This window comes from Chiloscyllium plagiosum, unplaced genomic scaffold (genome assembly GCF_037043375.1).
Source record: "Chiloscyllium plagiosum isolate Xiang-an unplaced genomic scaffold, Cpla_swu_hap1 HiC_scaffold_44, whole genome shotgun sequence".
Classification (NCBI taxonomy): Eukaryota; Metazoa; Chordata; class Chondrichthyes; order Orectolobiformes; family Hemiscylliidae; genus Chiloscyllium; species Chiloscyllium plagiosum.
In genome coordinates, this window is record NW_028270182.1 from 63,414,348 (window position 1) to 63,483,912 (window position 69,565).

Genomic DNA, 69,565 nt, shown 5'->3' on the forward strand with positions numbered 1-69,565 from the left:
GCTGGATGTGCCTTACCTTAATGCTGGTAATATTATCAGATAGACAGATATGATAAGGAAACGAGGTGACATGTGGAAGTGTGACATTTTTGCCATTACAGAGATGTGGTTGAGGGAGTTCAGGGCTGACAACTCAATATTCATTAGGGCAGTGATAACTTTTGAAGAGGGGGCACATGTTTTGAAATTTAGTCCAGAGAGATTCTTTTATCAACATAGAGCAGATACAACAATGGGCAGTGCAGTTCTGGCCTCACTGTGGGAACGAAGCTAGTCAGCTGTTCCAGGCAGAAGTGGGAGAGCATTATAGGACCAGTGACTGTGACATCACACGTTTTGAGTTTGCTAAGGAAAAGAATGCAAAAAGTTTGCAAAATAAAAGCTTTTTGGATTGGGGAGACAGATTTTATGAAAAAAAGACAGGATCTGGCCAAAGTGCAATTGCCTCTGGGTGAAACTGTAGCAGAACAGCGTGGGGCGGGGGTTGGGGGAATCATTTGATCAAAATGGAATTGATGACAGTGTCGGCCCAGCATGTTACACCGAAGATAAAATTTAGGAACACATGCCCAGAGAACCTCAGATGTTGACACAAATTCCGAACAGAATGAAAAAGGAAAGAGAATCTTTAGCAGGTACCAAGTGAGCAGGACAATGGAAGTCCTAAAAGAATATAGAAAGTGTAGGGCTAAACTTAAAACTTAAAATGTCAGTGGAAGAGCAGAAGGAGGGGTGATAAAAATTAGCAGGCAAGATTAGCAAGAATCCAACGTCATTTTTTTGGTTTATTAAGGGAAAGAGGATAACGCAGGAAAGAATGGGGAGTATTAGGAATCAAGGGGACAGCCTGTTCACAGAGCCAGAGAATATGCATGCTACGAATCGGTCTTCAATTTGGAGAAGCAGTTCCTGGATTCAGGGAGAGTGACCATGTGACCCTTGATCGAATTGATACAGGAGCTGAGGAAGAATTGGAAGTTTATGCAAAATAAAGGTTTGCAAAATCCCCAGATTAAAGACCACCAAGTCTCACATCAGTGAGAGGGAAACAATTGTAGAAAATTCGGAGGGCTGTTGAAGCTGGATCACTAAATATCTTCAAGGCGGAGACAGATTTTTATACAAGTGTTACCGGGAAATAGCAGGAAAGTGGAATGGGGGAAGTATTAAAATAAATTTAACCTATTTGAAGGAAAAGCAGACTCAGTTAGCAGATAGACATATTGGTGCCCCTATGTCTAATGGTGTTATTTTTCCAATAGCCCTGTATTCACAAGAACATCGACCTCTCTCGCTATGGAATGAGACACAGTTTGGAATGCAATCGGCGGATTCAAGGAATTCAGAAACGCGATACTAATAGACAGAAAGTACTAGAGGATTGCAATAACACGGCTTGTCTGTCGGGGTGAGGATTTGCATCGACACAGTCGCCACTACCAGAAGAAAGACCGCAGCAAGACACCCTCCAAGGCCAAGCAGTGACCTTTTCTGGGGAGCAGGTAGGCAAGGGCCAGGTGTCAAGAGGTGCTGAAGGCCCAACCACTACATCACTATAGGTAATCTAATCACGACATCACTGTAGGTAATCTAATCTAGGATGCACTCACTGTCATTCGAGATACTGAGAACTTCATAGATAAGTGCTTTAGTGCGGCGGCCACACCCAAGACACGTCCCTAGTTATGGTCCTTTAATGTCTGTGATATTTCAGTCCAATATTCATCACCCTGAGTTCATCAGCCTTACCTGTCAGTCCTATTGCATTTAAATAGACACAATTTAATCCAACAGACTTCCCTTACTTCCTGTCGTGTTCCAGGCAGACAGTAGCTGGGCGACCACCAGGAATGGCAAAGGGAGTAGACGGGCCATTCCCCTCAAAAACAAGGAGACCATTTTGGATTGTTGGGGGCAATGACCGTTTAGGGGAAAGCAGCAGTAGCCAGGTCGGTCGTACTACCACTGGCTCTGGGGCACAGCGGGAAAGAATAAAAGTAAACAGGATGTTAAAGATAGGAGGGTCGATTGTTAGAGGGACAGATCGGAGATTCTGTGGTCACAAACGGGAATCCAGGATGGTGGGTTACCTCCCAGGTGCTAGGGTCCAGGATGTCTCCAAGTGGCTGCAGAACATTCTCAAGGGGGAGGGTGAGCAGGCAGAAATCATTATGCACGTTGGCACAAATTATACCCGCAGAAATAGGGATGAGGTCCTGCAGCATGAATACAGACAGTTAGGAGAAACATTAAAAAAAAACTTGACAGTGGTAATCTCCTGAGAGGGAGATTACCGTCCAAGACATGCAGTGGAGGGTTCACCAATACCTTGGCGGCCAGTTTTGCTAGTGTTACAAGGGAGTGTTTAACTAGATTTGCGGGTGTGCGGGGGAGGTGGTACCCTCAAGAGCAGGGAGGCAAGTGTGAGGCTGGAGTGGATTTCCTCCGGCTGCTGCGGTTTCCTCCCACAATTCAAAAATGTGCAGGTGAGGTGAACTGGCCATGCTAAATTGCCCATAGTGTTGGGTGAAGGGGTAAATGCAGGAGAATGGGTCTGGGTGGGTTGCACTTCGGCGAGTCGGTGTGGACTTGTTGGGCCGAAGGGCCTGTTCCACATTGTAAGTAATCTAAAAAAAATCTAAAATATATACATATACAGTAATGAGAAATAGCAAGGTTAGGCTGGTAAACGACAGAGAGAAAGTAATGCCGTTTGGATTAAATTGCATCTGTTTCAATCCAAGAGGGATGACAGGTAAGGCTGATGAGCTCAGGACGTGGATAGGTAGGTGGGACTGGGATAATATAGCCATTACACTAACATGGCTAAGTGATGGATATGACTGACAGCTTAATGTGCCAGGATACAGATGCTTTAGGTGAGACAGAGATGGTGGCAGGAGGGAAGGGGGAGTTGTATTTTTGATTAAGGGGAGTACCACAGCAGTAATTAGAGATAAAATCACTGATGGATCGTCCAGTGAGGCTTTGTGGGTTGATTTAAGAAATAGGAAGGGGATGGTGACGTGATTGGGGGTTGTACTATAGGCCCCGAAATAGTCAACAGGAATGAGAGTAACAAATATGCAGAGAGAGAGGGGAGTCCTGCAGGAGCAATAGGGTCACCATAATAGGGGATCTTATTTTTTCGAACATAGACTGGAACTGCCTGAGCGTTAAGGGATTTGATGAGATAGAATCTGTTAGATGCGTCAGGAAAGTTTCCTCAAGCAGTATACAGAGTGTCCTACTCGGGAAGGGGCAAAACTCGAAATTTTCTCAGGAAATAAGGCAGGACAGGTGACTGATTAATAGTATGGGAGCACTTTGGGACCAGTAACCATAGTTCTATTAATTTTCAAATAGTTATGGAGAGGGACAAAACTGGTCCACAGGTTCATGTTCGAACTTGGGGCGTGGCTCAGGTACAGGCAGCTGGGATCAAGGGAATCCCTGGAGGTATACAAGAGATACAAGAGTTCTGAAAAAGGAAAGCAGTAGGGTGAAAAGGGGGCAAGAAAGAGCCTTGGCTGAGAAGATTAGGATGAATCCAAAAAGGTACTTTAAATATATTAACAGAAAAAGCAATAGCTAGAGAGAAAATAAGACCCCTCAAAGACCAAAGTGGATAAGTGTGTGTGGAACCTTAAGAGATGGGTGAACTCCTCAACGAATATTTCTACTCTATGTTTACTTTGGAGAAAGACATGAATTGTTGGGAACATGAGGAAGTTAGTAGTGGTATCTTATGGACAACCAATATCATAGTAGAGGAGATTTTGGGCGCACTAGAATGTTTGAAAGTGGATAAATCTCACGATCCTTACCTGTTACAGGAGGAGGCCAATCAGCTCTTTGGTCCTATAAAACTGTATCCAGAGTGGATCATGCAGTACAGTTCCGCCCCCACTGACGTCTAACTCTGTCTCTGCGGTCGCCGCAGCCACTTCCGCCCCCACTGACGTCTAACTCTGTCTCTGCGGTTGCCGCAGCCACTTCCGCCCCCACTGACGTCACTAACGCCGCATGTGTCTCCGCCCCCACGCCGATCTCCACGCCTAACCCCGCCCCCCCGGCGAGTTCCGTCACCTCGTCTAACCCCGCCCCTTCACCGATCTCCGACTTCATGCCTAACCCCGCCCCCACGCCCATCCCCGTCACCACGTCTAACCCCGCCCCTTCGCCATCACCACGCCCGACCCCCGCCCCCACGCCGATCTCCGTCCCCGCCCCCAGACCTAACCCCGCCCCCACACTCAGCACCAGCCCCACACCAGGTCCTAGCTCCCACCCTGCCGTGTTTTCACCATCCCTCCAGACCTACCCCTCTCTGAGGATGAAAGATCAGTCCTCAGCAGAGGCCTCACCTTCATTCCCCTACGGTCCCGGATTGATGAATTCAACACGCGGCGTGACATCGAACAATTCTTCCGCCGCCTTCGCCTCCGTGCCTACTTCTTTAACCAAGACTCCCGCCCACCCTCTGACGACCCCTTCTCCCGCCTCCAACACACCCCATCCACCTGGACACCCCGTGCTGGCCTCCTACCTGCCCTCGACCTCTGCATAGCCAACTGCCGCCGCGATATTAACCGCCACCTGAACTCCCCCACCCCTCTCACCCACTCCAACCTCTCACCCTCGGAACGCGCAGCCCTCCACTCACTCCGTTGCAACCCCAACCTCACTATCAAACCAGCAGACAAGGGAGGCGCGGTAGTAGTTTGGCGCACAGACCTCTACACCGCTGAGGCCAAACGCCAGCTCGCAGATACCTCCTCCTACTGCCCCCTTGACCATGACCCCACCCCCCACCACCAAACCATCATCTCCCAGACCGTCCATAACCTCATCACCTCGGGGGATCTCCCATCCACCGCCTCCAACCTCATAGTCCCACAACCCCGCACCTCCCGCTTCTACCTCCTGCCCAAAATCCACAAACCTGACTGCCCCGGCCGACCCATTGTCTCCGCCTGCTCCTGCCCCACCGAACTCTTCTCCGCATACCTTGACACCGTCCTGTCCCCCTTAGTCCAAGAACTCCCCACCTACGTTCGGGACACCACCCATGCCCTCCACCTGCTCCATGATTTTCGCTTCCCCGGTCCCCAACGCCTTATTTTCACCATGGACATCCAGTCCCTGTACACCTCCATCCCCCATCACGAAGGACTCAAAGCCCTCAGCTTCTTTCTTTCCCGCCGTACCGACCAGTACCCTTCCACAGACACCCTCCTTCGACTGACTGAACTGGTCCTCACCCTGAACAACTTCTCTTTCCAATCCTCCCACTTCCTCCAAACGAAAGGAGTAGCCATGGGCACCCGCATGGGCCCCAGCTATGCCTGCCTCTTCGTAGGATATGTGGAACAATCCATCTTCCGCAACTACACTGGCCCCACCCCCCACCTTTTCCTCCGCTACATCGATGACTGTATCGGCGCCGCCTCGTGCTCCCACGAGGAGGTTGAACAGTTCATCCACTTCACCAACACCTTCCACCCCGACCTCAAATTCACCTGGACAGTCTCAGATTCCTCCCTCCCCTTCCTCGACCTTTCTATTTCTATCTCAGGCGACCGAATCAACACGGACATCTACTACAAACCAACCGACTCCCACAGCTCCCACTCCTCCCATCCTGCCCCCTGTAAAAACGCCATCCCATTCTCCCAATTCCTTCGACTCCGCCGCATCTGCTCCCAGGAGGACCAGTTCCAAAAACGCACATCCCAGATGGCCTCCTTCTTCAAGGACCGCAATTTCCCCCCCGACGTGGTCGACGATGCCCTCCACCGCATCTCTTCCACTTCCCGATCCTCCGCCCTTGAACCCCGCCCCTCCAACCGCCACCAGGACAGAACCCCACTGGTCCTCACCTACCACCCCACTAACCTCCATGTACAGCGCATCATCCGCCGCCATTTCCGCCACCTCCAAACGGACCCCACCACCCAGGATATATTTCCCTCCCCTCCCCTATCAGCATTCCGTAAACACCACTCCCTCCGTGACTCCCTCGTCAGATCCACACCCCCCACCAACCCAACCTCCACTCCCGGCACCTTCCCCTGCAACCGCAGGAGGTGCAAGACTTGCGCCCACACCTCCCCCCTCACCTCCCTCCAAGGCCCCAAAGGAAACTTCCATATCCGCCACAGATTCACCTGTACCTCCACACATATCATCTATTGCATCCTTTGCACCCGATGTGGCCTCCTCTATATTGGGGAGACAGGCCGCCTACTTGCGGAGCGTTTCAGAGAACACCTCTGGGACACCCGGACCAACCAACCCAACCACCCTGTAGCTCAACATTTCAATTCCCCCTCCCACTCCACCAAGGATATGCAGGTCTTTGGACTCCTCCATCGTCAGACCACAGCGAAACGACGGTTGGAGGAAGAACGCCTCATCTTCCGGCTAGGAACCCTCCAACCACAAGGGATGAACTCGGATTTCACCAGTTTCCTCATTTCCCCTCCCCCCAGCCTGTCTCAGTCAAATCCATCAAATTCAGCACCGCCTTCCTAACCTGCAATCTTCTTCCCGACCTCTCCGCCCCCACCCCAGTCTGACCTGTCACCCTCACCTTGACCTCTTTCCACCTATCACATTTCTGACGCCCCTCCCCCAAGTCCCTCCTCCCTATCTTTTATCTTAGCCTGCTGGACCAACTTCCCTCATTCCTGAAGAAGGGCTAATGCCCGAAACCTCGATTCTCCTGTTCCCTAGATGCTGCCTGACCTGCTGCGCTTTTCCAGCAACACATTTCCATGCAGTACAAGTGTCCAGTTACACAGCAACAGGATCAGTTTATTCAGATACTTGAAGTCAGTAACACAGGAAATGGAAGAGGCCATAAAGTGACTGGACTACGGGGTATATTGGAATAACACCAGGCTACATAGACCCTCAGGCCTGCCTTCAATTCAGCAAGGTCAGGGCTGATCTGCACTCGGCCCCAATTTCTCTTTCGTGCCCAATTCTTTGTAGCCCTCGACTTTCTGATGGGTCAATATCCATTGAAACACACTAGCACCCCCCAAACATTTCAGTGATGTACCCTCCCCTAACTGTCTGGTCCCAGTTGTCACTATCCGCTGATAGAAGGAAACACTCCCCACACATTCACCTTGGCCTATTGACATGAACAAAAGATATGAACACAGCGTGAGAATGATTGGCCCTGATATCATGGCAGTATTTGATTGAACAACGTGTCAAGGAGACTGAATAAAATTGAACTTGATGGGAATCAGTTGTCAACTCCCCACTGGTTGGATCATTCAGAACACGTGTTGGTGGACATCAATCCTCCCAGTTCCTGGATATCTCTGTGGGCAATCCTCAGGGAAACATTCTCGGCACAAACATCTTCAGCTCCTTCATCAATGTCTTTCCATCTGCCATACGATCAGAGGGGGGATGTTCTGTGAAGATTATATAATGTTCAGATCAATGAGTCAACTCCTAAGGTATTAAAATATCAAATCCGGACAATATTCAAACTTGTGCTGTTAATATGAAGATAATATTAATCAAAAACACTGCTGGACATTAAACATTTTCACTGTTAAAAAGAAGAGGAAACCCTTCTGCAACTCTAGCTGGTTTCACAGTAATATGAGAAAGTCATTCAGCCCACCAGAACTATTGGAAAACAAGAGGCGCAACACATTCCCTCTCTCCCGATGCGGTCTACTCTACATTAGGGAGACTGGACACCTCCTAGCAGAGCGCTTGAGGGAACATCTCCGGAACACCCACACCAATCAACCCCACCGCCCTGTGGGCCAACATTTCAATTCCCCCCCCAACTCTGCCGAGGACACGCAGGTCCTGGGCCTCCTTCACTGCCGCTCCCTCACCACCAGACGCCTGGAGGAAGAACAAGAAGATAATTTTTAAAAAAAACAGCTGTTGGAATCCAAAATGGACACACAGGAGGCTGGAAGATCAAAATAAACAAGACAGCATCAAGACGTTGAGAAGTCACCGCCTTGGATGTAACCCTTCATCAGGACTGTGGGGGGGGGGGGGGAGCGAATCTATAGATAAAGGGGCGGGTGAGAGAGGAGGAGGCAGAGTGGCGAGGTGTGGACAAGTGAACTCAGATAAAGGCTATCAGCGGGTTGGTGATGGGAAGGCTAAATCCAAGTGTTAGCTGAACAAAGGGTTTGTTAGAGAAATGGAAGGGAGGGGAAGGCCTGGGAAGGGAGTCGGGGGATTGGAAGGGAGGTTATTTGAAATTGGAGAATTCAATGTTGAGTCCCTGGGGTATACGCTGCACAGGTGACAGATGAGATCTTGCTCCTCCGATTTATGGTTTGGTTCATTGTAGCAATGGAGGAGGCCAAGATGGGCAGGTTGGAAAGGGATTGGGAGAGAGAATTGAAATAGGAAGTGACTGAGAGGTCAGGTCAGCCCAAAGAAGCCCGATTGAGATACGCAGCAAAGCATTCCCTTCATTTCATTTGGTCTTTCCAATGCAGTGAAGACGATATCGGGTGCACCAGATGCAGTAAACTAGGTTTGGATCCCAACCATCTGGCAAATCTCCGACCAATTACCTCAATCACCCCCAGGTCCCATCTCCTGGAATTGCAAAAGATGCATCAGTTGCTGGCATACCACCTCCTCCACCTCCTTATAGGGCTTCAAATAGTACTTCCATGGTCAGACAAAGGTTCACCTGCCTCTTTCCAACCTAGTTTACTGCATCAGGTGCTCCTGATATGGTCTTCTCTAAACTGGGGAGACCGAACATAAATTAAGAGCACATTTCACCGAGCATCACTGTCGGGACTGCTGGGGCCGACCTTACCTCCCAGTCACCGCCGATTTCAATTCCCCTTCCCACTCCCTTTACAACATAACCATCCCTGGTCTCCTCTGTTGTCATGGTGAGGCCGACTGCAAATTGGAGTAACAATACCTTACCTTCTAGGTAAAAACAAGGACTGCAGATGCTGGAAAACAGAATCTAGATTAGAGTGGTACTGGAAAAGCACAGCAGGTTAGGCAGCATCTGAGGAGCAGGAAAATCGAAGTTTAAAGCAAAAGCCCTTCATCAGGAATAGAGGCAGGGTGCCTGCAGAGTGGAGAGATAAATGAGAGGCGGGTGGGGGTGGGGGTGGGGAGAAAGTAGCATAGAGTACAATAGTTGAATGGGGGTGGGGATGGAGTTGATAGGTCAGAGAGGAGGGTGGGGGAAAGATATCAAAGAGTACAATGGGTGAATGGGCGTGGGGGTGCAGGTGAAAGGTGAGAGAGGAGGGTAGCATGGATAGATGGAAAGGAAGATAGGCAGGTAGGACAGGTCATGAGGGCAGTGCTGAGATGGAAGGTTGGAGCTAGGGGAAGGTGGGGAAGGTGAAATGAGGAAACTGGTGAAATCCACATTGATGCAATGGGGTTGAAGTGTTCCGAGGCGGAAGATGAGGCGTTCTTCCTCCAGGCGTCTGGTGGTGAGGGAGCAGCGGTGAAGGAGGCCCAGGACATGCGTGTCCTCGGCAGAGTTGGGGGGGGAAATTGAAATGTTGGGCCACAGGGCGGTGGGGTTGATTGATGTGGGTGACCCGGAGAAGTTCCCTCAAGCGCTCTGCTAGGAGACATCCAGTCTGCCTAATGTAGAGTAGACCGCATCGGGAGCAACGGATACAATAAAGGATATTGTTGGATGTGTAGGTAAACCTTTGATGGATGTGGACGGCTCCTTTGGGACCTTCGATGGAGCTGAGGGGGAGGTGTGGGCGCACGTTTTGCAGTGGCAGGGGAAGGTGCCAGGAAGGGAGGGTGGGTTGTTGGGGGGTTTGGACCCAACCAGGTAGTCACGGAGGGAACGGTGTTTGCGGAAAGTGGAAATGGGTGAGGAGAGAAATGCATCCCTGTGGTGGGGTCCTTTGGAGGGGGTGTAAATGTCATCAGATGATGTGGTTTATACGAAGGTTGGTAGAGTGGAAGGTGAGCACCGGGGGGTCTGTCCTTGTTAGGGTTGGAGCGGTGGGGTTTGAGGGCGGAGGGGTGGGATGTGGACGAGATGCGTTGGAGGGCATCTTTAACCAGTGGGAAGGGAAATTGCGGTCTCCAAAGAAGAAGACCATTTGGTGTGTTCTGTGTTGCAACTGGTCCTCCTGGGAGCAGATATGGCGGAGGCGGTGGAGTTGGGAATACGGGATGGCATTTTGGCAGGAGGTAGGGTGGGAAGAGGTGTAATGCAGGTAGCTGTGGGAGTCGGTGTGTTTGTAAAAAAATGTCAGTTTCAAGACGATCTTCATTAATAGACATGGTGAGGTCCAGGAAGGGGAGGGAGGTTTCAGAGCTGGTCCAGGTGAAATTAAGGTCGGGATGAAATGTGTTGGTGAAGTTGATGAATTGCTCAACCTCCTCGCGGGAGCACGAGGTAGCGCCAATGCAGCCATCAATGTAGTGGAGGAAGACCTGGGGAGTGGTGCCGGTGTAGTTACGGATGATGGACAGTTCTACATAGCCAACAAGAGACAGGCATAGCTGGTGTCCTTATGGATTCCCATGACTACCCCTTAAATCTGGAGGAAGGGGGAGGATTCGAAGTAGAAATTGATAAGGGTGTTGACCAGCTCAGCCAAACGAATGATAGTGTCGGTGGAATGGTACTGTTGGGGACGTTGCGAGAGGAAGAAACGAAGGGCTTGGATGCCCTGCTCATGGCGGATGGAGGTGTAGAGTGATTGGATATCCATGGTTAAGATGAAGCATTGGGGGTCAGGGAAACAGAAGTCTTGGAGGAAGTGGAGTGCGTGGGTGGTGTCTCAAACGTATGTGGGGAGTTCCTGGACTAGGGGGGATAGGGCAGTGTCAAGGCAGGTTGAGGTGAGTTCGGTGAGGCAGGAGCATGTTGAGACAATGGGTCAGCCAGGGTTGTCAGGTTGTGGATATTGGGAAGGAGGTAGAATCGGGCGGTGTGGGGTTCCTAGAATATGAGGATGGAAGCTGTGGGTGGGAGATCTCCTGAGGTGATGAGATTCTGTATGTTCTGGGAGATGATGGTTTGGTGATGGGAGTTGGGTTCATGGTTCAGGGGGCAGTAGGAGGAGGTGTCTTCCAGTTGACGTCTGGCTTCAGCTGTGTCGAGGTCAGTACGCCAGATTACCACTGCGCCCCCTTTATCTGCTGGCTTGATGGTGAGGTTGGGATTGGAGCAGTGGGAGTGGAGGGCTGCGCGTTGTGAGGGTGAGGGGTTGGAGTCAGGGAGGGGGGTAGACACGTTGAGGCGGTTAATGTCTCGGTGGCAATTGGAAATGATCTCACCTTCCACCCAACCAACCTTCACATAAACCAAAACATCCAAAGACATTTCCGCCACCTCCAAACGGGCCCCACCACCAGGGATATACTTCCCTCCCCACCCATTTCCGCTTTCCACAAAGACTGTTCCCTCCGTGACTACCTGGTCAGGTCCACGCCCCCAACAACACACCCTCCCATCCTGGCACCTTCCCCTGCCACTGCAGGAATTGCAAAACCTGCGCCCACACCTCCTCCCTCACCTCCATCAAAAGGTCCCAAAGGAGCCTTCCACATCCATCAAAGTTTTATCTACACACCCACCAATATCATTTATTGTATCCGTTGCACCCAATGCGGTCTACACTACATTGTGGAGACTGGACGACTCCCAGCAAAGCGCTTTAGCGAACATTTGCGGGACACCCGCACCAATCATCCACACTGCCCTGTGGCCCAACATTTTAATTCCCCTCCAACTCTGCCGAGGACATGCAGATCCTGGGCCTCCCCCACCGACACTCCCTCACCACCCCACCCCCCGCCTGGAGGAAGAACACCTCATCTTCCGCCTCAATGTGGATTTCACCAGTTTCCTCATTCCCACCTCACCCCAGCTCCAAACTTCCAGCTCAGCACAGCCCTCATGACCTGTTCTACCTGCCTATCTTCCTTTCCACCTATCCATTCCATCCTCCTCTCTCATCTATCACCTTCATCCCCATGCCCATTCACCCATTGTATTCTTTGCTACCCTCCCCCACCCTCCTGTCTGACCTATCAACTCCATCCCAGGCCATTTACCTATTGTACGCTATGCTATTTTCTCCCCACCCCCACCGGCCTCTCATTTATCTCTCACTCTGCAGGCACCCTGCTTCTATTCCTGATGAAGGGCCTTTGCCCGAAACGTTGATTTTCCTGCTCCTCGGGTGCTTCCTGACCTGCTGTGCTTTTCCAGCATCACTCTAATCTAGACTTTATCTTCTTCTGGCAGGGCTACAGCCTGGAGGACACAGCATCGTGTTCTCCAATTTGAAATAACCTCCCTACCCATGCCCCTTCTTCGTTGCCAGCCCATTCCCCACCCTTCCATTCCACCTGACGACCATGCCATCTGGCTCCCACCTGGATTAATCCCTCCAATCGCCCAACCAGGTTGCACCCACCCCTTGTGTCCACATATCCTTACCTCACCATCCCGCTGCTCTCCCCACCCCAACCACTCCCTTCCTTTTATTTGCAGCTCTCTCTCAACCCACCCGCAGTCCTGAAGAACAGGTGAAGAACAGTCCTGAAATGTTGACTTTCCCACCACTTGATGCTGCCTGGCTTGTTTTGTTCTTCCAGCCTCCTGTTTGTCTCCTATAACTTAGGAAGATAGAATCTAGTCAACACAACGTGCTAGTAGGCAGGCACTACGGGTTGCCCATTGAAGTCCTTGAACCTCTGCCCTCGGACGAGGAGGAAGTAATTCCGTCCGTCGAGACACAGACACATGAACAGAAGAGACCATTCAGCCCATCCAAACTGTTACACTGAAATAGGAGGATGTCATTGATGCTGCAACACGACAAACCAATGAAGCAGAGACTGCACAGATAGACTGCTCCATGATGTTCTTCCTGGTCCCACTGCTATTGGTCCACACATGTTACGTCGACATGGTTTGCTGACCATGAGGAGAGAAAGTGTTTAGTTTGTACAAAGTCCCAAGGAGGCATCTTCCATCTCCGAGATGTTATGGACTAGGCTAGACCACTCAAAATATTCTAAAGCAGGCAGCCCAGAGCATAACTTCACAATTTGTTTTTGTAAGTGTATAATGAAAATTACCCAGAGTAATTTAGCTAGGTTGACTACTAGATTTTAAAATCAACAAAAACTTTATTCATAAAATTATACAATGAAACACAAAGAACAGAATAAAGAGTCCTGACAGAATTCAATCTATTCAGCTCGACTTAATTATGCTGTTCCGAATATACACAGCTCTCCCAATAAGCAAACTCCCAATAAAAAACAGTATAAATGGAATGCATGCTTCCAGGTTGAAGTTTAAGTTCAGAAAAGAGACAGAGTTTTCCCACTGCACTCTGTTAAACTTCCCAATTCAAGACTCAACTGAAAACTACTCAGCTCAGCTCAGCACAGCTAAAGAACTCACCGCTCCCCGTTCATTATACAGGTCACTTATAAAGAATGACCACTTTGGCCTGAAGTCTCACATGTTTCCATATAAACAAAAAATCATTTTCATCTCTGCACCAAACCAGACTGATTATAGCCTGGCCCCGTTTTATTGTTTCTCTGAAAAAAATCAAGTGCAGAGTCTCCCTGAGCCTAGAAACAGCCTTGAGACAAAAAAGCGACGTGCTTTGTGACATCTCCCCCCCTCAAAATAAAACATCAATACAAACAGATGGTTGCATTTTTAACCCTTCAAACCCAGATATATACATTATACTAACATGCAAACATGCACAATCCCATGCAAATTCAGGCCAACGCATACCCGCCACTGAACGCCTCCATATCTCATTGGAGTCTCAATAACTCGTCAGCTTTCACGTTTTTGTGATCTGTCACATGCACAATTGTCAAATTGAATGGCTGCAACAAGAAGCTCCATCTAAACAGTCTGGCATTTCTGTCCTTAAATCTTTCCACAAACGTCAATGGGTTGCGACCAGTGTCTCGGATACATTGTTGGTAACATAAACACTGAAATGTTGTGATGCCAACACCAAGCTTAATGTCTCTTTCTTCACTGTTGAACATTTCTGTTGAGGAACATTCGACTTCCTAGAAAAATACCCAAAGAGTTTTTCTATTCCCTCGTCATCCTCCTTCTGGAACACCAGGCCAACACCCACATCACTGGCATCGATACCTGCTCCTCTTGCTTTCCTTTCCTGTCAAAATACCTTTGAGCATATTCACATGGCACCACTCTGAGATTTCTTCCAGTCTGGAGTCTGTATCAAGTAGTTCACCTCATTCAATTTCTTCCTAATTTGATAAGGTACACTTAAACTTGCATTTAAAGGCTTCACTGTTACTGGAAGTTACTGGAATTATTCCCAATTGCAAAATTGCGAATTTATGATTTCTGATCCACTTATGATTGCTGAACAGACATAACAGACAACAGACAACAGGACGATGAACCCATCAACAAAGACGGCATACTTAAACTACTGGACTTGTGCCTCACAACACACTTCACATTCAACAACCAGATATAGGAATAAATCAACGGAACACCCATGGGCTCACCGATCTCGGGACTCATAGCAGAAGCAGTAATGCAAAGGTTAGAACAAACAGTCTTACCACAAATTCAACCCAAACTCTGGGTCAGATACGTTGATGACACATTTGTAATCATTAAAAACACGGAAATAGAGAAAACACACCGGATCATCAACTCCACACTCACAGGAATCCGATTCACGAGAGAGGAAGAAAAGGACAACCAACTCACATTCCTAGACGTGAGGGTACAGAGAACACCAAACGGAGAATTCACCACTAAGGAAAGCCACACACACAGACCAAGTCCTGAACTATGAAAGCAACCACCCCAATACACACTAACGAAGTTGCATCAAGACACTATTCAAAAGGGCCACAACACACTGCAGCACACCAGAACTGCAAAAAGAGGAAGAGGAACACCTATACAAGGTATTCGCCAAAAACGGATATCCTCGCAATTTGATCAACAGATGCCTAAGGGAAAGACAACGGAACGAGGACATGCTGCAACCCAAAGGACTAGCCACACTACCATACATCAAGAACATCTCTGAAATGATAGCCAGAGTACTGCGACCACTAGAACTTATAACAGCACACAAACCAACAGCCACACTCAGACAACAACTCACCAGAACGAAGGACCCGATACTCAGCATGAGCAAAACTAATGTAGTGTACAAAATCCCATGCAAGGACTGCACAAAACACTATATAGGTCAAACAGGAAGACAGCTAACGATCCGCATCCACGAACATCAACTCGCCACGAAACGACACGACCAGCTATCCCTAGTAGCCACACACGCAGACGACAAGCAACATGAATTTGACTGGGACAACACTACCATTATAGGGCCAGCCAAACAAAGAACAGCCAGGGAATTCCTAGAAGCATGGCACTCATCCACAAACTCCATCAACAAACACATCGACCTGGACCCAATATACCGGCCACTACAGCGGACAGCTGAAACTGACAACCGGAAGCGGCAGGGACAGGCCACTATAAATGCCGGAGGAAACACCACAGAAGCGCTTCACAGGAGGCTCCCAAGCACTGAGGATGTCACCGAGACAGGGGACGAAACGTTTGCAACAAAAACTTCCAGCTCGGCGAACAGAACCACAGCATCATTCCCTAAAATTTGACACATCGTCCAAATGGGTGGTCTTTGAATTCTGACTTATTAATTTCTCCTTAACCAATGTTAATCGTCCTTTTACTTAATGCCTAAAACTTAATTCAAATAGTCTGAATTTGGTCGATTCATTCTGTGCGTCTCTGATTACAAATAGTTCAAAAGGAATTAGCTTATCGCAATATTTTGGATAGTCCTGACCATAAAACCTCAACATTGTCTTCAGTGTTTGCTGCCATCTCTCTCATGCTCCCTGTGATTCCAAATAGTACGCAGTAAATTTGAATTGCTTTATTCCCAAGTTATCCATCACCGCCTTGAATAGTTCGGATGTGAGGTTTGATCCTTGATCTGTCTGGATCTCTACTGGTAGTCCGTATCTATAAAAAAAAATTGTATTTTTTCTACAATTCTTTTAGCTGTGATGCTGCATAATGGGATTGCCTCTGGACATCTAGTTGACACATCCATTATCATTAATAAATTGTTATTCCAACTTTTTGCTTGAGGTAGGGGACCTAAGCAATCTATCAAGATTCTTGTGAAAGGTTTCTCAAATGCTGGAATAGGTAATAAAGTTCCAGGGTTTATTACTGCCTGTGTGACATGTTTGAGACGTCTGGCAAAATTCAACTACATGTTTGTGTAGTCCAGGCCAGTGAAAATATATTTCTACGTCAGCCTGTATTGTTCTCACCCCGAAATGATCTCCAAGTGGTAGCTCATGTGCCACTCGCAGATCCTCCTTTCTATACCCAACAGGCGAAACAATTTGATGAATTTCTGCCCACGTTTGATCTGCTTCAATGTGTGCTGATCACCATATCCGCATGAAGATATTATTTGTTTAGTAATAACACAGGAATGCATTCACCCTCTGTCTTGCTAAATGCCTTTTGACTGTTTTAATTCCCCATCGTTCTGCTGCAAATCGATCAGCTTAGCAGAGCTAAAAAATACATGCATGTTTTCCTACTTGCTCCTTCTTTGTTCCACTTATCTGGTAAAAAAAAAAGTTTCGGATAACTCTCCGTCAGATTCCTGATCTGTGCTTTTTGATCTCTCCTGCTTCAAATTGTGCATCTTTGATCTTGTGATCACACAATCAGGTAAACTTCCTGGATAGCCGTTCTCCAGTTCTCCACTGCTTTCGAATTAGAGTAGGCAGCATGCCTACTGGTGAATCAGCTGTAGCTTTTGCAAGGACAAATTTTATTCCTGGAGCTGGGAGTTTGTCCAGTACTACTATTACACATTCTCCACTCTTCTCTGGACTTTCTAGCCTCACTTTACATAACTGAGCACTTTTTGCCTCGCCATGAATTCCTGCTACCCGCACGTTTTCTGACAATAGTCCCTCAGGAGTACATATCTCCTCATCCCTCACTATTACAGACTGAGAAGATTATGTGTCCCTTAATTTTGGAACCTCCATACCTATTACGCCTGGCCTATGTGAATAATCTTCACCCTTGCATTTAGATGTTTTAAGCAGATCTGGCACGTCCTCCTTGACCAACTTCTGACCATCTTGTACACTCTGACGCAGTTGTCTAACTTCCCTTATGCTTTTTGTTACTGTTACAAAAAAACTTCCTGTCTTCTCTGGTTTTCCTACATCTGTTTTTTTTCCTCGCACAGCAACTCTGTTATTTTGTGTGGCTCATTATTAGAATGAAAACGCTGGAGTCTTTTAATTTCTTAGTTCCCCTCAAGGGTTTCTTTTTGGACTCTGTGGCAAATTAGTCTCATGGTCTTCACTGCTACCTACTTTTCCCTTTGCACGTGAGGACATCTCTTTGTTTCAATTTCTATTACTGATGGACTGAAATTGATTCTGGAAGCCAAACCGAGTTTATGGACCAGCTCATAATCATTAGCCACGTCAGCTGCTAACCTTGACGTTATCACTCTCTGCTCTTCCACATAAGATCGCACAACTTCCTCCAAAATAATTACCTCTCTAAGGGCAACATAAGTTGCTTGATTTTTAAAGCTCTTATCCATCTATCGAAATTACTCTGTTTGATCCTTTCAAACTCAATGTAAGTTTGACCAGGGTACCTGTTAGAGACCTGAAACATTGTCTATAGGCTTCTGGTACAATATCATATGCAGTTAAAATGGCTTCTTTCAGCTCCTCATATTCCGCAGATACCACCTCTGATAGGGATGAGAATATCTCATAGCCTTACTTACAAATTTCGTTTGGATCAACAAAACCCACATTGCCACTGGCCACTGCATTTGTTTAGCCACCTTTTCAATAGCGTTGAAAAATACTTCCACATCCTTCTCATCAAATTTAGGCAATGCTTGAACTCGGCTAGGCTCCTGACTACATTGGGCTTGCTCATGCTCACTGTCTTCCTCGCTAATCCTACCCCCAGTCTTTATCTCCCGCCTTTTACACTTACTCTCCTTTTTAAGTGTCAGTTTTTGCTTTTCAAAATCTCTCTTTCTTTCTCCTCTGCTGCTCTCTCTTTTTCTCTCTCTTGTGCTGCTCTCTATTTTTTCCTCTCTTCTGCTTTTAATCGTAACTGAAACTTTCATTTCTGCTGCCCTTTCCCTACGTCTCGCCGCTAAGTCAAGCTGCTTCATTTGCAATTGAATTCTTACCATTTGTATGGATTCTGATGGTTTCTCCAGCAAGTTTAATTGATGACCTAATGCTGCAACTAACTCTCCTTTCCTCTCAGAAGCAGACAGTTCTGATTCCAGCTTCTCTGCTAATGCTTCAACTTGGTCTCAGTCATTTTCTTCAAAACTTCCAATCACTGCATCCACTTGCAGAAAACTCTTGGCGACGGAAAGAGCCATTGCTATCCCAAGCTTTGTTTACCCAACCAAACCAAAACCCGAAATAAAGATACGAGCACCTCACGCTTGCTGCTTAAAATCCCGCAAAGAGCCCCCAATCTGTTATGGACTAGGCTAGACCACTTAAAATGTTCTTAATCAGGCAGCCCAAAGCATAACTTTGCAATTTATTTCGGTAAGTGTACAATTAGCCGGAGTAAGATAGGGAGATTGTGAACTAGATTTTAAAACAGACAAAAACTTTATTCACAAAATTGCACAATGAAACACAAAGAACAGAATAAGGAACCCCTACAGAACTCAACCTATCCAGCTAGATTTAATCATGCTGTTCCAAATAAACACAACTGTCCCAATAAGCAAACTCCCTTTTAAAAACAGGATAAATGGAACACATGTTTGCAGGTTGAAGTTGAAGGGCAGAAAAGAGAGAGTCCCCCCACAGCTCCCTGTTGAACTTCCCAGTTCAAGACTCAACTGAAAACTGCTCCGCTCAGCTCAGCTCAGCTAGTGCAGCTACAAGAGCTGACGCTCGCCTTTCATTATACAGGTGCATTCTAAAGCATGACCACTTTGGCCGGAAGTTTCATCTGCTTCCATATATCATGTCTGTACGAAGCCAGACTGATCGGAGTCAGGCCCCGTTTTATTGCCCCTCTGAAAACAATCAAGGACATAGTCTCCTTGAGCGAAGGAAATGCTTTGAGAAAAATGGGACTATGTGACAGAGAAGGTGGGCTTGTTTTCTGTACAGAGGTCAGAAGCTGGTGGGAATGGCTAACTCTATCAGAGTGTGCCTGCTGACAGGTTTGTAAACAACATGACGTTCAGTGCAGGGTCACACACGAGCTGCACATTGAGGCAGTGAAAGTTCATTCAGAACCTCGAGCTCTCTCTCAACCAACATGAGGGTCCACAGAACTCTGTAAACTATCATAGAATCATAGAGTCCGACACCACGGAGACAACCCCTTTAGCCCAATCTGGTTCATGCTGACCAAAACGTCCATCCATGCTCAGCCACTTTTCCTGCACTTGGCCAATATCCTTCTCAACGTTTCCTATCTATACATTTGTACAAACGTGAAGACGTGTATCGCAGAATACATGGTATCAACGTTTTGTTTTGGAAATACTGAATGTTAGTCCATAAAACTCAAGTTTTAATGCAATTAGTTTATTATTTTGTAGCGATACAGATTAAGCACTCATCCCCTTCACTCTCTTCTCATGGTACCACCACTGTAGGGATAGTCTGGTGAAACTCCATTACACTTTTTTTTTGTAGCAAGGAGATCATTCATTATAAAGGAGAGAAAATCTGTTCAGAGTGCCCCAACTACTGTCTCAACAACAGTACAACTGCAGGGAGGTGTCTTCAATCTTTGACTTAATCATTTAGTAATGAAGGACACCACTCATTTACTGTGCTGATTAATTACTGCTCCATATGAATTCTGTCAGTGACTCCTGACCAAGGACATCCAGCTCTTTTTCACCAAGAGCACTTCGCACGATTTCGCCTTCTCATAAATACAAAATGAGAAAGATGATATGTTTTACCACATCATTACGTTGCCTTATGAAGCAAAGCCAGACCAACAGCAACGTCACTATTGCCGTTGGAGATGCTGAGGAGGCAATGGCTGTATTATCTCCGGAATATTAACCCAGGGACCGAAGCGATGACCCAGACCCCGAATTTGAATTCCAGCTCAGCAAATGTTGAAATTTAAATTCAATAAAATATCAGGAATTAAGAATCAAACAAACCAATGAAGCCATTATTGATTGTCCTACCTGGCACCTTTATGCCCTTCAGAAATCTACCATCTTCACCTGGTCGGGCTGACATGTAACTCCAGACCCACAGCAATGTGGTTAACTCTCAGTTGAAGTTTTAAATGGCCATGCCAGCCACTTATTTATATCACTCAATACAAAGTCTCACAGAAATGAAACTATATGGACCTCAGCACCGACTACTTACAGCCCAAGGACTGCATTGGTCAGGAAGGCAGCTCACCAACACCTTCTCAAGGACAATGAGGAAAGGGAATTAAATACTGACCCAGCATCCCATTAATGAATCAAAGTAGATGATCACACTTAAGGAAGAGAGACAAAGGGACATAACTCATTTTAAAACAGGGACTTTGATGTATACCCAAAATGGGCATGATTTTCAGTAATATGGGAACAGGAGAAAAATAGATAAGGTTAATCTCGTTTATATTTCCATTCCAGCTGATCATCAACATCTCCTTTGTTTGCTTCATTCTGTCTATCTCTCTCATTCTACATCTATTCAATTCACTCCTTCTCCCCTTCACAACAGGCATCCCTGTCACCAACATCAATTACACTATTTCCCAGCGATGTTCAGTTCTGATGTATGGTCATTGGACTCGAAGTGCCAATTCTGTTTTTCTCTCGACCCGAAGCTGCCAGTGCTGCTCAGTTTCTCTGGCAATTTCTCGTTATTTTTGCTTCTGATCTACATAGAACATAGAACATAGAAGAATACAGCGCAGTACAGGCCCTTTGGCCCTCGATGTTGCCCCGATCCAAGCCCACCTAACCTACACTAGCCCCCTATCCTCCATATGCCTATCCAATGCACGTTTAAATGCCCATAATGAAGGAGAGTCCACCACTGCTACTGGCAGGGCATTCCATGAACTCACGACTCACTCTAGCATCATTCTTTGTTTTATTTAATGTTGTTATTATATGGGGTGCCTACATCACTGGCAAGGGCAGCATTTGTTGACCATCACCAAATGCCCTTTACTGTGACGTCATTCTTTCAGGCAGTATAGAGCCAAGCAAATTGCTGTGGGTCTGAGTCAGCCCAGGTAATAATGCTAGATTTCTTTACCAAAGCATATCAGTGAAATAGATAAAATTATAGTTAAAATGTTGGTGATGTTATGGTTGTTATGAGTTAAACTCTCTTTTATTTCCAATTCCTGTATTCGAATGTATGTTCTGACATCATCTGTGTTAGCATGTGAAACAGTGGCAGGTTATGTGTAATAACCTGTGCCTCTGAATTACATTTCTTGCGACATTACTACTCTGACAGAGTGTCCCTGTCATGAAGTTACATTAGAGACAAGAACAAGGTTGTTATCGAAATATTTGTAACTGAAAGAGTGCTCACAGGAGAGTTGGAACCATAAAGTCAGAATTTTACCAAGGCATAGATAATGGTTTATCAAACATCAGCATTGACGCTAAGATAGGGACTGGGAGTATAATCAAGCAGGTCGTGGATAGGTTTAGTGATGGACAGAATACCCAGACATAAATGAATTCAGGGCAAAAAGATACATCTGGATTGTGAAGTCTTATTCTCAGATGTTTGTCAGGCCGGAGTTGTGGGTGATTCTGAAATTTGTGGGTAATGAATAGAAGTTACACTTGAAACTGAAGACAATAGTTTTCGTCTTTGCCAGATATAGATAACAGAAATAGCAATGAGTTTTACCATGACATATGGGCTTAATAAATGGATAGAGATGGAGAGACTTACCAGGTACACCAAAAATAGCGAGGAAGGGATAGTAACCTGCCTGGATAATCAACAGTACACCGAATATCCGATCTGGTAATGTCAGCCAAGACCAGGAAAGGTACAAAAGACCAACAGATAAACTCTGTCCATTGTTTTAGCATTCCAGTCTACTGTTCTCAGATTCTGATCCATTAATGGAACATTCCAGACTATTCTTAGATGTTTATCTTCCTGTCTCTGCAGCTGTTCATCCCTGTTAATGTGAAGGTGATGCATCTGCTGCTACAATGGGACAAAGCCTTACAAGAAGCCCATTACTAATAGAAGAGAGAAACCATCCAGTGTCACGATCAGGGTCCATGGAGATTGACATCAATCACAGTCACTGAACAAACAGATCCAGTTAACTCTTTTCAGTGTGGTATCTTCAGATCACAATGACAAGTGGACTGGATTGAATGTTGGAATCGCTGGCTAATCGTCACATCTCCCATCACCAATTATTCTCATGAAGTTAGTTGTGAGGGAGAATTATAGATGTTTTCTTATCGCAGGCAAGATGAATCTGCTGTGTTGTCTGTTTGCAATGCTGTAATCACCTGAACCTCCCACCACCACCACCAAAAAACACAATCTAGTTGTAGTTACTGTGCTGATCCCTCTTCGACTAGACCAGTTGCCAACCAGTAGATTTACAGTGGACATACTTGCCCTGACCATACACAGCGAGTGTGGGTCTGTCTGGTCTTTCCTCTCATTGCTCTAACTTGGCAATTTTGTAAATTCAACACAGAATGCGCGTCAGCTCTATTTTAATACACTTTATTGTATTCAAAGCAGTTAGATTAACATTTTTTTTGAATTCGGTCCAAAGCTAAATGTGGCATGTTGTCACAAAGCTGGTCCCTTTACAAGGTTATGTTGTCCTTGATTTTTTTTTGTCAGAGAGGTTTTAAACGATACAAGATTAGAATCTGCCTGAATTTTGAAATGTTCATTGGCCCCTTTTATTTATACTTAGCAGGTAATGCCTCAGGCAGAAAGCTTTCAAGACTTAAAAAAAGACTTATATAATCAAGAGGATGTGGTCAGCTCTCTTGCTGGGCAGGTTGGTACAGTTTGGGGTTTGGTTGAGTCAGGGTCACTGTTGAAACTGGATGCTCTACCCCCTTCTTTTGCACTTCTGACCTCATAATCTGTAAGATTTCTGCATTAGATTTACTGATTGTGCTAAGGGGCTTGTTTATTTGTGATTTTGTAAGTATTTGTAACAGCATCCTTAAATCGGGAGACCTTATCGAGTTTGGATAGGATATTCAGATATTCTATTTTCGGCTCCTTGTGTTCATTAGGTAATTTGGTAAATACATTTTGTTTGTTTAAATCTCGGCATTCTAACCAGTTAATTCACTCCGGGAATATCCACAGTACACTAACCTTCAACCAATAGCAATGTCTTTGTCTGGGCTACCTGCTTAAAAATGTTTTGGGTGGTCGGGCCTGGTACATAACAGATTGGGAGCCATTTGTGGGATTTAGTCGGCGAGTGGCAGGTGTTAGTGTCTCTTACTTCGGGTGTTGATTTGGTTGAGTAAACAGTGCTTCTGATAGCAATGCCTCTTGCAGTATGTTTTGAAGGTGGAAGAGTTAACTTTGGGATTTTTTTTACAAAATGCACATGAAGTCCAAGCTGTGGGAATTAGTGGACGAGCTGGAGTTGAAGCTATCTCCTAATGTGAGGAAAGATGAGATGCTTGCAGTAGCTCCCCATTCCAATTTGCTGGAAACTCCATCAGGATCTATAGAGATGACTAAACTTCAATCGCAAATGAAGCAGTTTGCGTAATGACTAATATTAGAAGAGAAAGAAAGAGAATGAATAGGCTTAGCAGAGAAAAGAGAAAAGAAACAAATAGCTTTAGCAGGAGAAAAAGAAAAAGAGGGAGCATTTGAGCTTCAGAGATGGACTCTTAGAATGGAAGTCAGCTTAAAAGGATGGCGATGACAGCTGAAGGTAAGCTTAGTGAGGAACAGCGTGAGAATGAGCAAACCATGGTGGTCAAAAGCCTGGTCAGAAACGTTTTAGGCATATTCACGGAAAAGCACCACTGGAGAAAGAGCAGGATATACAAAAAACAAAAAATGCACGGTATATTCATGGAAAATATTTTTATTTCATTTGAAAAAGTAGCTAAACAAATGCAGTGGCCCGTGAGCATATGAGTTGTGTTGATCCAAACAGAATTTGTGGGTAGAGCTTGTGAGACATTCGCAACACTTAGTCGAGAGATATGGGGAGTATGAGGAGGGGGAAAAGTGCATATGAGCTTGTGCCAGAAGCCTACAGACAAATCTAAGGCCGAATCTGTTCAACCCCTTATTGAGTTTGAAAGGATCAAAAAAGTAATTTTGATAGATGGATTAGAGCTTTAAAAAGAGAGCAAAGTTATTATGCACTTCGAGAGACAGTGAATGTGGAGGAGTTCTAAACTTCCCTGCCTGACATAGTGCAAACTCATTCGGAAGAGCAGAGAGTTAAAACGGCAATACATGTACATGAAGTTGCTTATGAATGTGAGCATGTCTAGTGATTAATGATTGTAAAACTTGATTTGGCTTCTAGAATCAATTTCAGTCCATGTGGGATAGAAATTGGGGCAAAGAGAAATCTTCACTTGGAAACGGAAAGGTAGATCTCGTTGAAGATCATAATGATAACTTATCACAGGGTAAAAAGGAAATACTTGAAGGAGACAAAGAAGTTAAAAAGCTCTGGTGTTTTCACTGCAACAAATTAGGTCAAATGAAATCAATGTGTTGGTCGGTTCAGGAAAAAAAAACACAGATGCAGGAAAAGAGGGCAGGCCTAGGAGTTTTGTTGGAGTGGTAACAGAAGGCACAGTGGAAGCTAGAAAGCTGCATCAGAGTGTATAAGCTGATTGGAAAGTTTGTACACATAGGACAGGTAAAGAGAATGCAATATTAAGAGACACAGTATCCTTTCAGACTGTGATGATGAAGGATAAGGAGATATGTGCTCCCAAAGGACTATTTACAGAAAGGTACTGCTAAAGGGAATTCACCGAGAGACAAAAAGTGCAAAATTATGTAAAGCGAAAACAGAGTGCCCAGAAATTGTCGCAGAAAAATTGGACAAACTCTCAGCTCCAGGAATGCACTTTGTCCTTGTGAAAAATATAGCTGATTCACCAGTAGGAGTGCTGCCTACTCTAGTTGAAAAGCCAGTGGAGATACAGGCAACTAAAGCAATGCAAGAGTCTTATCGTGGAAGCTTTCCTGATTGTGGAGTAACAAGTTTCCAATGTCACCAGTTGAAACAGTAGAGATCAAAAGTGTAAAGATAAGGAAACTTATGTGGCATTAACAGAGACTTGGTCCATCAGATTGTTGAGAAAAAAAACAGGAGCAAATAGGTGATAATGCAAATATTTTTAGCTCAGCTAAGCTAATTGATTACAGCGGAAAGATAAAATGTAAAGGCAGTTGTAACATAGTTAGGAATTTTGAATGTATCCCCGAGTGTTATTACCTTCAAAATGATATCCAAATGAAGAAATGGATACGATCACATGTTCAAAGAGATGATAATTGGGCAGAGGTTCATCAAATCGTATTGCCCATGGGGTACAGAAAGGAGGTCAGTCAGGAGTGAAGAAAACGCAGGATGAAATACAGAGACATTTTTACTGGCATGGACTGCAACAGGATGTAGTTGAATTTTGCCAGACTTGTCATACATGTCAGGTAATTGGAAAAACACAAGCGATAATAAAACCCGCACCTTTCTTAACTATTCCAGCATTTGAGGAACATTTTACAAGAGTCTTCATTGATTGGCTAGGACCCCGACCTCAAAACAAATAAAGTGGGCATAATATTTGTTAACAATAATGGATGCATCAACTAGATTTCCAGAGGCCATCCCAAGATGCAATATCATAGCTAAAGGAATTGCAGAGGAATTAATCTTTTTGAAGAGATACGAACGACCAATAGAAATACAGTGAGATCAAGGTTCAAACTTCACAACCAAATTACTCCCTATAATATCATAGGAAGAAAGCAATTCAAATCGACTACGTACCATCCAAAATTGCAGGGACTGCTAGAAAGGTGACATTAAACAGTCTACTCCAACCAAACTTGATAAGTCCTTGTCCCATGCCATTAACATTCATGGTACTCCAATTTAAAAAAAAAGCCTTATTCTTTTCCATAACCATTATGAAACTAATAGAGTTATGATTTCAGTACCCAAAATATTCCCTCGTTAACCTCAGTCGCTTGCTCTGCCTCTTCCACAAAAGAAGGCATGGTTTTTTAGATTTTAGATCAGATTAGATTAGAGTAGATTACAGTGTGGAAACAGGCCCTTCGGCCCAACAAGACCACACCGACCCACCGAAGCGAAACCCACCCATACCCCTACATTTACCCCTTACCTAACACTACAGGCAATTTAGTATGGCCAATTCACCTGACCCTGCACATCTTTTTGGATGGTGGGAGGAAACCGGAGCACCCGGAGGAAACCCACGCAGACACGGGGAGAACGTGCAAACTCTACACAGTCAGTCGCCTGAGGCGGGAATTGAACCCGGGTCTCTGGCGCTGTGAGGCAGCAGTGCTAACCACTGTGCCACCGTGCCGCCCACAACTGTGCCACCGTGCTGCCCACGGTGACTGACTGTGTGGAGTTTGCACGTTCTCCCCGTGTCTGCGTGGATTTCCTCCGGGTGCTCCGGTTTCCTCCCACAGTCCAAAGATGTGCAGGTCAGGTGAATTGGCCATGCTAAATTGCCCGTAGTGTTAGGTAAGGGGTAAATGTAGGGGTATGGGTGGGTTGTGCTTTGGCGGGGCGGTGTGGACTTGTTGGGCCGAAGGGCCTGTTTCCTCACCGTAAGTAATCTAATCTAATATCATCCTTCTCTGGCCTTATGTCTAAAGTTCTCAATAATATTTTTGTGAAATTATAAGCAGGATAATAAAACTACAAACTGTTCTTGATTTGGACATTATCTTCAGATCTTTACTGTTGCTGTAATGAATACTCTTACCCAACCACATTGTGAGAGCACCTTCGCCACACAAACTGCAGCTGTACAAGAAAGTCAAACATCACCCTCTCCACAAGCAACAGGGCTTTGGCATTAATCACTAGTATCCGTGGAAGGAGAAACACAGTTGATGTTTCAGGGAGTGCAAAACGGATTACAGGGAATGAAAATGGTACAGAATTTGATAAAAAGAATTCTTGACTGTCAAAGATTTTTCAAAAAAAAAAGTTAATAAGCAGCACATGGTCAGGGGCTGGGCAGCAGTGAAAAATTAACTTACAAAAATGTCTGTAAAAGTAATAGTAAAATACTAAACAGACCAAAATTACACCCATTGTTCGAGATTGAGGAAGCTAGATATCGACAAAGTGGTCATGAGGGAGCCCAGAGATGAAGCAGAACAGTGTAAGCTGTTATGATCCCACAGTCATAGAGATGTATAGCACCGACAAAGACCCTTCGGTCTAACTCATCTATGTTAACCAGGTATCCAAACCTGATCTATTCCCATTTGCCAGGACTTGGCCCACATCCCTGTAAATGCTTCCAATCTGGGTTGTTGCCGGTGCCACGTGACAGTGAGGCAAGGAATAGGGAGAGAGTGCAGTTGAACACGTGGCTGCAAGGATGGTGTAGGAGGGAGGGCTTCAGGTATTTGGACAATTGGACTGCATTCTGGGGAAGGTGGGACCTGTACAAGCAGGACGGGTTGCACCTGAACCAGAAGGGCACCAATATCCTGGGGGGTAGGTTTGCTAGCTATCTTCGGGGGGGTTTAAACTAATTTGGCAGGGGGATGGGATCCGGACTTGTAGTCCAGTAAGTAGGCTAGCTGTTTGTCAGGATGTCCAAGTGTGTGGGGAGGCTGTGAAGAAGGTAGCACTGACAGGGAATACTTGTGGACACAGAGATGGGTTCAAGTGCGTATACTTCAACGCAAGGAGTATCAGAAATAAGGTCGGTGAACTTAAGGCGTGGAACCTGGGACTACGATGTTGTGGCCATCACGGAAACGTGGATAGAAGAGGGACAGGAATAGTTGTTGGAGGTTCCTGGTTACAGATGTTTCAGTAGGATTAGGGAGGGTGGTAAAAAAGGAGGGGGGGTGGTGTTGCTAATTAGAAATGGTATAATAGCTGCAGAAAGGCAGTTCGAGGGGGATCTGCCTTTAGAGGTAGTATGGGCTGAAGTCAGAAATAGGAAAGGTGCAGTCACCTTGTTGGGTGTTTACTATAGGCCCCCCAATAGCAGCAGAGATGTGGAGAAACAGATTGGAAAACAGATTTTGGAAAGGTGCAGAAGCCACAGGCGATTTCAACTTCCCAAATATTGATTGGAAGCTCTTTAGATCTAGTAGGTTGGATGGGGCGGTGTTTCTGCAGTGTGTCCAGGAAGCTTTTCTAACACAGTATGTAGATTGTCCGACCAGAGGGGAGGCCATTTTGGATTTGGTACTCGGTAATGAACCGGGACAAGTGATGGGCTTGTTAGTGGGTGAACATTTTGGTGATGGTGACCACAATTCTGTGACTTTCACCTTGGTTATGGAGAGAGATAGGTGCGTGCAACAGGGTAGGTTTTACAATTGGGGGAAGGGTAACTACGATGCTGTAAGACAGGATCTGAGGAGCATAAGTTGGGAGCATAGGCTGTTGGGGAAGGATGTCGTGGAAATGTGGAACTTTTTCAAGGAACAGATACGACGTGTCCTTGATATGTATGTACCGGTCAGGCAGGAAAGAAATGGTCGTGTGAGGGAACCTTGGTTGACGAGGGAGGTTGAATGTCTTGTAAAGAGGAAGAAGGAGGCTTACATAAGGTTGAGGAAACAGGGTTCAGACTGAGCAGTGGAGGGATACAGGATAGCCAGAAGGGACCTGAAGAAAGGGATTAGGAGAGCTAAGAGAGGGCATGAAAAATCTTTGGCGGATAGGATCAAGGATAATCCAAAGGCTTTTTATGCGTATGTGAGAAACATGAGAATGACGAACACGAGGGTAGGTCCGATCAAGGACAGTAGTGGGAGACTGTGTATTGAGTCGGAAGAGATAGGAGAGGTCTTGAATTAGTACTTTTCTTCAGTATTTGCAAATGAGAGGAACCGTATTGTTGAAGAGGAGAGTGTGAAACGGACTGGTAAGCTAGAGGAGATACATGTTAGGAAGGAAGATGTGTTTGATATTTTGAACAACTTGAGGATAGACAAGTCCCCCGGGCGTGATGGGATATATCCTAGGATTATGTGGGAAGCAAGAGAGGAAATTGCAGTACCGTTGGCAATGATCTTTTCATCTTCACTGTCAACGGGGGTGGTACCAGGGGACTGGAGAGTGGCGAATGTTGTGCCCCTGTTCAAAAAAGGGAATAGGGATAACCCCGGGAATTACAGGCCAGTTAGTCTTACTTCGGTGGAAGGTAAAGTAATGGAAAGGGTACTGAAGGATAGGATTTATGAGTATCTGGAAAGGCACTGCTTGATTAGGGATAGCCAGCACGGATTTGTGAAGGGTAGGTCTTGCCTTACAAGTCTTATTGAATTCTTTGAGGAGGTGACCAAGCATGTGGATGAGGGTAGAGCAGTGGATGTAGTATACATGGATTTTAGTAAGGCATTTGATAAGGTTCCCCATGGTAGGCTTATGCGGAAAGTCAGGAGGCATGGGATAGAGGGAAATTTGGCCAATTGGATAGAAAACTGGCTAACCAGTTGAAGTCAGAGAGTGGTGGTAGATGGTAAATATTCAGCCTGGAGCCCAGTTACAAGTGGAGTTCCGCAGGGATCAGTTCTGGGTCCTCTACTGTTCGTAATTTTTATTAATGACTTGGATGAGGGAGTCGAAGGGTGGGTCAGTAAATTTGCAGATGATACGAAGATTGGTGGAGTTGTGGATAGTGAGGAGGGCTCTTGTCGGCTGCAAAGGGACTTGGATATGATGCAGAGCTGGGCTGAGGAGTGGCAGATGGAGTTCAACCCTGCCAAGTGCGAGGTTGACCATTTTGGAAAGACAAATAAGAATGCGGAATACAGGGTTAACGGTAGGGTTCTTAGTGAGGTGTAGGAACAGGGGGATCTTGGGGTCTATGTTCATAGGTCTTTGAAAGTTGCCACTCAGGTGGATAGAGCTTGTAAGAAGGCCTATGGTGTATTAGCGTCCATTAGCAGAGGGATTGAATTCAAGAGTCGTGAAGTGATGTTGCAACTGTACAGGACTTTGGTTAGGCCACATTTGGAGTACTGTGTGCAGTTCTGGTCGCCTCACTTTAGGAAAGATGTGGAAGCTTTGGAGAGGGTACAGAGAAGATTTACCAGGATTTGTCTGGAATGGAGAATAGGTCGTACAAGGATAGGTTGAGAGTGCTAGGCCTTTTCTCGTTGGAACGGTGAAGGATGAGGGGTGACGTGATAGAGGTTTATAAGATGATCAGAGGAATAGATAGAGTAGACAGTCAGAAACTTTTTCCCCGGATACAACAGAGTGTTACAAGGGGATATAAATTTAAGGTGAAGGGTGGAAGGTATAGGGGAGATGTCAGGGGTGGGTTCTTTACCCCGAGAGTGGTGGGGGCATGGAATGCGCTGCCTGTGGGAGTGGTAGAGTCAGCATCTTTGGTGACCTTTAAGCGGCAATTGGATAGGTACATGGATGGGTGCTTAAGCTAGGACAAATGTTCGGCACAACGTTGTGGGCCGAAGGGCCTGTTCTGTGCTGTATTGTTCTATCTATGTCTACATCGTGTGTCTATTTCGATGCCTTTAACATGTTTTAATTGTACTAGCCTCCACCACTTCCTCTGGCAGCTCATTCCACTCACTGCATGAAAGAGTTGTCCTTTCGGCCCCTTTGAAATTTTAGCCATTCACCCTAAAGCAATGCCCTCTACATCTGGACACCACCACTCCAGGGATAACACCTTGTTCATTTACTCTATTCATGCCCCTCATGATTGTATAAATCTCCATAACATCACCACTCAGCCTATGGCACTCCAGGGAAAACAGCCCCAGCCTTTTATGCCTTACCCTACAGCTCAAATCCTCCAACCCTAACAACATCCTTGTAAGTCTTTTTTGAAACCTTTCAAGTTTCACAGCACCCTTCTGATAGGAGGCAGGCCAGAATTGCACACACTATTCCAAAAGTGGCCTTACAAATGTCCTGTACAGTAACATGACCTCCCATATCCTATACTCAATGCTCGAACCAATAAAGGAAAATATACTGAACACCTTCTTCATCATATCATCCTACCTGCCTGCAACTTCACTTGCAAGGACTATGAACCTGCAGTCCAAGGTCTCTTTGTTCCACAAACGTCTCCAGGGCCTTGCCAGTGTACAAGTCCTGCCCTGATTTCCTTTTCCAAAATGCAGCACTTCACATTTATCTAAATTAAACCCCATCTGATCAATATCTTATTGTAATCTCAGGTAACCTTCTTCATTATCCACAATACCTCCAATTTTGTATGACCTGCAAACTCATTTACGATACCAAATCATTTAAATGAATGACGAAACAAATCCAGAAATAAACATCCATTTCTCTGAGTTTGAATGTGCTCTGTGTAAATCCTGCCCAATGACTCTGTACCAGAGAAAGGCTGCACATGCGCCTGGCTGCACCTTGCCCCCTACAAAGCTGGCGGCTCCGCACATGTCCAGTGAATTCTTGCCCCGAATAAAGATGGCGGCGCGCACTCATGCCTGCAGCCACACTGAGGCAATTCCCCGTTTACTGAAAACACGAGACTGGGACGTTCAAATTTGTGTTTTCCGATGTGCACATTTTGTTTGTAAAACCTCTCCGCTCATACAGAATCGCTCTCACCTCCTGCAGTTCCACAGACAGCCTTGATGATTTTTGCGGGTACCTATTCTCTGCCTGGTTACTCGTTTGTCCTTAGTGTATTTGTACAATCACTTTGGATTCTCCTTAACCCTATTTCCTAAAGCTATCTCATGTCCCCTTTTCACCCTCCTGGTTTACCTCGAGTATACTCCTACTGCCCCTATCCTCCTCCAGGGATTCACACAAACACAGTTCTCTGTACCTGCCATTTGCCTCCTTCATTTTCTTGACCAGGCCCACAATTTCTTTCGTCAGGCAGCATTCTTTACACCTACCAGCCTTGGCCTTAACAGGAACATACTGTCTATATACTCTCATTGTCGCAGGCCTATGGAGGCAATGGCAGATGAGGATACAGAAGCAATCACTCTCAGTAAAGAGGTAATGTTGGGAAAGATAACAGCCTAAAGGTAGATGGGTCTCCTGGCTCTGATGGAATGCATCCCAGGGACTAAAAGAGATGGTGGGGGGTGGGGGGAGGGAGAAGAGAGTGGGGGGGGAAAATAACAAATAGACCTCGTGATAATCCACTAAAATTTGTTGGATTCTGGGATGGTTTTGACAGACTGGAAGCTGCAAATGTGGTGCCACTATTTTTCAAAAAGGACCCGTAAGCTTAACTTCTATAGTGGAGAAAATGCTTGAACCTCTCAAGGAAGTAGTGGTGAGATATCTGGGTAGAAATTGTCTCATTGAGCAGACAAAGCATGGATTCATAAAAGGCAGGTCACATTTAACGCATTTACTGGAACTGTTTGAGGATACAACGAGTGCGTTGGACAAGGCGGACTCGGTGGATGTGGTGTACCTGGATTTCCAGAAGGCATTCGATAAGTTGCCACATAAAAGGCTGCTGAATAAGGTAAAGATGCATGGCATTATGGGTAATTATCATTGATACAGGATCGGTTAACCAACAAAAAATAAAGAATGGGGATAAATGGGTGTTTGGATTAGTGTTGGCACTACAACTGTTTTGAAACTTTATTGCTGGAACAGCACAGCAGGTCAGGCAGCATCCAGGGAACAGGAGATTCGACAAGGCCTGTGCCCGAAACGTCGAATCTCCTGTTCCCTGGATGCTGCCTGACCTGCTGTGCTGTTCCAGCAATAAATTTTCAACTTTGATCTCCAGCATCTGCAGACCTCACTTTCTCCACTACAACTGTTTGCAATGTACACAAATGTTTTGGAGTTGAGGACCAAGTGTACGGTGTCAGAGTTCACATTTGATACAAAGATCAGGTAGAGCAATGTGTGCAGAGGCCACTGTAAGTCTGCACAGGGATACAGATCAGTTACGTGAGTGGGTAAGGATCTGGCAGATGGAGTTCAATGTTGGGATATGTGAGGTCATCCATTTTGGTCGGACTAACAGCAAACTGGATGATGAAATGGTGAAAACATGCACCATGCTGCTGTACAGAGGGAGCTGGGTGTCCTTGTGCATGAATCACAGGAAGTTGGTTTGCAGGTGCAGCAGGTAATTAAGGCAGTGAAGGGAATATTGTCCTTCATTGCTAGAGGGATGGTTATGTTGCAGCAGTACAGGGTACTGGTGAGGCCACACCTGGAGTACTGTGTACAGGTTTGGTCTCCTTACTTCAGGAAGGATGTACTGGCACTGGAGGGAGTACAGAGGAGGGTCACTAGTTTGAGTCAGGAGTTGAGGGTTGGTGTATGTGGAGAGATTGAGAAAACTGATTCTATAGTCATTGTAATTTAGAAGAATGGGAGGTTGGATAGGAAACAATAAAATTATGAAGGGAGTAGATAAGACAGAAGCAGAGAGGTTATTTCCACTGGGGGTGGGTCAAACTACAGAGCATTACCTCAAAATAAGGGGGAGCAGATTTAGGACTGAGTTCAGGAGGAGTTTCTTCAGCTAAAGGATTGTGAATCTGTGGAATTCCCTGCCGAGTGCAGCATTTGACATTACCAACTTGAATGCCTTTAAGGCAAAAGGTAGATTTGTGAACAGGAAAAGAATTAAGGGTTATGGTGAGAGATCAGGAAAGTGGAGCGGAGGCCATGAAAAGATCAGCCCTGATCTTATTGAATGGTAGAGTAGGCTTGAGGGGCCAGATGAAAGTTCTTGCCTTGTGCCATCAAAATTGGCCTTTGTCCAATTCAGAACCTTAACTTTTAGATCTGGTATATTATTTTCTGTAACTATTTTAAAACTAGTAGAATTATCAGAGACTCCCAACAGTGTGGAAGCAGGTCATTCAGCCCATCACACTGATACTGACCTGGAGAGCCTCCTAAACTCCCCCTGTAACATTGCATTTCCCAGGGCTAGCCAACTTGCACATCCCTGAACACTGTGGGCAATTCAACCTGGACAATCCACCCAACCTGCACATCTTTGGACTGTGGGAGAAAACCAGAGCACCCGGACGAAATCCATGCAGAAAACCCCAATAAGGTGATCATCCCTTTCTTATTTCCCAGTTCCACCTAAATAACTTCACTGGGCGTACTCCCAGGAATATCTTCCCTAAGCAAAAACATAATGCTATCCCGAATCAAAAATGCCACACCCCCTCCTCTCTTGTCCTCCTTTCAATTCTTCCTGTAGCATCTATACCCTGGAACATTAAGCTGCCAGTCCTATCCATCCCTGAGTGATGTCTCTGTAATTGCTATAATATCCCAGTGCCATGTTCAAGACCATACCCTGAGCTCATCTGCCTTCCTGTCAGGCCTCTTCTATTGAAGTAAATGCAGTGCAACTGCTCAGTCCGACTTCATTCTGTGCTTTGCCCTTGCCTGCTTGACTATTTGACTTCTGAACTGTACCAGCCTCAGACATATCTCTTTCCTCACTATCTTCTTGGGTTTACACCCACTCCCTCACTGGTTTAATGCCTCCCGAGTATCACCAGCAAGTCTCCCTGCCTAGATATTAGACACCTTCCAATTCAGGTACAATCCATCCTTCTTATGCAGGTCAACTCTACTCCAGAGGAGATCACAATGATCCAAAAAACGTGAATCCTTTTCCCCTGCACCAGCTCCTTAGCCACTCATTGAGCACCTCCTCTTCCTCTGTAATATGGACATTTTTCAAAATGTCACCATTTATTTCCCCACATTCTATATCTCCCATGTACTTCTTCACAGTAAACACTAATACAAAATACTTGTTTCCTATCTCGCCCATCACCTGCAGCTCCACACAATGGCTGCCTTGCTGATCTTTGAGGGTCTCTATTTTCTCCCTAGTTAGCCTTTTGTTCATGTATTTACAAAAGCCCTTTGGATTATCCTTAACCCTATTCGCCAAAGCTATCTCACATCCCTTTTTTGCCTCCTGATTTCCCTCTTAATTATACTCCTACTGCCTTTATACTCAAAAATGTTTTGGATTGGAATAAATGCAAAATATAACATCCTAACAAAACAAGCGAGGGTAGGACTTACACTCAATAAAAGTAGGGCGTTGAGTAGTGATATGGGAACAAAGAGACCGAGGGCTTCACGTCTTTGAAGTTTGTGTTACATGTAGACAAGGTGGTTAAGAAGGTGCTTAGCACACTTACCGTCATTGTTCAGACCTTTGAGTACAGGAGTTGGGACGTTATGTTGAGGATGTACAGGACGTTGGGGAGGCCTCTTCTGGAATACTCTGTCCAGTTCTGGTTTTGCTGTTATAGGAAGGATATTATTAAATTGGAGCAGGTTCAGAAGAGATTTACCAGCATGTTGCCATGAATGGAGGGATTGTGTTCTAAGGAGAGGCTGGATAGGCTGGGAATTTTTTTCACTGGCGTGCACAAGGTTGAGGGGTGACCTTATTGGAGGTTTACAAAATCAAAGAGTGTAGATAAGGTGAATAGCCGGGGGAGAGGGGGATTCAAAACTCGGGTGCATTCATTTTGAGAAGAAATTAGAAAGATTTAAGAAAAGACATTAGGGTTTTAAAAAAAATTTATACGTGTGAAATGAACTTCCAGAGGAAGTGGTAGCTGTGAATACAATTACAATATTTAACAGACATTCAGATAAGTACATAAATAGGAAATATTTGGATGGATGTGGACCAAGCGGAGGCAGGTACAATTAGTTCAGTTTGGAATTATGGTTGGCATGGACTGGTTGGACCACAGGGCCTGTTTCCTTGCTGTATAACATTATGACTCTAATCCTCACTCTAAATTCCTCCATCCTCAACTCTCCCGATCACTGTCGCCTCATCCAGCCTCACAACTCTTCCTTATTTATATAATTCATCACCAGCCACAGAATGCTCCCTATCTCATGTCCTCCAGTTTCTCAAATCTCTGCGATATGTGCCTTTCTTTAGTTCCAGCCTTGAGGATGCCCTCATTCACTCCAATTGGTTGGAAGACAAACTGGTACGACCTGGTCCTCCAGTACTGCCCTCTGCCCCCTATTGACCTGCGCTGACATCAATCATCGGGGCCCATTGTGAGGTGAGTGGTGGGATCCTCCCTCTCTCTGCCCTGGGATGAGCTTCAACATTCACAGTCAATGGGGCAGTATCACGAGCACAGGGGCTGGGGCTATTCAGCCCATTTGGGCTGTACCCTCTCCCTCTGGAGATGCTGCAAAACTGTCCCAATTCCCTTCCCATTTGCCCATAGCCCCCCAAATCTTCCCTTAAAAAGTAAAATTCCAAATCTGTTTATGAATAACTGCTGAGTCTGTGTCCAGCTGTCATTCAGACTGTTCCAGATACTCAGAACTTACTGAATACAATAATGTTCACATATTCACATTATTTGCCAATTACTTGAAAATAGTTACTAAAATTGTGACATTGTTAACAATTCCTGTCTCTCTGCAGATTAGATATCCTAGAAACAAATTTGCACCTGGTCAAAATCACTGCTTAACCTTCTCAGCTCCAAGGACAATTATCTGTGCTTCTGCTAGCTCTCCACAAAAGAGGAACACATCTTATTTTCATTTATTAGTGTCAGAGATGTACAGCACAGAAACAGACCTTTGGTCCAATTTGTCCATGCCAACTAGGAATCCTCAACAAATGGAGCCCCATTTGCCAGCTATTGGTCCATATAATTGGAAACTCTTCCTATTCATGTACCCAACTGGATGCCTTTCAAAATGTTGTAATTGTATCAGCCTCCACTACTTCACCTGGCAGCTCATTCCACACATACACCACACACAGCTTGAAAACTTTGCCCCTTAGATCCGTTTTTAATCTTTGCCCTCTCAACTTAAGCCCATGTGATCTTATTTTGAACCCACCTAACTGGGGGAAAAGACCCTGGCTGTTCACCTTATCCATGCCCTTCATGATTTTATAAATCTCCATGAAGTCACCTCTCAGTCTTTGACTCTCCAGGGAAATTAACCCTGGCCTATTCAGCCTCTCCCTGTAGCCCAAATCCTCCAACCCTAGCAAAGTCTTTGTAAATCTTGTCTGAACTCTTTCAAGATTCACAACATCCTTTCCAAAACAGGGAATTTCGAACTTCTAACATAATTCCTGAAATGGCTTAATCAATATCCTGTCCAACCACAATTTGACATCCCAGCTTCTGTACTCAATGCTTTGACCAATAAATATAAGCATACCAAACACCACCTTCACTAGTCTGCCTACCTGTGACTCTACTTTCAAGGAACAATGAACCTGCACTCCATGGTCTCTATGTTCAGCAACATTCCCAAGGACTTTACCATTAAGTGTACAAGTCCTGCCCTGATTTGCCTTTCCAAAATACAACAGCTCGCATTTATCTAAATTGAACCCAGTCTGCCATTCCTCGCTCCAATGGCCCATCTGGTCAAGATACTGTTGCATTCTGAACTAACCTTCTTCATTGTCCACTACACCTCCAATTTTGGTGTCTTCTGTAAACCCACTGACCATATCTCATATATTCACATCCAAGTCATTTATTTAAGGACCCAATATCCATTCCTGCAGGACAATGCTGCTCACAGGCCTCCAGTCCGCAAAGCAATCCTCCATCACCACCCTCTGCCTCCTACCTTCAAGCCAGTTTTGTATCCAAATGGCTGGTTCTCCCAACATTTCATGTTACCTAACCTTGCTAACCAGTCTGCTTTGTGGAACATCGTTCAGTGTCCATATAGACAACGTCCACAGTCTGCCTTCATCAGTCATCTTTGTCACATCTTCAAAAAAAACTCAATCAAGTTAGAGAGAGAGAATTTCCCACACACAAAGCCATGTTAACTATCCCTAATGAATCCTCGTCTTTCCAAATACATGTAAATCCTGTCCCTCAGAATTCCTTCCAACAACTTACCTACCACTGACGTTAGGTTGACTGTTCTCTTGTTCCCTGGCCTTTCCTTACCACCTTTTTTAAATAATGGCACCCATCTTCCAGCACCTCACCTGTCACAAACAATGATATAAATACCTCAGGGAGGGGCACTGCCATCACCTTCCTAGCTTTCCACAAATTTCTGGGATACACCTGATCAGGTCCCAGGGATTTATCCACCTTGCTACTGTTTAAGACATCCTCTGTAATATACACACTTTTCAAGTTATCACTATTTATTTCTCCAAACTCTCTAGAATAGAATAGCATAGTATTTCTCCCACCTCCTGTTGTTCCATAGATGTCCTTGTTGATCTTTAAGGGGTCCTATTCTCTGTCTGGTTATTATTTTATCCTTAATGTATTTGTAGAACCTCATTGGATTCTCCTTAAACTATTTCCTAGAGGTAGTTCAAGTCCCCTTTTTGCTCTCCTGATTACCCTCGAGTATATTCCTGTAAAAACGTGATCCTGTACTCCCAATTCCTCCGCCTCTGCCATATCTGTTCCCAGGAGAAGCAATTCCACTCCAGGACATCCCAGAAAGGTTTCCTCTTTCAAGGACCGCATTTCCCTCCCACTTGATCAACAATGCACTCCAAAGCATATCCTACACTTCCTGTACCTCCGCCTTCCCCCCACCCCTCCAACCACAATAAGAATATAATCTCCCAGTCCTCACCTGCCACCCACTAATCTCCATGAACCTCTGCTATGTCCGCTACCTACAGTCAGACCCCACCACCAGGGATATATCTCCCTCCCCAGCCCTTTCTATCTTCCGCAGAGACCATGGGATCTTTGGTACTGATGTGCTGCCCCACGGATACCTCAGTCACTCACCCTGCCAAATGACCTAGTGAGATTATCACTAGATGGATAATCCAGACACCCGGATAACGTTCTGGGGCCCAGGGTCTGGATCCCGTCACAGCAGACAGTGGAATGTGAATTCAATAAAAATTTGGAATTAAGAATCTATTAAAGACCATGAATCATTGTTGATTATTGCGAAAAAAAACCTCATCAGGTTCACTAATATCCTTCAGGGAAGGAATCTGCCATCCTTACCTGGTCTGGCCTACATGTGACTCCAGACCCACAGCAATGTGGTTGACTCTTTACTGCCCTTTGGGCCCAGCCAGTGTCACCCTCATCCTGTGAATGAATAACAAAGAAGGTCAAGTCTTGTATACAACCATACTATTCTTACAGATAAGTGATCTCTAAGTAAATTTGCTTCTCAACTCCCTGCTGACTATTGGGGAAGGGGGAGGGGGGGTCAATAGTACCATCCCAATAAGGAAATCATCCCTTTCTTATTTCTCAGTTCCACCTGTATAACCTGCCTGGATGTACTCCCAGGAATACCCTCTTGAAGCCCAGCTGTAATGTTATCCCTAATCAAAAATACCTCTCCCCCTGCTCTGTTACCCCCTTTCTATCTTTGCTACAGCATCTATACATTAAGCTGCTGGTCCTATCCATCATTAAGTCATGCCTCTGTAATTGCTATAATATCCCAGTGTGATGTTCAAAACCATACCCTGAGCTCCTCTGCCCGACCTATCGGGCCTCCTGCATTGAAATAAATGCAGTGTAACTGCTCATTCTGTGCCTTGCCCTTGTCTGCCTTGACTGTTTGATGTCTGAACTGTACCAGCGTCAGACTTAGCTCTTCCCTCACACTCTCTCTGGGTTTACCCACATTCCTTCACTGGTTTAATGCCTCCTGAATAGCACTAGCAACTGTTCCCTTCCAGTGCCAGTACAATCCATCCTTCTGATGGAGGTCAATTCTACCCCACAAGAGATTCCAATGATCCAACAATGTGAACTCTTCTATTCCTATGTCATTGATACCAATAAACAACAGCCTCCCCTCAAAATGGTTATTCTCCCCTTTAAGAATATTCTGCTCCCTCTCTGAGACATCCTTATACAAAAATTACATATTCGAATAATAAACCTTACACTCATCAGGTCATCATAAAAGGATTACATGACACATTGAAGGTTTGGGGAGACCTTTTGAGAGAATGCGATGATTCAAAGGAGAATTTTTAAGCAGCAAATGGGATTGATCTGGAACACAATACTCTCACACACAATGTGAATATCCAGATCCTGATATACTGAGTAATTCAATCAGAGTTTAGCAGAATATTTACTGAGATTACCATCTGAATGTCCACCTGTAATATCCTGTAATACAAGTTTATAAAATCTGTCACTATCAGTTCAAGTTAGAAACTCACACCATCCCCTCCTCGTGGCCCAGGATTACTGTACATATTACCCTCGAGGACATCAGCAGTCAACTCAGGGGGAAATCTGTGGGTTTCTAGGAGATTCCAAAGCGTATCCCTAAAAAGATAGCAACTCTGCCTGCTTCCCACTGCCCAGTGTTCCCAGTAAATGTTTGGAAGAATGGGAAGGGGGGATATCTCCTAGAAAAGGCATAACTGTAAAGGTCTAAGAGGATTATGAAAAGAGAGAGATGCATAGGAGAAGGGGGCAACAAGTTGCCAGATGGGGCGTAACTTGGAAAAGTGGGAAGTTGCTCATTTTGGAGGAGATAATAAAAGAACAAAGTGCTATTTAAATGGTGGAAACTGTAGAAAGCTGCACAACAAAGGGACCAGGGGTAATTGTTCAGGAAACACAGAAAGCTACCACACAGTTACAACAGGGAATCAGGAAGAGGAATTGAATGTTTTGTTTTAAAAGTTTTCAGTATTAGAGTTTGGAGTATACACCTGAGAGTAACGTGTGGAAGTGCTGGTGAGACCACCATATCTGCAGTAATGAGAGCAGTTTTGGTCCCTTTAGATAAGGAAATGTGTCACTTTATTGGAGGCATTTCAGGGAAGATTCAATGAGATGATCCCTGGTTTGGAGGGATTATCTTTTAAATGAAGGCTAAAAAGGTTGGGACTCTACTCACTGGATTTTGGAGAAAGAGAGGTGATCTCATTGAGACAGATGGGATTCTTAAGGGGTTTGACAGGATAAATACTGAGAGGATGCGTCTGAGGGTAAATACTGAGAGGGGAGTCTGAAACCAGATTCTGAGTCACGGAATCAAGGGTTCTGTTTTGGATTCAAGTTTAAGGTGATACAGACGCGGGTAAGGGGTTTCAGTAGCAATGGAGCTGGGGTGAGGTGGAGAAAAGCAACGTTTAAGAGATTGGAATTCCTGGTGTTGTGATTGTGTGGATGTCTGATAAGAAGGTCACCTTGGGGTCAGATATAACAGCAATATTGTGAAGAGTGTTGTTCTGCCTCAGACAGTTCCCAGGGGGAGGGAGGGGCTCAGCAGAAAGGTAAAGGTAAGGCAATGGGTTTAACCGTGACAATGTTTCATTGGAGGAAATTGCAGCTAATCGAGTAGAGGGAATGTGATAAGCAGTTTGATAACTGAGTAATAGTGGAGCAATGGAGAGGGATGATGGGGAGGGAGAGCTGGGCATCGTCAGTGTACATGTCAAACCTAACACAGTGTTTTTGGATGATATCACCTCCTGGCACGATGTACGTGAGATACAGGAGAGACCAAGGATAGATCGTTGAGGGACACCAAATGCAAGGAATTCAGAAAGGAAAGGGAGAGTGGAGATGGAGCAGGATTTTCCAACAACGGGGAGGTCAAATATTAGTTTTTCACAGAATGGGAGAGAAGGACATAACCAAAAAAGACCAACAGACAAAACAAGGAACAATATCTATAAATTGGCGAGGGGGGGGGGGGGGATGAGGCGGCAGTGGAGGAAAGAGAGTTGGAAAGTGAGTTTAGCGAGATTAGGGTAAAGGGTCAAGGTGAGCTCTGATAAGGCTTGACAAGAGACTGGAGAAAGATGTAAGTTTAGGACAAAAACCAGGAACACCATGTGAGGCAGTTTGGCTCAGTGGGCTAGTGGGAGGGAGAGAAGCAGCAGAGGCAGCTGATTGAATTATCTCAGTCTTAGTGACAGAGAAACTCCATTGCTCCTCACTCGTTGTTGGAGGGGAGGATGGAGGAGACAGGATGATGGACAGTGTTTTACAAAGAAACAAAACCAGGGTTAGTGATATTTAAAATGAGTGAACAAACCTGATGTATTTAGCTTTTATCCAGAATATTAAAACAAATGACTGAAGTCCTTGTTCGAATTCCATTTTGGCAGATGGTGGAATCTGAAGTCAAGAAAAAAATAACGTATTAGGAATCTTCTGATCTCCATGAAACCATTGTCAATGGCGAAACAAATCCTGCCAACTTGACAGCGGCCCAGCCAGCTACTCACTGTATTAATCACTGCAAAGTCTCAACAAAGGAATGAAACTGGATGGACCAGTTGGCAACTAACAAGGCACCAGAAATTACAACTACAGAATCAGCCCTCTCAATGCTGCAACGTCCTCCTCACTAACATATGGTTTTTGGTGCCAAAATGTGGAGAGCTGTCTCACAGACTAGTCAAGGAACAGCCTGACATAGTCATACTCACAGAATCATCCCTTACAAACAATGACCAGACACCACCATCACCATCCCTAGATATCGAGAGTGTGGTGCTGGAAAAGCACAAAATCAAGCAGTATCCGAGGAGCAGGAGAATCGATGTTTCGAGCCTAAGCCCTTCATCAGCCTGACCTGCTGTGCTTTTCCAGCACCAGACTCTTGACTCTGATCTCCAGCATCTGCAGTCTTCACTTTCTCCTGAAATCTCTGGATATGTCCTGTCCCACCGGCAGGACAGACCAGGCAGAGGTGGTGGCACAGTGGTGTACAGACAGGGAGGATTTGCCCTGGGAGTACACAGCATTGGCTCCGGAGACCAGGAAGTCTCATGGCTCCTGCTGATTACCACGTCCCATCCTCCCTTGGCTGATGAATCACTTCTCCTTCACGTTCAACAACATTTGGAGGAAGCACTGAGGCAATAAAATGGTGTCAAATGTACTCTGGGTACAGGATTTCAATGTCCACAATCGAGGACATTCTCTGCAACAGAATTACTGACTGAGCTGGCTAGGTCCTAAAAGGACATAGCTGCTCAACTGAGTCTGCAGTGGGTTGTGAGGGAACCAACAAGAGTGTAAAACATACTTGATCTCATTGTTATGAATTGACCAGCTGCAGATACATCTGGCCATGACAGTATCAGTATGAGCGACCATCAAACATTCCTTTTGGAGACAAAGTTGAGAAAAGTTAAAGTTGAGAAAAACCTCCATTATCACCGTTCTAAATGGGACAGACTTCGAAGAGATGTAGGATCTCAAACTGGGTATCTTTGAGGCACTGTGGGACATCAACAGCAGCAGAACTGTACTCCAGCACAATCTGTAATCTCATGGGTTTGTACATCCCGCACTCACTCATCACAATGGACAGTAAAGGAGGGCATGCCATGAGCAGCACCAGGCAGACTTAAAAATGAAGTGCCAACCTGGTGAAGCTATCAAACAGAACTACCTGCATATCAAACAGCATCAGCAGCAAGCAACAGAGCTAAGTGATCCTACATCCAATGGAACAGATCGGAGCTCTGCAGTTCTGCCACACCCGGTTGTGAACGGTGATGGACAATTAAACAACTCACCGGAGGAAGCATCACAGATAACCCCACCCTTACACACCCATGCACCAGATAAGATGACAGCATTTGCAGCAATCTTCAGCCAGAAGTGCAAAGTAGGATGATCCATCTCAGCCTTCTCCAGTGGTCTCTAACATCACAGAAGCGAGTTTTAAGCCAGTTCAGTTGAGTTTGAATAACATCAAGAAATGGTTAAGTAGTGCAAAGGCTACTGGCCCTGCCAATATCCTGGCAATAATAGTGATGGCTTGTGCTCCAGAACTTGCCACCCACCAAGCCACGTACTGCTCCAGCACTGGCATCTACCGACAATGTGGAACATTGCCCAGGGATGTTCAACACAAAAGCACAGGGCAATCCAACCCAAGCAATTTCCATCTATCAGTCCACACTCGATCAGCAGTAAAGTGATGGAAGATGTCATCAACAGGGCTACCAAACAGCAGCTGCTCAGCAACAGTCAGCTGAGTGACACTCATTTTAGGCACCACCAGGGCAACTCAGTTCCCGATTGTGTTACCGCCCTGATTCACAATCTGGCAACCAGCTGAATCCCAGAGGTGAGGTGAGTGTGATAACTCAGTCCCACTCCAAGACCACTATTTCTAGCTGATTCCACCCTTGTCTCAGCTCATATACTTTCATCCACCTTGTGTTATCTCCAGACTTCATTTTCCAAACACACTCAGGGCTAGCTTCCCACATTCAACCTCCCTGTAATCTCAAGAAAGTCTGAATCTCTGCTTGTTGATTCATCAAAAGGCTCCTAATTATAATCAACAGCATACAGCCATAGGGATGTACAGCAAGGAAAGAAACCTTCGGTCCAACCCGTCCATGCCGACCAGATACCCCAACCCAATCTAGTCTCACCTGCCAGCACTTGGCCAATATCCCTCAATTTAAAATTCTCACACTTGATTTAATTCCTGGCTGTGATAATCCCTAGCTCCCTGCACCACACACACTTTGAGACCTCGACAATCCATTTTCTTCGAGACTCCCAACCATTTGTTAATTCATTACTTCACCTGTGTGGCTGTTCCTACAGTTGCTGAAGCAGCATGGTCTGAAATTCGCAGCCAAAACCTCATAGGTCTGCTTTCCACCTTTAAGACATCCCTCAAAACAATTTGGCAATGCTTTTGGTCACCTGACCTAATATCTCCATCTCTGGCCTTATGTCTAAAGTTCTCAATCGTATTTTTGTGAAATTATAAGCATGATAATAAAAATACAAACTGTTGTTGATTTGGACATTATTTTCAAATCATCACTGTTGCTGTAATGAATACTCTGTAATGTCTCTTACCCAACCACATTGTGGGAGCACCTTCACCACACAAACTGCAGCTGTACAAGAAAGTCAAACATCACCCTCTCCACAAGCAACAGGGCTTTGGCATTAATCACTGGTATCTGTGGAAGGAGAAACACAGTTGATGTTTCAGGGAGTGCAAAATGGATTAGAGGGAATGAAAATGGTGCAGAATTTGAGAGTCAGAAATGGAAGGAAAATACCACTTTGTCAAGATCTAGCTTCCTCAGTCTCGAACCATTTTTGGTCTGTTTATTACTGCATTATTACTTTTATAGACCCTTTGTAAATGAGTTTTTCGCTGCCCGAAACGTCGATTCTCCTGTTCCTTAGATGCTGCCTGACCTGCTGCGCTTTTCCAGCAACACATTTTCAGCTCTGATCTCCAGCATCTGCAGTCCTCACTTTCTCCTCTAATTTTGAGATGGAATATTATTTTGAGTTAAATTTTGTTTTTAAACTGAGACGTGCTGTGTAACTCAAGTGTGGAAACTGTGCTCATGTTTGCAATGTACCTTTCACTTTTGGAGATTATTTACAAAACAGATCGGAAAAATACTAAAGTTCAATATAGAAAGCACAGTGCTGGAGAACCGCAGGTCCAGCAGCATCTCTGAGGGAAATAAAACATTGTAAGCTCCAAGTCTCATGACCATTTGTCCGTTCAGACGAAGAGTCACTGAAATTGTAATGTAACATTATTTTTCTCTTCACCGATGCCCTCAGAACTGCTGAGTTTCTCCATCACTTTGTTTCTGGGGTTCAGATCTCCAGCACCTGCAGTTTATTGTTTTGTCATAGATCCTATGATTTGACTTGGGGAGCGAGAGGGGGCAACTGTGATCAACTAGAATAAAACTCCCCAACCATGAAAAAAAACACAGTTCTTTACACTTTGCAAAACACGACTGTAAATAAGAAATGCAATTAAGCTAAGTGCAAGATGGTATACCACCTGCCTTGTCTCAAACTTGCTACTCATCTTTGAGGACTAATCTGTCAGAATTGTGTTTGCTCCCTTCCTTTGAGATCACAGTCCACAAATGTCCCAGTTCCAATTCCTGGGCCGGGCCCAGTTACCACATTGCAGTGGGGTGGGGAACTTTGTGTCAGCCTGAAGTTTTTGTGAACAACAACATTGCAGGTTGAAGTTGACGGTTTTGACGAATATTGCGTCATCAAACTTGGAGGAAATCCTTCCGAATGTATTGATTAACTGGACTGAGACTGTTTACATGCAGCCCTGTTAGTAGTGCTGTAATATTCTCAGTTACTAATCACACAACACCAGGTTATAGTCCAACAGGCTTCATTGGAAGCATACTAGCTTTCGGAGCACCGCTCCTTCATCAGGTGATTGTGGAGGGCATAATTCTAAGGCACGGAATTTATAGCAAAAATTTAGTGTGATGTAACTGAAATTATCCATTGAAAAATACCTCGATTGTCTGTTGAGTTTTTCATCTGTTCGAATACCATGATAGTTTCACTTCTTTCATGTGTAAATCACAAAACCTTTTTTTAAAAGTTGCACTCCTGACAGTGGCCCATCAAATCACTCATTGTATTAATCACTGCACAGTCTCAACAAAGGAATGAAACTGGATGGACCACATTACATCTACCAATGCACTGGAAAATACAACAACACAATCAGCCCTCTTGACCCTGCAACTTCTGTCTCACTGTGGGCCAAAACAGCAGCAGAACTGTACTCCAGCCCAATCTGAAATCTCATGGCCTGGTATATCCCCCACTCAACCATTAACATCAAGCCAGGGGATCAACCCTAGTTCAATGGAGAGTTCCACAGGGCATGCCAGGAGCAATACCAGGCATACCTAAAAATGTGGTGCCAACCTGGTGAAGCTACCCAACCTGCATGCCAAACAGCGCAAGCAACACCAAATAGAACTATGTGATCCAACAACCAATGGATCAGATCTGAGCTCTGCAGTTCTGTCACGCCTAGTCAGGAATGGTGATGGACAATTAAACAACTCACTGCAGGAAGCATCACAGATATCCCCACCCTTACTGATGGAGGGGTCTCACACATCCATGCAAGATAAGACAACAGCATTTGCAGCAATCTTCAGCCAGCAGTGCCAAGTGGATGAGCCTTCTACATTGGTCCCTGACATCACAGATGTGAATCAACTTGGTTGAAAACTTATTTCAAATCAGATCAAGAAATGGAGAAGTAGTGTAAAGGCTGTCAGCCCTACCAACATTGTGGCAATAATACTGATGGCTGTGCTCCAGAAATTGCTGCCCACCAAGACAAGTCCAGCACTGGCACCTACTGCCATTGTGGAACATTTCCCAGGGGATGTTCAACACAAAAACGCAGGACAGAGCCAACCCAGCCAATTTCCCTCCATCAGCTGACACTCGCTCAGCAGTGAAGTGATGGAAGGTGTCATCAACAGTGCTGTCACGCAGCTGCTCAGCAATAACCTTCTGTGACACCCAGGTCGGGTTCTGCCAGGGCCACTCAGTTCCTGATCTTGTTACAGACTTGATTCACAAACTGACAAACAGCTGAATTCCAGAGCCCAGTCCCACTCCAAGACCACTATTTCGACTTCAGTGATATCACCTGACCTCACCACAGTCTCAGCTCATTTACTGAAACTCTCATTCATTCATTTTGTTAACTCTAGATTTCGTTATCTAAACCCTCTCCTGGCCAGCATACCACAATCACCCTCCCTATAATCTCCAGAATATTGAAAACTCTACCGCCCAAGTGCTCACTTGTACCAGAACTTGCTGATCCATCAAAAGGCTCCCATTTACAAGCAACAACAATTTACTTTCACACCCCTGACTTAATTCCTGGCTGTAATCATTCCTATCTTCCTGCACCACACACCCTTTCATATCTCAATAACTCATTTTAGTTTAGACTCCCAATGATGTGTTTATTTTTGAGTTCAGCTGTGTGACTGTTTCTATAGATTCCAAGGCAACACGGTCTGGAATTCCCACCCTCCAAGATCTGTTTTCTTCCTTTAAGGCATTCCTGAAAAAATTGCTTATTTGGCAATGGTTTTGGTCACCGGACATAATATTCTCCAGCTGTGGCCTTATGTCAAAAGTTCTCAATATTTTTTGTGAAACTAAAAACATGCTGATTTGTACAGATATCTTCTACTTTTCACTATCGCTGAGTGAATAACCTGTAATGTCTCTTACCCAACCACATTGTGGGAGCGCCTTCACCATTCAAACTGCAGATGTACAAGGAAGTCAAACATCACCCTCTCCACAGGCAAAACAGCTTGGCAATGATCACTGGTATCTGTGGAAGGAGAAATACACATGATGTTTCAGGGAGTGCAATATGAATTATAGGGAATGAAAATTGTGCAGAATTTGACTGTCAGAAATGGAAGAAAAATCCACTCACTATTGGAAAAAAGAATTCTTGACTGTCAAAGATATTGTGGAAAAAATAACCTAATAATGGAGCAGAATACGGTCAGGAGTCAGGCAGCAGTGGACAATCCATTTACAAAAAGGTCTGTGAACATGGTAGTAAAATACTAAACATGGCAAAAATACACTCATGTGAGACTGAGGAAGCTAGATAATGAACAAGTGGACATCAAGGAGCCCAGAGGTGAATCAGAGCAGTGTTCACTTTTATGATCCCACAGTCAGAGATGTCTAGCACAAAAACAGACTCTTCAGTCCAACCCATCTATGCAAACCAGATATTCTAACCTAAACTATTCCCATTTGCCAGCACTTGACCGACATCCCTCTGAACCCTTCCTATTCAAATGCCTTTTAAATGTTACAATTTTGGTTGCCCTTTAGGCTCCTTTTGAATTTTCCCCTCTCACCCTAAACCTATATCCTCTAGTTCTGGGCTCCACCACCCCAGGGTAAACACCTTGTCTATTTACACTATCCATGCCCCTCACAATTTTATAAACCTCTTCAACATCACACCGCAGCCTAAGACACTCCAGGGAAAATGGCCCCAGCCTATTATGCCTTTCCCTGCAACACAAACCCTCCAACCCTGGCAACATCCTTAAACAATCAATTCTCAAACCTTCCATGTTTCAGTGCCTCTTTCTGATAAGAGGGAGACCAGAATTGCACACAATATTCCAAAAGTGGCCTAACCAATGTCCTGTACAGCTCCTTTACTCAATGCTCTAACCAACGAAGGGAAGAATCCCAAACAATTTCTTCACTATCCTATCTACCTGTGACACTTTCAAGGAACTATGAACCTGCATTCCAAGGTCTCTTTGTTCATCAAGACTCTCCAAGACCTTACAATTCAGTGTGAGCCCTGCTCTGATTTGCTTTTCTAAAATGCAGCACCTCACATTTATCTAAATTAAACCCTATCTGCCACTCCGCAGCCCATTGGCCCATCTGATCAATATCCCATTGTATTCTGAGACAACCTTTATCACTGTCCAAAATACCTCCAATTTTGGTGTCATCTGCAAACTTACGAACCATACCGGCTCTATTCACATCCAAATCATTTAAATGGATGAAGAAACAAATCCAGAAAAAAAACATCCATTTCTCTGGGTTTGAATGTGCTCTGGGTAAATCCTGCCCTATGACTCTCTACCAGGGAGGGCTGCACATACACACCTCTGAACTTTGCCCCCGACAAAGCTGGCGGCCGCGCACGTGTCCAGTGAATCTTTGCCCCGAATAAAGATGGCGGAAATCACACGATGAGGTTATTTTCCAGTTTACTGCAAAAACGGGATTGTAAGTTTCAAATTTGTATTTTCCGATGTGCACCAAATGTTTGTAAAACCTCTCAGCCCATACCAACACCATTTCCGTCCAACTTCCTGCTGTTTATTTCTTTCCTTACCAACAGCTCTCCATCCACACGTCCCGCACATCTGCGTCCACCCTGAGGATGATCACGTGGTATAGTCTAGTCCCGTCCCTCATTTACTCTGATTGGTCGGAGGACCAAATGCCCCGCCAGGTCCTCCAGCTCTGCCCCTGCCTTTCCATTGGTCTTCCGCTGACATCAATCACCCGGGGCCCATTGTGGCCTGGAGCATGCGCACTGCTTCGTGGCTTTTGTTGCTGTTTATCAGTTACAAGAGTGAGACACAAAGTTAAAAATCACACACCCACCTGATGAAGAAGCTGCAAAGCGAGCGCTTCCAAATAAACCTGTTGGACTATAACCTGGTGTTCTGTGAATTTTAATTTTGTCCATCCTAATCCAACACCAGCACCTGAAAGTCACGAGTGCGGGAGGAATGCAAAATATAACAACAAAAGAACTAGGAACAGGAGAAGGCCGTCCTGCCCTTTGAGTCTGTTCTGCCATTCATTAAGATCATGGCTGATCATTTCGTGGGCGCAGAACCATTTACCAACGTTCTCACAATATCCCTTAATTAATTAGTTATTTCTTTAAAAAAAAAGTTACCTTAGCTTCAAAAATGTTTACTGAACTAGCATCAACTACTTCCCTGGGCAATGAATTCCATCGAGATCAAGAAGTTTCTTCTCAAGTCAGTCCTAAATTTGCTGCCTGTAATCTTGAGGTGATGCCCTCTTGTCCTGGCTTCATCTGCCAGTGGAAACATTCTCTCTACTTCTATTTTATCCATTCCATTCATTATTTTGTATGTTTCCCATTCTTCTGATTTCCAATGAATATAATCCCAATCTACTCAGTCTCTTTTAAGCCAACCCCCTCAACTCTGGAATCAACCTAGTTAACCTCCTCTGCACCCCTTCTAGTGCCAGTACATCCTTGAGCAAGTAAGGAGACAGAAACTGCATGCAGTACTCCAGGTGTGGCCTCACCAGCACCCAATACAGCTGGAACATAACCTCTGCTTTTAAACACAATCCCTTCAGCAATGAAGGCCAAAATTCCATTTGCTTTCTGAATTGATTGTTGTACCTGGTAACCAATCTTCATGCAGAAGGTTACTCAGGTGCCCCTGCATAGCAAATGATGCAACTTTTTAAAAATCATGTAATAATCCAACCAACCAAACAGTAGGACTTTACATTTATGAACATTCTATTCTAAATGCCAGACCATTGCCCACTCACTCAATATATTTATGTTCCTCTGCAAAGTTTCACAGTCCTCCGCACACTTTATTCTGCTACTCATCTTAGTGTCATATGCAAACTTTGACGCCCTACATGTGGTCACCAACTCCAAATCATCTGTATCAATTCTAAATAATCGCAGTCCCAACACTGATCCCTGAGGCACACTATTAGTCACTGATTGCCAGCCAGAATAGTACTCACTTATCCCCACACTTTGCTTCCCATTAGTCAACCAATCTTCTATCCATGCTAATACTCTACTCCTAATGCCATGCACCTTTATATTATACAACAGCCTCTTGCACAGCACCTTGTTGAAGGCCTTTTGGATATCCGGGTACACCGCATTCACTATCCCTGTTGTCCACCTTGCTCGAAATGTCTTCATAGAATTCCAAAAGATTTGTGAAGCATGACCTGCCCTACATGAACCCATGCTCTGTCTGTCCAATGGGACAATTTCTATTAAGATTCCCTGCTATTTCTTCCTTGATAATAGACCCAAGCATCTTTCCCACTACAGAGAATAAGATAACTTGTGTATAATTCCCCACCTTTTGTCCACCTCCTTTTTAAAAACGTGGCATCACTTTTGCTGCTTTCCAATCTGCTGGGACTGTCACAGAGTCCAGTGAATTTTGGAAAATTACTGCCAGTGCATTTGCTATTTCTCCTGGCATCTCCTTTAGTACCCTGGGATGCATTCCATCAGGGTCAGAAGACTTTTCTGTCATTAGCTCAATCAACTCCAACAGTCCAACACTAGCTGTTCTGTAATAATGATAGTTTCCAAATCCTCACCTATCTTTGTCTCTTTGCTAATTATTGGCAAGATATTTGTTTCCTCCACTGTGATATCCCATAATTAAATGTTCCTTCTCATTTTCCAAAGGACCAACATTTACTTTAGCTACTCTTTTCTCATTCAATATAAAATTTTGCTATCTGTCTTTATAGTCTGTGCTAGTTTATTTTTCTCATGTTCTATCTTACGTTTCTTTATAGCTCTTCTGTGGCTTTCTGTTGACCTTTAAAGTTTTCCCAGTTCTAGTTTCAGGCTGTTTTTGGCCACTTTGCATGCCTTCTCTTTCAATTTGATCGCTTTCCTTAGATACCCTTCGCAGAGTATGCCTTTTCTTACATTCCTTCCTTTTCACTGAAATATATCATTTCAGGCATATAAAGTGCCTTTGAAAATTTTCCACTGCTCATCAACTGTCCCACCATAAAATCTTTGTTTCCAGTCTACTTTATCCAGGTTCTCCCTCATTCTATTGTAGTTCCCTGTGTTGAAGCACAGGACCAAGTATTAGATTTTATCTTCACACTCTCCATATGTATTCTAAATTCAACCTTACAGTGATCACTTCTTTCAAGAGGATCCCTAACTCTGAGGTCATTAATTATTCCTGTCTCATTGCACAGGGCCAGATCCTGGATAGATTGCTCTCTTGTCAGTTCCATTTCATACTGTTCAAGAAAACTATCATGGATACACTTAATAAACTCAAGGCTACCCTGACTGAGCTGGTTCGATCAATCTACATGTAGATTAAAATCACCCATGGTAATAGCCGTACCATTTTTACAGGCAATAGTTATTTCTTTGTTTATTGCCCATCCCAGTGTGATATTATTTGGTGGCCTGCACACTACACCTGTCAGTGACTTTCTTGTTAGAATTTTGAATGCATCATTCCTGTTTCTCCTAATGTACAGCAATAACAACTACTTGCATTGTATGGAATCTTTCACAATGGCAAATCTCCTAAGGTGCTTCATGGATGATCAAAACGTTGATTAAAGAGAATGATTTTAAAATACATCTTAAAGGAGGATAGAGAAGGTTAGGGAGGGTATTCCACAGACTTCTGCCCTTGACAGCACCATTTGTGGAGTGATGCAGGTGGAGTGGGTTGGAAAGGGAACATGCCAAGGGGAAATGGAGGAGCACAGGCAGTGCATAAGGTCTTAAGGACAGAGGAGGTTCCAGACCAAGTCTGTCTGCCTCATGGAGTTTGAAGCACTACAATGGGTCCATGCATGTCACGTTAGTCGAGGAGAGTATCACGGTGGCTGAGAGAACTTTTGATGAGGACTAGTCTCCTGAGGTAATGTGGGCTGAGGTTAGAAACAGAAGAGGAGAGGTCACACTGCTTGGAGTTTTTTTTTATAGGCCTCCACAGAGTTCCAGGGAGGTGGAAGAGAGGATTAACAAAATTATTCTGGATAGGAGTGAAAGTAACAGGGTGGTCATTATGGGGGACTTTAACTTCCCCAAAATTGACTGGAAATGCTATAACTCTAATACGTTGGATGAATCGGTTTTTATCCAATGTGTACAGGAGTGTTTCCTGACACAGTATGTTGAAGGGCCGACAAGAGGGGAGGCCACATTGGATCTGGTCCTTGGTAATGAACCAGACTAGGTGTTTGATTTAGTTGTAGGTGAGCACTTTGGAGAGTGACCATAATTACGTTAAGTTTAGTTTAGCGATAGAAAGGAATAAGTACATCCACAGGTCAAGAGTTATTGATGGAGCAAGGGCAATTATAATGCTATTAGGCAAGAATTAGATGCACAGAATGGGGTAGAAAAATGCAGGGGATGCAGACAATGGAAATGTGGAGCTGGTTTAAGGAACAGATATTGCATGTCCTTGATAGGTATGTCCCTGTCAGGCAGGAGGAAGTGATAAGGTAAGGGAACCTTGGTTTACTGCAGAAACTGCATCTCTTGTTACGAAGAAGAAGGAGGCTTAGGTGTTGATGAGGCAAGATGGTTCAGATGAGGCGATGGAGAATTACAGATCAGCTAAGAAGGATTTAAAGAGAGAGTTAAAAAGAGCAAAGAGAGGACACGAGCAGTCTTTAACAAATAGAATAAAGGAGAACCCTAAAGCTTTCTATAGGTATGTGAGGAATAAAAAGATGATTAGGGTAGGAATAGGGCCAATCACAGACAGAATAGGAAGATGAGTGTTGACCCTGAGGAGATCGGAGAGATGCTAAATTAACATTTCTCATCAGTTTTCACTCAGGAAAAGGAGAATATTGTAGAGGAGGAGAATGAAGTATGAGATATTAGACTAGAAATTATCAAGGTTAGTTATGAACAGGTGTTATCAATGCTGGAAGGAGTGAAAATAGACAAGTCCTCTGGGCTGGATGGGATTTATCCGAGGATTCTCTGGGAAGCCTTTGGCTTGGATATTGTCTGTAGATTTGGTACCAGAGCACTGGAAAATTGCAAATGTTGTGGCCTTGTTCAAGAAGGGCAGTAGAGATGACCCAGGTAATTATAGACCAGTGAGCCTTACTTCTGTTGTAGGAAAGGTTTTGGAAACGATTATAAGAGATAAGATTTATAATCATCTGGCAAACATCAATTTGATTTCAGATAGTCAACTTGGTTTTGTCAAGGACAGGTCATGGAGTTTTTTGAGAAGGTCACCAAGCTTGTAGATTAGGGTAGGGCATTTGACGTGGTACACATGGACAAAAGTAAAGTCTTTGACAAGGTTCCATATGGTAGGCTGTGGAGAAAATGCAGAGGCATAGAATTGAGAGTGATTTAGCAGTTTGGATTAGAAACTTGCTTTCTGAAAGAAGGCAGCGAGTGGTGGTTGATGGAAAATATTCAGCCTGGAGTCACGTTACTAGTCACGTGCCACCAGGATCTGTTTTGGGACGACTGCAGGTATAGGTGAATGGATTAGGAAATTTGCAGACGACACTAAAGTCAGTGTAGTATTGGACAGTGTGGAAGAATGTTACAGGTTGCAAGGGGACTTGGATAAACTGCAGAATTGGGCTGAGAGGTGGCAAATAGAGTTCAATGCAACTAAATGTGAGGTGATGCACTTTGAGAAGAATAACAGGAAGGCTGAATACTGGGTCAATGGAAAAATTCTTGGTAGTGTGGTGTGCAGAGGGATCATTGAGTCCATGTACATAGATCCCTGAAAGTTGCCACCTAGGTTGATAGTGCTGTTAAGAAGGCAAACGATGTGTTAGGTTTCATTCGTGGAGGGATTGAGTTCCGAAGTTGAAATACCATACTGCAACTATACAAAACGCTGGTGCAGCCACACTTGGAATATTGTGTTCAGTTCTGGTGCCCATATTTCCGGAAGGATCTGGAAACATTGGAAAAGGTGCAGAGGAGATTTACCAGAATGTTGCCTGGTCTGGACGAAGGTCTTGTGAGGAAAGGCTGAGAGACTTGAAACTCTTCTCATTGGCAAGAATAAGGCTAGAGGGGATTTGATAGAGACATACAAGGTGATCAGAGGATTAGAATGGTAGACAATGGAAGTATTTTTCCTAGGATGATGACGTCAGCGTGGGGAGAATGGGGGTGGAACCCTGCTCATGACTCCACCGCCATTCCCCCCACTCCAGTTACAGGCTCCACCCCCATTCGCAGCTCCACACCCACACCAGATCCCAGCTCCCAGCCCTGCCGAGTTTTCACCATCCCTCCAGACCTTCCCCTCAATGAGGACAAACGATCAGTTCTCAGCAAAGGCCTCACCTTCATCCCCCTCCGTCCACGCATCAATGAATTTAATACATGCCGTGACGTCAAACAATTCTTCCGTTGCCTCCGTCTCTGAGCTTACTTTCACAATCAGGACTCCTGCCCACCTTCCGAGGACCCCTTCGCCCACCTTCAACACACTGCATCCACCTGGACACCCCGCGCTCGACCTCTTCATTTCCAACTGCCGCCGGGACATTAACCGCCTCAACCTGTCTACCCCCCTCCCCCACTCACCCTCACAACGCGCAGCCCTGCAATCCCTCTGCTCCAATCCCAACCTCACCATTTCAGCAGCAGATAAAGGGGGCGCAGTGGTAGTCTGGCGCACTGACCTCTACACCGCTGAAGCCAAACGCCAACTCGAGGACACGTCTTCCTACAGCCCCCTCGACCATGACCCCACCCCCATCACCAAACCATCATCTCCCAGACCATACAGAACCTCAACACCTCAGGAGATCTCCCACCCACAGCTTCCAACCTCACAGTCCGGGAACCCCGCACTGCCCAGTTCTACCTCTTTCCCAAGATCCACAAGCCTGACCACCCCGGCCGACCCATTGTCTCAGCATGCTCCTGCCCCAGTGAACTCATCTCTACCTACCATGACACTGTCCTATCCCCCCAGTCCAGGAACTCCCCACATACGTTCGAGACACCACCCACGCCCTCCACCTCCTCCAAGACTTCTGTTTCCCCGGTCCCCAACGCCTCATCTTCACCATGGATATCCAATCCCTCTAAACCTCCATCCGCCATGACCAGGGCCTCCAAGCCCTCCGTTTTTTTTCTCTCCCGACATCCCCAACAGTACCCTTCCACCGACACTCTCATTTGTTTGGCCAAACTGGTCCTCACCCTTAACAATTTCTCCTTTGAAACCTCCCACTTCCTCCAGACCAAAGGGGTAGCCATGGGCACACGTATGGGCCCCAGCTATGCCTGTCTCTTTGTTGGCTACGTAGAACATTCGATCTTCCGTAATTACACCTGCACCACTCCCCACCTCTTCCTCTGCTACATTGATGACTGCATTGGCACCACCTCGTGCTCCCGCGAGGAGGTTGAGCAATTCATCAACTTCACCAACACATTCCACCCTGACCTTAAATTTACCTGGACCATCTCTGACACCACCCTCCTCTTCCTGGACTTCTCCATCGCCATTAATGACGACCGACTTGACACTGACATTTTTTACAAACCCACCGACTCCCACAGCTACCTGGATTACACCTCTTCCCATGCTACCTCTTGCAAAAATGCCATCCCGTATTCCCAATTCCTCCGCCTCCGCCGTATCTGCTCCCAGGAGGATCAGTTCTACCACAGAATACACCAGGTGGCCTCCTTCTTTAGAGACCACAATTTCCCTTCCCACGTGGTTAAAGATGCCCTCCAATGCATCTCGTCCACATCCCGCACCTCCGCACTCAGACCCCACCCCTCCAACCGCAACAAGGACAGAACGCCCCTGGTGCTCACCTTCCACTTCATTAACCTTCGCATAAACCAAACCATCCGCCGACATTTCCGCCACCTCCAAACAGACCCCACCACCGGGGATATATTTCCCTCCCCACCCCTTTCTGCCTTCCGCAAAGACCGTTCCCTCCGTAACTACCTGGTCAGCTCCACGCGCCCCCACAACCCACCCTCCCAACCTGGCACCTTCCCCTGCCACCGCAGGAATTGCAAAACCTGCGCCCACACCTCCTCCCTCACCTCTATCCATGGCCCTAAAGGAGCCTTCCACATCCATCAAAGTTTTACCTGCACATCCACTAATATTATTTATTGTATCCGTTGCTACCGATGCGGTCTCCTCTACATTGGGGAGACTGGACGCCTCCTAGCACAGCGCTTTAGGGAACATCTCCGGGACACCCGCACCAATCAACCACACCGCCCTGTGGCCCAACATTTCAACTCTCCCTCCCACTCTGCCGAGGACATGGAGGTCCTGGGCCTCCTTCACTGCCGCTCCCTCACCACCAGACGCCTGGAGGAAGAACGCCTCATCTTCTGCCTTGCAACACTTCAATCCCAGGGCATCAATGTGGACTTCAACAGTTTCCTCATTTCCCCTTCCCCCACCTCATCCCAGTTCCAAACTTCCAGCTCAGCACTGTCCCCGTGACTTGTCCTGACTTGTCCCATCTGCCTTTCTTCTTTTCCACCTATCCACTCCATCCTCCGACCGCCCCCGACCTATCACCTTCATCCCCTCCCCCACTGACCTATTGTACTCTATGCTACTTTCTCTCCACCCCCACCCTCCTCTAGCTTATCTCTCCACGCTTCAGGCTCTCTGCCTTTATTCCTGATGAAGGGCTTTTGCCCGAAACATTGATTTTACTGCTCCTCGGATGCTGCCTGAACTGCTGTGCTCTTCCAGCACCACTAATCCAGAATCTGTTCCCCACCACAATCGTGATATCTGGCTGTGCACAAGGAGGAGTGGCACAGTCTGTACTGGGATGCCCTGGGGCCCTAAAACACATGGTAAAGACTAAAATCACCAGAGCATTGAGAGCCCCACCACATTGTTTGCATGTTCTATTGTTTTTACTCTGTTCCTGCCTTTCCTTGTTTTTTTCTTAATAAAATTGTTATTACACACACACCTGCACAAGCTGTGGAATGAACTCAGGCCTCTCGATTCAAGTTTCGGGATATTTTCACCACATCACAAGGCATCGACTCTAACTTCCCTTGTCCCTAAGCCTGCTGAGTCGCGCCCGAATCAACTCCGCAATTGGGCGGGGCGGAACAGGAGGACCGAGCAGCGGCCGGTCGTCTAACCAGAGTGAGTGAGGAGCGGGGCCAAAGCATTCTCGGGGAGTGAACGCTTCAGGATTGGTCAGAAAGCAAACTATTTTGCAGGATTGATCATTCTCACTACACAGTGGAGCATTAAACCTCTCCCATGAATCAATGTGAGATTTTAAAGAAATAGTTGAGACGTAAATCTGATAACCTACATTAGGGAGATTTAAACAACCCTTAGATAAACACATGGGTGATTTTGCAATAGTGTAAGGGGACGAGCTGAGAGTAATTCACAGGTCAGTTTACACAACTCGAGGAAGAAACTTATTTTCAAACTCCCAGAGCGATTGGTAATTTACATATCTGGCTAGTATGGTTAAGTTGGACCGAACAATCTATTTTCATACTAATCATCTCAATGACTGTATCTCGACAGAGCAATTGTGAATGACTTCACCCATGATCCTTTGCAGATATGAATATTCTCTATAGACTGACCGATAATCTCAGACGCACGCGCAGTTTGGTTTCTATGTGGAGCATGCGCAGTGTCACATTGATCATTACACAGAGACATGGAGCTGCTTTCTCCGGCAGCGGCTGCGATCGGCTTCAGAGCCAGTTTGCGGGAGCCTCGCAAGGAGAAAGGAGCAGAGAGATTTCACAAGTCCTGGATACAGGTTAAAAATAACTCGAAAAACACCCTCCAGGCCCGTGTAAGGAGGCGACGGTCTCTGATCAGCGGCCCAGAGTCACGGTCGCCATTTGTTTGAGGGAAGAGGGCGCGCGGGCCTCAGGGTCGCCATCTTGAGAAGGTCAAGGTGCAGGAGGGCGGGGTTATCGGGGTCTGTAGAACAATCAGAGGAAAGGGAAGACCCATTGTTATTGATTCATTCCACGGACACAGCGTCACTGGGCGGTCCCGCAGGAATATCCTCTCTCAGGCCTGCTGGGATGTTTCACCCAATCAGAACCAGCACCTCTCCTCCTCTCTCAGCTCCATTTCTGTCCTTCGTGCAGCATCTGTCCCCTGGGACATTGAGCTGCCTGTCCTGTCCTGTCCCTCCCTCAGCTGTTGTTTCTGTAATACCTGTGATATCCCAATCCCATTTTAGATTACTTCACTAAAGACAGGAATGCACCCAATGGATTTTTCTTAACATCAGCAATTGTTTAATACTCACTTACAGGTTTTTAATTACATCGTTTTTGAAGCATTTACTTCACGTTCAATCATTTGCAATGGTGGGATTTGGACCTGTGCCCAGAGGACACATGCTGAGTTTCTGGATAAATTGTTACACAATAATGCCACTAGGCCATCACTTCGCCTGCTCACAGTTTGTATATCCCAGTGCAACATGAATCAAAACTCTTTCTTCCTGCACAATTAGATTATTTATAGTGTGGAAACAGGCCCTTCGGCCCAACAAGTCCACACCGCCCCGCCGAAGCGCAACCCACCCATACCCCCCCCTTAACTAACAGTACGGGCAATTTAGCATGGTCAATTCACCTGACCTGCATATCTTTGGACTGTGGGAGGAAACCCACGCAGACACGGGGAGAACGCGCAAACTCCACACAGTCAGTCGCCTGAGGCGGAAATTGAACCCGGGTCAGGCAGTGCTGCGCTATGAGGCAGTAGTGCTAACCACTGTGCCACCGTGCCGCCCACTAATTGTTTGACCCGGCACTCTGGTGATGTGACTCAGTACCTCTCCATGTGGTATCCCTCACTCTGTGGGTCTAATTGCTGCCTCTGTCAGCGTCTCTCACTCTTGAAGCTACTGCAGATCATGAGCTAACAGAATTCTCCACTCTAGAGAGATGAGGCAGCACAGGTCAGGAATGTAGACTGGGATTTTCCAGATCTCTGTGGGCTCAGTGCCATTCTATATGTGTAACCCTCAAAGCATTAGTCTAATTTCCCATTCTGCCTATTTCTGTGTCTTCTACAGGTACTCATGGAGTTCCTGACTCAATAGACTTGCCAACTGCTGGTTGGGACGATGGTTGGTCAGCCAGAAAGACAAAGTCAGGGAGGTCGGGAGTCTTCAATAAATCCTGCTGCCAGGTAAGGTCGTTCCAGTGCACAGAGCAGAAAGTAATAAGGAGGGGTCCAAACATCAGCTAACAAGACATTGCATAGAGAAAGTGCTGGAGGGGGAGCACAGTACAGACACACCCCAGGCTCAATCACCACGCCTGCTGCAAGTTTTGTAGTAATGAGACAGCATTGGGAGTTCCCAGTTATCAGTCCAGGCCTGTGCTTTTTTAGGGATCATCAGAACAGCTGAGGGGAAAGCAGGCCTCCCACGTGGTAATGCTGCCTGGGATCTTTCTGTTCTCTATTCCCTCTCCAACACTGTATCAATGGCTTGTATCGAGGACCAGTGTCTTCAATCATTCTAACTCCTATAACAGTTCCTATCTCTGTCATCTCCTCCCCCTCACCAATTATTTCACATATTTGAAACCTCCAGTCTAGATGACCATCCTTATCGCTGTACCTTGCTTCAGTCTCTACAACATGCCTTGTCTCGATAGTCTCCTCCTCGAATAACTGGAGACATAGGGTCTGTTTCTGTGTGCATGACTCTTCGGCTAAGGTTCCCTAAATGGAATGCGTTGCGTTTGCCTATATTTGACCTATATCCTTTCAAATCTTCTCTCTCCATGTACCTGCCCAAGTGTCCTTTCCATGTTGTAATTGTACTTGTTTTTACCATTTCCTCTGGCCGTCCATTCTGTCTATGCACCATCCTCTGTGGATAATGTTGCCCCTCAGCTCCCTCTTTAAATCCTTGCTCTCACACCTCACGTTTATGCCTCCTGCTATGGACTCACCTACCCTTGGCAATTCACCTTACTTCGGCCCTACATGGTTTCATCAACCTTTAGAAGGTCACCCGTGGCCTCCTCTGCCCTGGAGAAATATAGACGACAATGTTACCAATATCTCCAACTCATGTACTCAATGCTCTGACCAATGAAGACAAGTGTGCCAATTGCCGCTTTCAACACCCTGTCACCCTGTGATGCCAGTCCAAGGAACAATGTAACTGCACCCCTTGGTCTCTCCCTTTTCTACAACACTGTCCAGGGCCCAACCATTAACTGTGTTAGTCCTCCCTGGTTTGTCTGAACTAAATCCAACTCCTGAATTAAATTCCATCTTTCATTCATTGGCCCACTGGCCCAGTTGATTAACATCACCTTCAATTCCCTGCCCACTCTTCCACTAATCTTGGTATCCACAAACATACTAACAGGGACTGCTAACTTTTCACTCAGATTGTTTATGTAAATGGTGCACAATAGTGGTCCCAGCACCAATCCTTATAGCACACTGCTGGTCAGAGGCCCCAGTCTGAACAACAACCCTCTCCCATTTTGTATCCAGTTGGCAAGCTCTTCCTGATCCTTTGTTATCTACCGTGACTAACCAATGTATCATGCTACACCCTGAACAAGGGTTTGTGGAAGCCAGAAACAACGTCTCTTGCTCTGCCTTCGTCCATCTTTTTGGTCACATCTTGAGTAAACGCCAGTCAAGTTTGTGGGACATGTTTTCCCATGCACAAAGCCATGCTGGCTGTCCGTAATCAGGCCTTATCTTTCCAAATACATGTAAGGCCTACCTCTCAGAATGACCTCCAACAACTGACCCACCCTGATGTCTCGCTCATCAGTCTGTAGTTCCCTGGCTTTCTCTTGCAGCCTTTCTTAATTAATGACACAACATTATAATCATAGTCAGAGTCATACCGCACTATTCGGTTAACGCTAATCATACTCTAAAACGGATCTCATCCCATCTGCCTGTTCCTGGATCATATCCCTTCAAACCTTTCCTATTCCTATTCTAATCCAAATGTCTTTTGAACATTGTAATTGTCCCCATGTTCACCCCTTCCTTGGGAAGTTCATTCCACACACAACCCACCCTCTGTGTAACAATGTGCCCCTCATGTCTTTTTTTTAATATGTCTTTCCTCTAAACTTAAAAATGTTGTGCCTTGTCTTGAAACTCCCCTGTCCGTGGGAAAAGACAACTCCCATTAACTCTATCTATCCCCCTCATGATTTTATAAACTTCTATGAGGTCATCTGTCAACATTCAGGTTTCAGTGAAAAATACCAACCTATTCAGCCTTTCTTTATACTGAAGCCTTTCGTACCCAGCCACATCCCAGTAAATCTCCTCCCAACCCTTTCCAGCTTAATAATATCCTTCCTATAACTGGTCGACCAGAACTGGACACAGTATTCCAGAAGAGGACTCACCAATGGCCTGTATAATCTCAATATGACTTCCCAACTCCTATATCCAAAGGACTGAGCAATGAAAGCAAGTGAGGCAAGCACCTTTTTTTAAACTATCCTGTCTCTCCATGTTGCAAACTTCAAAGAATTATGTAGCTGAACACTGAGGTCCCTCTGTTCTACAACACTACCGAAGGTCTTGCCATTAATTGTATCAGCCCTGCCCGTGTTTGTTGTACAAAATGCATTACCTCGCATTTATTCAGATTGAACTCCATCTACAGTTTTTCAGCCATTCACACATTTCATCAGGATCCCTTTGTAATCTCAGAAAACCTTCACTGTCCACAATGCCACCCTCCAGTCTAACAGCCTATCACACATAGCTCTCTATGGTACAAATATCTCTGCGAGGGGCCCTACAATTTCTTCACCAGCTTCCCACCATGTCCTGAGATCCATTTGATCAGGTCCTGGGGATTTATCTACCTTTGTGTTTTAAAACCTCCAGCACCTCCTTTTCTATAATGTGGACTCATTTCAAGACATTGAGTCATAGAGATGTACAGCATGGAAACAGGCCCTTCGGACCAACTCCTGCATGATGTTTCTAGTCACATTTGCCACAATTTTGCCAATATCCCTCTGAACCCTTGCTATCCCTCTGAACCCTTGCTATTCATACACCCATCCACATGCCTTTTAAATGTATTTCTATCAGCCTCCACTATTGCTCTGGCAGCTTATTCCATCCATTCTGCAGGAGCCTGTTGTCCTTTAGACCCCTTTGAAAAGTTTCCCTCGCCTGGTGAAATGACCTTGTCTATTGACCCTGTCGATGACTATCATGATTTTAAACACCTTTTATCAGTTAACTCCTCAACCTCCCATGTTCAAGTGAAAACAGCCCCAGCCTATTCAGGCTTTTCCCTGAAGCGCAAACCCTCCAACCCTGGCAACATCTTTGGTCATTTCTTCTGAACCCTTTCATGTTCCACAACATCCTTCCTGTGGCATTGAGACCAGAATTGCATACAGTATTCCAATAGTAGTCAGGCTAAACACTGTTTAGTCCCCTGAGCGCCCCAGTCTTTATCCACAGTAAGTTCCAGAGTGAAATATTTGTTTCGGATCTTGTAGTTTCACACATCGTTGGCTTCATTGATCATTAAGGATACCGGTTTTGTCCCTAGCTCTTCTTTTGCTCTTAATTCACTTGTAGAGTCTCTTTGGATTCTCCTTAACTTTCTCTGCCAAAGCTATCTTGTGTCCCCTTTTTACATTCCTGATTTCCATCCTAAGTGTATTTCTACAGCCCCGATGCTCCTGAAGGGATCCCCTTGAGTCAGCCAGTTATATCTGACATGTGACCCCTTTTTTTTCTTGACCACAGCCTCAAAACTCAGCCAGTGTTTCCTAATTCTGTCGGCATTGAGCTGCACACTAACAGGAACACGCTGGCGCTGAACGCTCCTTTTATCTCGGTTTTAAGATATTCCTACTTGCCAGATTTCCCTTTATCTGCAAATAGCCTCCCCAGATCTACTTTAAAAATTCAAGTCTAATACTATCATGCTCCATTGAATAACTTTAACTTGTGGACCAGGCCTGTCCTTTTCCATCGCTATTTTCAAACTAATACAATTGTGGTAACTTTCCAAAGTGCTCCCCCACTAACATCTCAGTCCCGTCCCCTTGTTTCCCAAGGGGAGGTCAGGTTTAGCCCCATTCTCCAGTTGGGCCACTTACATAATGACTGGGAGTTTTCGGAACACACTTAACAAATTCCTTCCATCCAAATGCTTAACTTAGTAGCAATCCCAGTCCAGGTTTGGAACGGTTAAGATCCCCTATCATTCCAACCCTATTATTCTAAGAGATACCTGAAATCTCCTGACATATTTGCTTCTTCATCTCCCATTGCCTATCGCTGTAGTACGACTGTAGAAAACTAATGGCCAATTTTTATTTCTCAGTTCCACTAATATCGCTTAACTGGACAATCCTACATGAATAGAAAATGAGGTCTGCAGATGCTGGAGATCAGAGATGGAAATGTGTTGCTGGAGAAGCGCAGCAGGTCAGGCAGCATCTAGGGAACAGGAGAATCGACGTTTCGGGCATTAGCCCTTCTTCAGGAATGAGGAAAGTTTGTCCAGCCTGCTGGACAAACTTTCCTCATTCCTGAAGAAGGGCTAATGCCCGAAACGTCGATTCTCCTGTTCCCTAGATGCTGCCTGACCTGCTGCGCTTCTCCAGCAACACATTTCAATCCTACATGAATACTCCCTCTAGGTACTGCTGGGATCAAAACCACCAGCTCTCCTCCTGTTTTGCCTGCTGTTCTATCCTTCCTGTAGCACCTGTCTCCGGAACATTGAGCTGCTGGTCCTGTTGCTCCCTCAGCTGTGTTTCTGTCATACCTATGGTATCCCAATCTCATGTTCCCATCCATGCTCTGGGTTCATCTGCCTTATCTGTCTGGCCCTTTGCATTGAAATAACTGCAGTTTAATCCACCAGTTTTCCCTCATTGTCTGCTATGTTCTTGCCTGCCTTGTCTACTTATATTCTTCTCTCGAACATTTGTACCAGCCTCAACTTTCTTTCTGGCCTTACGACACTTTGGGGTCACACAGCCCTGCCAGACGAGTTTAAACCCTCTTGAGCAGCTCCAGCAATGCTCCCCACCAGGATGTGGGTCCCCCTCCTGCTCCCAGTTCAGGTGTATTCCCCACCCTGTCTATCTGTGCTGACACCTTCAGACATCCAGAGACTTGCCCACCAAAGTCCCTGTGTTCCTCAGTACTCCAGGAGGACCTACCATTCATGATGTATATCATTCATTTATTAGACTTTCCACAGTTCATTACCTCACAGTGATCAGAAGTAAACTCTGTCTGCCATTACTCTGCTCAGTTTATCATCTGATTGATATCAGACTGCAGCCTGAGTCCATCCCCCTCACAACGCCCTCACCTTTCATGTCATCTACAAACCTACTAATGATTCCTTCTGCTTTGATATCCAAGTTATTAATGTACGTAACAGCCAGCAATGGTTCCAGCACAGATCCCTGTGGTACATCAGCTGGACAAAGGCATTCAATCACAAAAACAACCCTCCACCAATTGTGGAGCCAATTTGCCTTTTGGACCAGCCTTCCGTGTGGGACCTCGTCAAAGACCTTAATGAACTCCATCTCAAACACATCATCTGCACTGCCCTCATCAATATCAGAGGACAGTCGTCTAGCAAATCCATACAGACAATCCCGAATGAAATTGTGGGGGTATCCGTTTTTGGCGAATACATTGTATAGGTGTTCTTCTTCCTCTTTTTGCAGTACTGGTGTGCTGCAATGTGTTGTGGCCCTTTTGAACAGTGTCTTGATGCAACTTCTTTTGTGTGTGTTGGGGTGGTTGCTTTCGTAGTTTAGGACTTGGTCTGTGTGTGTGGCTTTCCTGTATACCCTTGTGGTGAATTCTCCGTTCGGTGTTCTCAGTACCATCACATCTCAACCTCGCTGTGTGTGTGCATGTCTCAACCTCACTGTGTGTGTGCATGTCTCAACCTCGCTGTGTGTGTGCATGTCTCAACCTCGCTGTGTGTGTGCATGTCTCAACCTCGCTGTGTGTGTCCATGTCTCAACCTCGCTGTGTGTGTCCATGTCTCAACCTCGCTGTGTGTGTCCATGTCTCAACCTCGCTGTGTGTGTCCATGTCTCAACCTCGCTGTGTGTGTGCATGTCTCAACCTCGCTGTGTGTGTCCATGTCTCAACCTCGCTGTGTGTGTCCATGTCTCAACCTCGCTGTGTGTGTCCATGTCTCAACCTCGCTGTGTGTGTGCATGTCTCAACCTCGCTGTGTGTGTGCGTGTCTCAACCTCGCTGTGTGTGTGCGTGTCTCAACCTCGCTGTGTGTGTGCGTGTCCCACCCTCGCTGTGTGTGTGTGCGTGTCTCAACCTCGCTGTGTGTGTGCGTGTCCCACCCTCGCTGTGTGTGTGTGCGTGTCTCAACCTCGCTGTGTGTGTGCGTGTCCCAACCTCGCTGTGTGTGTGTGCGTGTCCCACCCTCGCTGTGTGTGTGTGCGTGTCCCAACCTCGCTGTGTGTGTGTGCGTGTCCCAACCTCGCTGTGTGTGTGTGCGTGTCCCAACCTCGCTGTGTGTGTGTGCGTGTCCCACCCTCGCTGTGTGTGTGCGTGTCCCACCCTCGCTGTGTGTGTGCGTGTCCCACCCTCGCTGTGTGTGTGCGTGTCCCACCCTCGCTGTGTGTGTGCGTGTCCCACCCTCGCTGTGTGTGTGTGCGAGTCTCAACCTCGCTGTGTGTGAGCGTGTCTCAACCTCGCTGTGTGTGTGCGTGTCCCTCCCTCGCTGTGTGTGTGCGTGTCCCTCCCTCGCTGTGTGTGTGCGTGTCTCTCCCTCGCTGTGTGTGTGTGTGTCCCAACCTCGCTGTGTGTGTGCGTGTCCCTCCCTCGCTGTGTGTGTGCGTGTCCCTCCCTCGCTGCGTGTGTGCGTGTCCCTCCCTCGCTGCGTGTGTGCGTGTCCCACCCTCGCTGCGTGTGTGCGTGTCCCACCCTCGCTGCGTGTGTGCGTGTCCCACCCTCGCTGCGTGTGTGCGTGTCCCACCCTCGCTGCGTGTGTGCGTGTCCCACCCTCGCTGCGTGTGTGCGTGTCCCACCCTCGCTGTGTGTGTGTGCGAGTCTCAACCTCGCTGTGTGTGAGCGTGTCTCAACCTCGCTGTGTGTGTGCGTGTCCCTCCCTCGCTGTGTGTGTGCGTGTCCCTCCCTCGCTGTGTGTGTGCGTGTCTCTCCCTCGCTGTGTGTGTGTGTGTCCCAACCTCGCTGTGTGTGTGCGTGTCCCTCCCTCGCTGTGTGTGTGCGTGTCCCTCCCTCGCTGCGTGTGTGCGTGTCCCTCCCTCGCTGCGTGTGTGCGTGTCCCACCCTCGCTGCGTGTGTGCGTGTCCCACCCTCGCTGCGTGTGTGCGTGTCCCACCCTCGCTGCGTGTGTGCGTGTCCCACCCTCGCTGTGTGTGTGCGTGTCCCACCCTCGCTGTGTGTGGGCGTGTCCCACCCTCGCTGTGTGTGTGCGTGTCCCACCCTCGCTGTGTGTGTGCGTGTCCCACCCTCGCTGTGTGTGTGCGTGTCCCACCCTCGCTGTGTGTGTGCGTGTCCCACCCTCGCTGTGTGTGTGCGTGTCCACCTCCTCGCTGTGTGTGCGTGTCCCACCCTCGCTGTGTGTGTGCGTGTCCCACCCTCGCTGTGTGTGTGCGTGTCCCACCCTCGCTGTGTGTGTGCGTGTCCCACCCTCGCTGTGTGTGTGCGTGTCCCACCCTCGCTGTGTGTGTGCGTGTCCCACCCTCGCTGTGTGTGTGCGTGTCCCACCCTCGCTGTGTGTGTGCGTGTCCCACCCTCGCTGTGTGTGTGCGTGTCCCACCCTCGCTGTGTGTGTGCGTGTCCCACCCTCGCTGTGTGTGTGCGTGTCCCACCCTCGCTGTGTGTGTGCGTGTCCCACCCTCGCTGTGTGTGTGCGTGTCCCACCCTCGCTGTGTGTGTGCGTGTCCCACCCTCGCTGTGTGTGTGCGTGTCCCACCCTCGCTGTGTGTGTGCGTGTCCCACCCTCGCTGTGTGTGTGCGTGTCCCACCCTCGCTGTGTGTGTGCGTGTCCCACCCTCGCTGTGTGTGTGCGTGTCCCACCCTCGCTGTGTGTGTGCGTGTCCCACCCTCGCTGTGTGTGTGCGTGTCCCACCCTCGCTGTGTGTGTGCGTGTCCCACCCTCGCTGTGTGTGTGCGTGTCCCACCCTCGCTGTGTGTGTGCGTGTCCCACCCTCGCTGTGTGTGTGCGTGTCCCACCCTCGCTGTGTGTGTGCGTGTCCCACCCTCGCTGTGTGTGTGCGTGTCCCACCCTCGCTGTGTGTGTGCGTGTCCCACCCTCGCTGTGTGTGTGCGTGTCCCACCCTCGCTGTGTGTGTGCGTGTCCCACCCTCGCTGTGTGTGTGCGTGTCCCACCCTCGCTGTGTGTGTGCGTGTCCCACCCTCGCTGTGTGTGTGTGTGTCCCAACCTCGCTGTGTGTGTGCGTGTCCCACCCTCGCTGTGTGTGTGCGTGTCCCACCCTCGCTGTGTGTGTGCGTGTCCCAACCTCGCTGTGTGTGTGCGTGTCCCTCCCTCGCTGTGTGTGAGCGTGTCTCAACCTCGCTGTGTGTGTGCGTGTCCCTCCCTCGCTGTGTGTGAGCGTGTCTCAACCTCGCTGTGTGTGTGCGTGTCCCAACCTCGCTGTGTGTGTGCGTGTCCCAACCTCGCTGTGTGTGTGCGTGTCCCAACCTCGCTGTGTGTGTGCGTGTCCCAACCTCGCTGTGTGTGAGCGTGTCCCAACCTCGCTGTGTGTGTGTGCGTGTCCCAACCTCGCTGTGTGTGAGCGTGTCCCAACCTCGCTGTGTGTGTGCATGTCCCAACCTCGCTGTGTGTGTGCGTGTCCCACCCTCGCTGTGTGTGTGTGCGTGTCCCTCCCTCGCTGTGTGTGTGCGTGTCCCTCCCTCGCTGTGTGTGTGCGTGTCCCTCCCTCGCTGTGTGTGTGCGTGTCCCTACCTCGCTGAGTGTGTGAGCGTGTCCCAACCTCGCTGTGTGTGAGTGTGTCCCACCCTCGCTGTGTGTGTGCGTGTCCCACCCTCCTGTGTGTGTGCGTGTCCCACCCTCGCTGTGTGTGTGCGTGTCCCAACCTCGCTGAGTGTGTGAGCGTGTCCCAACCTCGCTGTGTGTG

General features: G+C 46.2%; 1 long non-coding RNA gene across 1 annotated transcript; it reads right to left on the minus strand.

Moving 5' to 3' along the window:
- Window positions 1-6,881: 6,881 nt before the first annotated feature.
- On the minus strand, window positions 6,882-58,524 carry LOC148137419 (uncharacterized). Its single transcript, XR_015754342.1, has 8 exons — window positions 58,396-58,524; window positions 49,771-49,877; window positions 48,340-48,445; window positions 45,133-45,239; window positions 42,329-42,411; window positions 39,307-39,393; window positions 35,488-35,592; window positions 6,882-7,436 (listed from the first exon to the last, which is right to left on the minus strand). It is a non-coding gene; the product is annotated as an uncharacterized LOC148137419 (long non-coding RNA).
- Between the last annotated feature and the right edge of the window lie 11,041 nt (window positions 58,525-69,565).